We start from the raw sequence: 72,089 nt of genomic DNA, 5'->3' as shown, positions 1-72,089 counted from the left end.
ATACAGTTTTCGACGTGATAGTGGAGAAGCATTAACCATTTGTATTCTTCAAATGCGAAATACTGAAAACTAATTCGTTGTACCATTTTGACAATTAAATCATTTATTATCAATATACAGTTAAAACTCTATACATTAATAATATCAAGACCGGAAAAATTTATTAATTTAGAGAATTATTAATTTATCGATAAGTTAATAATTATTAATTTAAAAAATTTTAAACCGATTCAACGTAATTCATATGGCGTCGAACACTCTTCACAATTTTATGATACAATACAAAAATACAACACATCTAAGTTATTAGATACAATAAAAAAAGTTAGAGATGAGCTCCAAATAGACTTGGACTTTAAAGAAAAACAGACAACTATTGAATCATATTTCAATAGATTGTAATTTTTTTTTTCACTTTCTATGAATTATTAATTTATGATTTTTTTGGGAACCAAAAATTATAAAGAAATCTCCCGAAAAATTATTATCTTATTGTTTTATCAAATTGTTCAATTTTTTAATTGGTCCAAGTCAGGACCGGACAAATTTATTATTTTAGATAATTTATTAATTTACCTAGCATTAATTTAAAGAGTTTCTATGTATATGTTATCTATAAATATATTTAATTCTTCAGTTTACTTAAAGACAGCACCGGTGAAGAAAATGATATATGAACTAAGGATGATTAAGGACTAAACTAACTAAGAAAACTAATTATGTAAAGATGTCACACAAAAATCAAACAAACCATGTGCAATTTAGTTATACCAAATGACTCAAAAGGAATCAATCCTTCTTCATGGCCCGATTAATTATTGCTTACACCCACTCTAATTAATTTGTTAATCACGTCATTTCAAAAAGATGGGATTTATTACCTTACTATATATATAAACAACCCAATATTATTGGTTTTCATTGATGACTCCACGGCCACCATAGGTTTGTGTTGTTAGGGGGTAAAACGACAGCGTATCAAGTTGTCAAATCGATTAAAAAGGGTAGTCCTTGCCTTTGACCTTTAATTCGTTGTTTGGTGTGCTTTGCTACCGTCATTGTGCATTACTCAAAACTAACGGTCGTAACCGTTTGTTTCACGGTATGAATGATAAATATTTGATTAGATACTAAAATTTTATGAGTATATAATTTTTCATACATAAAAAATAATATATATATATATATTATACTTAGTTTATGATTACTTGAATTTATAATTGAATTTAATGTCTAAAACTTATTATAATATATAAAATTAAAAATAAGATCATTACATGTGAAATTAAAATTTGACCATAAAATTGTCAATAAAATCTACGATTAGAATCAGTTAAAATATAATATGTCTTTTTTAATTAAGAAGAATAAGAATAAAAAAATAAAATTTAGTGAGATTTTGATTAGGAATAAGGATTTATTTAGAAAGTTGGAAAAAATATAATAATTAAAAAAAATCAAAAATTGTTCTTATTAGATATAAATATAATAATATTTTATCAAAATACATAATATTTTGAATTTTTAGATTCATTCAAACAAACATATATTTAATTATACAATAATTTTCACTACATACATAATAATTTGGATGAATCAAAAATCGAAAAACATCATATATTTTAATAAAAAAATAGTAATATATTTAAATTTTTCTTTCCTTAACTACACATATATGATACTCCATGTATTTACTACCCCATGGCTCCCTCTTTGATAAATCCACGATTATAAGAAATGTTAGTGAAGGGGATCCTTTTTCCATTATATATATAGTCGTTCGGGTAGATATATAGTTAGATGATGTCCACAATTCGTGGTCTCATAAAATGACAAAATAGAGGTGGGATTTTTACATTTGTTCTTTTGGTCAAAACATCATCGATAAATACGGAAAAAGCTTGTATTTTAAGTTACTTAAGAGAGTCTACAACCAAAATCTAATAATAAATTAATTGATATAAAATAATTATTAATTTCTTCAATTTTATAATTAATAATATGTTTGATGTACAATTATATATATATATATTTAACAATAGTTTTAACATAATATTGTAAAATAAATAAAACAAATATTTTTTTATTTTTCTATATCTTAATATGGAATTAGCGGACCATTAGTGCAAAATATATATAAAAAAAATATACACTAAATACATTCTTAACTATAAAAGTTATAGAATTTACTAATTGTCAGATGTTAATTTTTTCGCTGATCGTTAGTTATAGATTTTCATGCTAAAGCTCGAGATCGAGTAATTAACAATTGGTCTACTACACTTCGTCAAAAAAAAAACAATTGGTCTACTACAAACTTCCATTATGTTTCAAGTGATCTCATTTCAAGCTTATTATATCATTTAGAAAATTGAGGAGACATTTACATTATATTTCAAGTGATCATTTCATTCTTACATTACATTTCAATGTGTGAATGGTAAAATGATAATAGAATATATAGTATTAATTTCAAAAAAAAAAATAGAATATATAGTATTGGTTCACCATTCAAACAAAAGTAAAGTCTTGGCGAATCTGTCATCTCATGTACGGCCGTACAAAAAAGAAGAAGGTTTCTTCTATCCGTAAATTATGAAGAAAGTGAGATTTTAATTTCCCTTGAGTCTGAGCCATAAAGGAGCTACTACTAAAGTAGCCAGCTCTTTTTTTCGATCGAAATTGATGTAGAAATAAAGTTTGGACATAAAAGTGATAAACAAGAAACGTGATAGAAGAAATATATGTCTAGATTTAATTTTTAGTAATGAATTATTTTACTGCAGCAACAAGATCGATTTTAGTGAATATGATGATATTCAGACAGCTAATATTAATGAAGGAGCACCATTAACCGGCAAGGAACTCAATGGCCTTTCTAAATTAATGAAGAAATAAACATTGATTTAAGTAATAGTAGATTGAACACAAAAAAAAAAATTTATTGGAGAAGAAAGTAGATCTCAAAGTTGTCAACTTTCTCATTAATTTTTCAATGTCTCCCAATGAGATCTTAAATGAATGATTCCTACAAGAAATCCTACACTAAAGGACTAATCAAATTGTTCCACTTGTCATTTTCTTGATTTTTCCCTAAACAAGAGCTCTCATTGGCTCGTAACGAACTAAAATACATAATAGTCCAAAAAGAAAATAATTGAAAAGAAAAAAAGTGCACATAAGGATATTCATGGTATTTTCCTATACCACAAGTTTTCCATAAAGTAAAAAATACAACCAAATTGCTTTTGACTCCTATGCTTGAGCCTAAAACTCTCGTTTAGTCGAGATCTGTGTCCTTGGTAATTTCTTTCCGTTGAGCTTTGCATAGGACTGTAAAAACTTGTTCCCTAACTGTATTTTCAGTCTTCATTTTGATGTTTGGAGCTCCAAGATCTTTAAGCTAGGTACCTACTGAATATTTTCAGAACTTAATGTAAGCTCGAGCCAAGTGAGTGGGGTATCCTATTTGAAAAAGAGTGTTGGATCTAAAGGAGTTTAGATAGTTTTTAAGAATCTGTGTTGAACTCAGTGGTAAAACCCAAGTGAGCATACCACAAATTGATAAGTCACACTTGGTATGAGCTTACATTCAGTTCCATTTTGCTCCACAAGAATGATACTAACAATTAAACACCTAAAGATAAACTGAAAACAAAAGCCCCAAATTAACTACACTACAGTAGAACCCTAGAAAAGAAAAAATGAATTACCTAGCAAATTGAGACTTAGTATTGACGCGCCTTGGATTTGTGACTCAAACCCCTAAACTAATTTGTTCCGCCATTTTGATTTTGTCCATCAATTGCATAATTTGTCAGGGCAAGAGTTATCCGTCTACAGATGAACCCTAATTCTTTCGAACTCTGAACTTCATTGATTCCATTGTATGCATTTGGAATCAAGTTTCCAATGTTGACATTTTTGACTCGATTCAATCCATTAATTACATTGATTTGATTTGTGTTTCCTTGAACCATTTGGTTCGCGACTTCAATGTTTCTATTGATTACACGGCCATTTCTGTTAATTACTTTGGTTTGGTTCAAGTTTCCTTGTATCATTTAGTTCGAGTTTACAATTTTTCCATCTATTACTCGACCAATTCCGTCAATTTCTTTAATTTGATTCAAGTTTCAGTGAATCTTTTGGTTCAAGTTTTCAATGTTTCCATCCATTACTCGACCAATTCCGTCAATTCCGTAGATATTTCCTACTGGCACAGTTGTTTAGGTCGAGTCAATCACGTTTCTGTCGATTGCTCGGTCTATTCTGTCAATTGCATTGTTTCGGTTCAACTTTCCTCGATACATTCCGTCAATTACTTGATTGTTTTCGAATGGACCGGTTTTTTAGATTGAATCAATCACGTTTCGTCGATTGTTCGATCTTTTTCGTCAATTTCATTGATTTAAACCAAGTTACCTTGAACATTTTCATCAACTGCTCTGTTTTGGGCCACAAGTTTTTCCCGCTTTCAAACTAGGTCCTCATCTTCTTGACCATGTTTATTTGAATGCTTCTCTGCCACCAGACTCAATCCTTATATTTTTCACCATGCCCAGCAAGGTCCCTATACTTGATGGCTTCAACAAAATCAACATGCTTCATTTGAGAATAAATGCAGCCTGAAGTATCAACTTCAATGGACTCTAGATATTCTCCAAGCTTGCTCAACATTCTTTTGGACACAACATTCACAATTTCTCTCCTCAAAATACAATTTCTTCTTACTATTTATTTCTTCTTACTTTAGAGACCATCCAATTCTCAATAACCTCTAATGGTTGTAGAGTTTGTGAAACAACCATAGTTAACAATTCTTACTTTATATTGCTTACTCTGCAGTCCTATCATCTTTTCGAGAGCTTCAAATCTCCATCTTTGCAAGGGATTAGTAAATATGTCTGCCAGCTGATAATTAGTCATGTAGAAAGCCATTCTAATTTCTTTTTCAGCTATCAACTCTCTCACATAGTGGTATTTGACCTTCATATGCTTTGACCTCATATGATCAGAAGATTCTCCGCCATAGCTATTGCTTCACTTGAATCACAGTAGATAGCAACATATGTATTCTTCAGTTCCCCCAAATCAACTAGCAGTCTCTTCACACATTGCGACTTTTATGCTACAAGGTTTACTACAAAATATTCTGCCTCTACAGAAGATTGACTGATTATCTTTTGCCTTTTTGAAGTCCTAGTAAAGATCTCACTTTCAAAACTGCAACAATAACCATTTCTAATTCTACATTCACTTCCTCTAGCATAGATGGCATCACTGAATATAAACAATTCTGCATTTTTATTCCAATATAACTGAATTCCATGGTCAAAGGTTTATTTCACATACTTGAAAATTTGACAGTGTACGGTAGACGGCGCTGACGACGAGGAGAGGGGTTTCGTTCAAGAAGGCGGTGGAAGCTAGGGTTGAGGGGGGAATAGCGATGGCGAGTGGCTGGGACAGAGTGTGGGACGATGGAGAGATGAGTGGTGGGAGGATTGTGGCGTGAGAGAAGATGAAGGAAGAATAAGATAAGGTTTTGTGTATTTTGTGCATGTTTTAAGTTTAATTAGGATTTTGACGATGTTGGCCGGAGAAATGGTCGAAAAACTGGTCGGAACTTGTAGATCTAGTACTACCCGAGAGCCTTTGTTTGGAAAGTTGAGTTTTTCTTGTAAAATGAAACTTGGCGGGATTTAAACCATAGCTATGTGATAGACCAACAAATTAAAGTATCTATAATCATAATTTCTTGATAGATTAAATTCCTAATGGTTGATATTGGATAGAAGTGAGAAATAAGAAAGAGGGTTTAGAAAGGAAGGTTTGAGAGGGTCTCAGAAAATGGAGAAAATAGGGTTCGTCGGAAGTTCAGTCGATGGCCATGGCTGATCAGAAATTGTAGAGGAAGTTGAGAGGAAGAGATAGGTTTTGGAAGGGAGAGATTTGGAGTAGAAATGAGAGAGATAGAGAGTTTTGAGTGTGATGGTGGTGAGAGGCTAGAGATGGACGAAAATGTAGGTAGTCTAGTGTTTTGGTTAGCACCAAACCTTAGGAGAGTTTCCTTTCCTGTATTACAAACATCACAACACCAGTTTTTTTTTCATAAAAGTGTCTACCTTAAAATTCGGGTAAAACACATAGTTATATAGCAAATAAAAGTCAAGTGGTCAAAGGAACGTACACGGGATCCAATGACCATGCTTGTACCAAAATAAGCAAATAATTAAGCTAAGGACTGAACCGGCGCATGCAGGCGACTTTCGGATAGTATCACAAATGACAAGTAAGTCCTCATAAGTTTCAAATTTATTACACAAAAGTCCAAAACGTAAAAAGATGATATTATTTCATCACCTTGTACTATAGTAAGAGTTTACCTTAGCCACTTTGATTGTTCCACTTAATGATAGCTTGGGCAACTAAGGAATGCTCCGATGGGATTTTCGCAAACGTTCCGGCAGAGATTCCAGCAGAGATTCCGGCTGGCAGCTGAGGTTTGGCCCGAGAGAATTTTGCCTTGCCCTTAACCCTCTTTCTGGCCGTCAATCACGTTTCCGTCGATTGCTCGATCCTTTCCGTCAATTGCATTGTTTCGGTTCAAGTTTCCTCGATACCTTCCGTCAATTACTTGATTTTTTCCAAATGGGTCAGTTTTTGAGATCGAATCAATCACGTTTCCGTCGATTGTTCGATCTTTTCCGTCAATTTCATTGATTTTAACCAAGTTGACTCAAACCGTTTCGTCAACTGCCTTGTTTTGGCTACAGGTTTTTCCCGCTTTCCATCTAGGTCCTCATCTTCTTGACTATGTTTATTTGAGTGCTTCTATGCCACCAGACTCAAATCCTTCTATTTTTCACCATGTCCAGCGAGGTCCTTGCACTTGATTGCTTCAACAAAATCACTCTGCTTCTTCTGATCGTCAATGCATCATCTTCAATGGACTGCAAATATTCTCCAAACTTGCTCAGCATTCTTTTGGCCACAACATTGCATGGTTGTTTCACTTTCTTCTTGCTGGTTTCTTTCTTATCACTATAGAGGCCATCAGATTCTCAATAACCTCCAATATTGCAGAATTTGTGAAACAACCATAGTCAACAAATTGTACTCCGTAAACTTGCAACCTGTTTAAGAAACGTATTGATCAATTTAGACGATTTTCAATCTACTAGCTCGTAGTTTAGCTAATCCAATTAATGGGTTCGGTAGATTAGTTCCACGACATCTAACTTTCTGTAGCCGATTTTAATTAAAATTTGTAATGAGATCGATCGAGTATATACATTTCACTTGTTTCAACTCTAATTTCGCATTTTTATACAAAGTGGAATTAATAATCGAAAAAAGTTGAGCGCATTGCATGGTCGACATGGCTATGGATGGAGTAATTGTGGTATGTACTGTTGAATTAGAAAACAAGTTAAAACGATAAAAGCTTGTCTAGTTGCATGAGAACATGATAAGAAAAGAAAATATCAACATGTGATTGACTCCAACATCAGCCTAATGTTTCGCGTACGATCGATAACTAGCAATATACTATATATACCATGCAATGTTGTATTCCACATGTACATAAGTAAAACAAAACGTAATTTAAAAAAAAAAAAAAAAAAACGTGGTAATTTATTTGGAATCAGGTTTCAAGCTTTTCGTCATCATGTGATTTTATTATCTACTTGTGTACTTATATGAACTTTTATGTTCACTTTTGTTCGCCAACATAAATTTGATGGAGAGCGTGATAATTAAGGTCGAGTAGTGTACGTACGTAGTAGTAGAGGTAGTAAAGGGCTGCTTCTGAATTTGAATTGAAACAAAATCCATCCTAATAATCTGTGATCAACCATGATTGATTTACAGCATAACATGATTCGCCCTTGTTAGTTTTTAACCACTCCTTTGAACGTATTTTGCTCATTTTTTAAAACTTTTTTTTTTAAACACTATTCATTGGGCTGTCCGTTCGACAGTTATATTAATATTACAAAATATTTATCTGATTATATATTAAAAAATTCATGATAATAATATATATTAAAATAAGTTATGATAATAAAAATTTTATTATGAATTATTATGCTCATATTGTATTTTCTTTCTAATTAAAATAAAATAAAAATATTATTTGTTTAAAATTATAATTTGATTCCTAATTAAATTTAATATTTTTTTAAAAAACAGAAAATTCATGTTATAAATTTCAATTCATTAATAAAACGTCATATGTCGGATTTTGATTTGATAATAAATTTGTAATTAAAATAAATTAAAAAATTATTCATAATATCTATAACATGATGAGAAAATTTTCTTTACTTGAAATAAATTTTCTTGTAGGAAAATTTTATAATTCGAAAAATAATGAGCCTAAAGTAAAGTATCGAATGCTTTGACCCATCATAAGGCCTTCTATCCATTTACCGCTCCATTTGACCTCCGCGTGGAGATAGATATAATTAAGAAAAATAATCTGTTACTCCCTCAGAGCAGCATAATTAAAGGGCGCCGCATAAGAAAAATAATAATTTTATAGAATTTTTATTTTGAAGATTGTTTGTTTGATTTTTTTTTTAATATTTATATTTAAATTTTATATTATATAATTTTATATTTTTTTATTAAATTTATAATTTTTTATTAAAATATATTTATTTTTATGAATCTCAAAATCCACGAGTAAAAAATGGATAAAAATATTATATTAATTTTTTATATTTTTTAATTGTCTAATTCTTAAATACAACAAAATGCTTTTTTTTTAATTAATTTGACACGCACGTGCTAAAGGCTTGAATCGAATTGTATCAAAGATTTTAACAGTTTACAGGTATAATGCTAAAATAAAATCCATCGAACCAATCAACAAACTTTTAAATCACCCACCGCTAATTCACACATTTCGGAAATACCAAGAACCCAGTCTCCCAGAAGATTAACAGATCAACATATATAGATGTATTCTTCTTTTTTTAATTTTTTTTAATTATTACACCCCTCACTCCATAAATGAAACAGAGGATGATCACTAATCGAACACGTCTTGATATTTTCTTAAGATGTGTTTTTCATCTCATTGATATATTCCAAACATATAAAAAATAATGATTCAGATAAAATAAAAATGAATCAATAATATAAAGATAAACGATTAAAAAGAATTATAAGACTTGACTCACATTGGTTTCACATATAAAACAATAACCCATCTAACTCGAATCTTCGTAATGATGGAAACTTTCGTTCAAATTAGAGGATACTTTCGTCCAAATTAGAGGATGACTTCAAAATGAAACGAAACACAGAGAAACATTACACAATCACTTTTAATTTCTTTTAACAAAATTCAGATTATTACATTTTCACTGGAGTCAGATAGAACGGTTTGATACGTGTACGCCGTGAAACATTACGATCAATTCGGGCTAAATTGAAAGCAGCCAAACTCACACAAGGTAACATAATCAAGTCACTCTCATGCAGTGCAAGTATAACACACATCTACAAACCACGAAGCTAATATTTAGTAAACGTAGAGCATAAATTATAGTATGATGAAATGCACAAATCAATGCAACAAACAGATAAATTCAGAACTTGTGGAAGAAATCGTGTATGTGTTTGTTGACTTCGTCCGACTTTTCTTCATTGACGAAGTGTCCTACTCCTTCCATTACAACAACTTCCTGTAAAAATGGGACAAATTTCTTGAACCCGCCATTGTGTATATATTCTTTCGTTCCTGGAGAATTATAGGTCAGGTCTAAATCCCCTACAATGAACTTCACCGGTACTTTTATATGCCTTCCCGTCCATGGATCACTCAGTTCCCAATTTCTGCAACACAGAATCAAATTGGAAAAGAATAATGATGCACTAATCAGACACTAATCTCTCTTGACATAAAAAAAATAAAAAAAATAAAAGACACTAATCTCTATGTTTTAGCCTTCAAATTAAAGCATCCAAAACTGATCCTTATCTTGAAAATTTTTTCTTCTACAACAGGAACCTATGTCAATGTTTAAATAACAGGACTAGTCTCAGATTTTTCCTAAACCACAGGGAATAATTGGCACTTTATCCCAAGAAAATAATTTGATCCGCACAGCCAAGCGTAGCCTCATATGGATCTAAACTAACACGGCAGCCAATTACCGAGTTAGTAACATTATATTTCTGATATTTTTGAAATGAAGGGGAACTTACATGTCGAGATTTCGGTAATAGTTAATTCCTCCTCTGAATCCCGTCTTTTCATATTTGGCTGTGTAGAAGTTAATATCATCCTGAGACAACCAAGGAGGTAATGTTATCGGAGCATCTATGGGACGTCCGTTAAACCCTTTGCCTTTTGGCTTGAAAAGTGGCCCTGGCTCATGGTAAGTATATAATTCCTTGATAATTCTTTCGGTACCCAACTCAGCGAACTCGGCTTCCATAACTCCAGGATCCTAAAACAGCATCAAGAATCAGTTAATCACAAGGGATATCTGTTTCAATTAAATGAGATTTGTGATGGATGTTTGAAAACAAAGTCGAACCTTCACTGTGGAAAATTTCACACGCAGAAGCTACCGAATCGATGCTAAAGGAAGATCAGAGTTTTTGAAGTGTGCTAGGTATACAGAATCATGATTTGAAAACATGACTGCAGAGTTTTAATATTTAAACTGATTAACAATTTTCTTGTCCCCTCTTTGCTCACCAAACGAATAGTAAACCAAATTCTTTAATAAGAAATTATCTCTTGAAACACTTAAAAGAATGGAAATTCCATAACCATTGGCTCCTTTAATAACTTGCACGAGGGTAATTAATGATCAACATCATGCTAAAGCCTGAGAATCTCTACAGATAGAAATGCTGCTCAAAATGATATTGTTACGTTAGCAACAGGTTCCGAAAATCATCCATTTTAACACATTAATCAATCCTGAAATCATGAACATTTGTTATCGATCTATAAGAAAGAATAACACAGTTGATTTCTGGCCAACCATTACTGTAATTCACTATGAATAGATTGTTCAATGTAATCTCCATACATACCAATATGTCTTAACGAACTCCAGCAATTGCAAATAACTCTTGTAATCAAAACCCAATGCCTTAAATTTCATACACAGTAAAGATGATTAAAAAAACAAAAAAAACAAACGAACCTGAAATCTGCAAATGTAGTAATCATCACCAAAAACCTTTCTTAGCATCTGAATAGGCTTAATTTTTGGACTCCTCGGCTGAAACACGACACTCATATTAACCAAAGCTTTAACCTTGTCTGGTCTAAACAAACACAGATACCAAGCTATTAAAGCTCCCCAATCATGTCCCACAACAAAAATCTTGTCTTGATCACCGGCAACGGCGTCAATTAACGCAATAAGGTCCCCAACCACGTGCATACACGTGTAACTGGAAATAGGCTCCGGCGCGTCGGTGTCGCCGAATCCCCGCAAGTCAGGAGCTATGGCACGGTAGCCGAGGTCAGCCATGGAGGTAATCTGGTGTCTCCAGCTGTACCAGAGCTCGGGGAATCCATGGATGAAGAGAATCACTGGACCTTGTGGCGGACCTTTCTCTGCTACGTGCATGTTAATTCCGTTAACTTGAACGGTTTTGTGCTGTATTCCGTCCATGATTGAACAGAAATGGAGATGGGTTCTGGGTTTTTCTTCTTCTTGTTCAGTATTACTATTTATAGTGCAAAATTGTGTGTGGTGGTGGTCGTTGTTGAGGTGAGGGATGGATTCACATTGGGGAGTGTTTGTTTGCTGAGAAAGTGTGGGAAGAAGGAATACTAATAAAAGAGCAGATTGTGTACAAGTTGGTAATACTAAGCCCATCATTTTGGCGGCTACCGTCAGATCGGTTTTGGATGAATTCATATATAATGTATGTATGTATGTGAGCACACTTCTATATTCTTTTAGCCTACTTTCGAATTCAATTGGTATTTGTTAATCATATCGCTTCGCTTTAGCATGTGTTAGTTCAAAAGTAGCATGTTGATTAAAGAATCTGCAATCCTTCCTAGCGAAGCAAGCAACGAATATAATAGTGCATGGCTAACGACGTCGTCAAGCAAAAAACATAGTTATTTCTTACCACACTATCCCAGCTCTATGCAATTTGAATCCATCCCTCACCTGATCACACAACCTGTTTCGACAAGATGTGAAGCGATGTAATAGTGTAGAGCACGTGTCTTTTTCCGTTAGTCTTAATGTTGTTTGAGTAGTTAGAACAGAATAGATGTTAAGTACTATTTGAGCGTCTACGGCCTAGGACGGGCCTACAAGGCTCACCACAATGCCGAGGGAGTCGTGAAGTCACTCAATCTAGAGAGAGAAGTGGCTATCTTCTAGAGTGAGATGGTTGTCATAATGTGTCTGCATTACACTTGTTCTTGTGAGCACATTTATGACGGGTCTTATATAATGGGGATTTAGAGTTCACTTGGACACATAAGCCTTATGAAAGCGACCTGTGGGAATGGGACCATAAGTCTCCTAGGCTTTGGACACTATTGGCCTCTTAAGGATGGCAATGTCGATGGTCTTCGTGCCTCCGGGCTCTAAGGGCCTTGCTAGAGGACGAAGCCGAGTACAGGCTGAGTTCTTCCTAAGCCGAAGTCACTTACTGTCTCACATACTAAAATTACCCAAAAGTCCCCTGCCATATCGTTTTCCCCCTTTCTAGTAGGAGAGCTACGATTTCGTGGAAGAAATACAACTCGTCTTGGGCTTTTATTGGACAATTGGGTCTCGTTCAAGGCTGGAGACGTATCTTCAGAGTAGTTGTGTCGGTTCGACAAGCATCTCTTATCTAGTTATCTTGCCCTGACTGATTTGCCCCCGAACCTTCATCGGCCTAAGGGTCTTTGTCTTCGGCTTGGGTCGACTTCACAAAGGAAAGGCCAGTCCAATCTTCGAATTTTAAATCTTGTCTCATCAATCTGAGGGGGAGGCTTATCAGTCTCTTAATGTCGATGTGACTCTTGAATGGTGCTCTTTGAGGTGGACCGCACTTGACAGGGCCCAGCTTCGAAGTCAATTGTCCTTGTAATTAAATCGGTGAGGCCTCGATTTGGCGAGAAATGGAGAGGCGCCTCGAAAAGGGGGCCTGTATCAGAGCATACGAGGATGATGTGTCGTCCATCCAGTGTCTGGGACGTCCTTTCATCTTAGGATCTTGGTATGTGCCACTTTGATGCTCGCGTTGTAGTCCTTGCTATAAATAGCTCTTATTTCTCCATTTCTTTCTTGCTCTCACAATTTCCAAATCAAACTCTGCCAAAATTTTGTTTGAGTGTACCAAGCCGTGAGCATTTTTCGCCTTCGGCTTCAACCATTTCATTAGTCCAATCACCGTAGTACTTTCTTCTTCCTCGCCACGTTTATGTCTTCCAATTCGAACAAGCAATTCTTGAAGAAGTCCTCCTCATCGGAGAAACCCACTCTCCTCTCCGCCAAAAATCGCCTAAGGTTGTAGTTACCCAGAGACAGTCCGGCCATACACCTTCCCTTCTAGATCTGAGCTTACTAGCAAATTACGATATGGAGAGGTATGAGAAAGACGTCATCGCTGCTGCCACCAAAGGTCGTACTCCCGGCATTGGAAAGGTGCCCTTAGGCAAGAGAAAGGCCTCTGAACCACCTCTCCTTCTGGTAAAAGGTACTCCTTCTGACCCTCTCTCATTAGATAGAATGACAGGTGTTTGGAGAGAGAGAGGGATAATAGTTCGCCTCGCTTTAGGGAGGTTGACGATGATGATTCCTCGGATCTCCCTTCAAACAAAGCCGACAGACCTCAGGAAAGCCATGTGAGCATGTCCGACTTGTCAGACGAAGAGGGTGAGGCCGATAGTGGGGAATACCCCCAAGCTGAGGCCGGCTACGGACAAACCGAGTCTAAAGAGGGCTAAAGTGAGGATGAAGAGATGACAGGATATGAGATCGAGGACGACGATGATGAGCCCTTGCTCGACCATGAATTTACGGAGAAAGAGCATTTTTGTGATTCTTATCGCAACGTAGATTGTCTTTGGCCCGTTACTCTAAGGTCAAGGAAGAAGACATGTCTTGGGCCGATATGGCCGATTGTAGATCGAAGGTGGTAGGCCGGAAGTGCCTGAACGGCTGGTTCGGCTTCCCACCATGGGGCGGCTACAAGTTCTTAAACCTCAAGCCGACAAGCGACCATGGAGTTGGTCCAGGGGAATGCCGGTATTCCAATCATCCTTGGAGTATAGGCAATCGTTCTCGGTCTTCGAGTTTGTTGTTGATCTCATGAACTCTTACGATCTGATCCCACAGATGTTCCTCGGTCACGCCATTGGGCTGGTCTCCATTTTCGAGGCTCAATGTCGTAATATTAGAGTTGGAGCCTACTTTCGGGTCTTCTAGAGCCAATGGGAGTTAGTGTGAGCAAAACCACTAAGGACCAAGCCACCAGGTGAGAAGGACGTCAAGAAGCCGAGACCACGAGATCATCCTGATGTTAGCTGGCCAGATTTCCAACAACGCGCCGGTACCCCCACGCTTCTCCCTTATGTCCGAAAAAGGTCGAACTCTTCAAACCGAGGCAATTTTGCCATATTAATTGGACCTTGTAACTACGCTCGGCTTATCGGCAGGGAGTAGTGGACGTTTACGTCCCACAGACCATTTTGTCAGATGACGAGACGGAGGCTTTAGCGAGGCTTAGGGAAGCCCACGATAAGAGAATGGGTCGGCTGGATATAGTAGCACCCGAGCCGTTATTCAAGATGGGAATGAGTTAGGGACCCCAGAAGTATAAGTCGTGGACCCTTTGATTTCATGCTTGCTTTTACTTTGCCTTTTAACATGTCGTAGTTGATTTTTTTCTTATGATAATTTCTTTTGTTGATGCAGCTGGCAAGGCGTTGTAGGCCTATGTCGATCAGAGGGAGGGGAAAAGCCAGACAATGCGGAAACGTAACACAGCCAGGGCCGAGGAGAAGAGGAAACTAGTGGCCAAAGAGAACGAGCCAGCTCCTCCTGCTAAGAGGCTGAGGATGACCGACTCTGATGTAAGTGAACGACTGACTCCCATCGGCACCATAGTACTTGACTCTTACCATACACCCCCGCAGTCAGGGCCTAAAAAGTGGGAAGCGGCATTTCCAGCACCACGAAGCAATTCTTTGGCGACAGATGCCAGGCCGGTGGTGAATTGGACTTGCCTGGCGATCATCGAGGACGATACGTCAGCTATGGCCAGGAAGGGCTGGAATGACTTGGTGAGGTGCAACCTCGCGCGCTACAAACTGGTAAGTTTCCTTGTCTTTTCTTTTCACTCTCCCTTCTATGATCCTTTTCGGCTTCACATCATCTGAAGTCCGTCTGGCATTCAACTCTAGGCCGCCAACCATGCCTTCAAAATTATTGAGGTGGCCGAGCTCAACTCTATGAAGTATGGCTCCATGGGGGAGAAGCTGAAGAAAGTCGAGGAGGATGTTGCAAAGGGGCAAGAGTTGTTGACGGATATTGAAGAGCGGTTAAGGGGAGTTGAGAAGAGGCTAAAGCTGGCTGAGCACGAGGTTGCCAGTCTTAAAATCCGATTGGTTAATGTGGCGTAAGCTGCTGGTGATGAGGCTGTGGAGGCTTATCAAAATTTGGAGGATTTCTCTGATGAAGCCTCACGACACCTTGTCTCCGTGATGACTCATCAGTTGTGGAAGGGATTTATGGCAGGCTTAGAGGCCGTGGATGAGTTGCATCCCTCTCAGAAGGTTCGAAATACAGTGCCGAACAAATATACCAAACTTCTAGATCATCCTACCTTTGTCGAGGATGATGGAGAATAGGAGAAAAACTTGGACAATGCTGACGATGATGGAGGCGTCTCTGACAGGGATGTGGAAGAGAAAGCACTATCACCTATGGCTGATCCTTCCTTGGATGATGTTGAGAGATCGGTGGTGGGAACCAATAAAGGGGCTGAGGACAACATGAAAACGGCTCCGACAACCATAGTGCCCCCAAGGCCGGGCAGGAGTCCACAACTAAAGAGAAGGCTCTCGTTGCCAAGTCCCCTGCTGCCAACGAGGTGTGATTCCTCTAGCCCTTTCGCTTTCAAGATCACGAGCCTGGGTGCCAATGTTATCGGCCAGTGTGTCGCTGTAACTGTTACCAAACAATTTTTTCCTTATTTGTTTGTTTGAATAATTTGCCTTTGATAATAGTTATTTTTATTTTTTTCCCTTGCATATTTCTTCTATTATTGTGCCTTGCTTCCTTGGAATATCTGTTAGGATCGGACTAGCTTTGAAAACGTTGTATCCTTCGGCCTTGAATGACCTTGTGCCACTGTCTGCCCCAACATAAACGAGCGGCCGGCCTTGCCTAAATGGCGACGACTTAGATCTCTATTAGGTTTGGCTTGTTCTCCTCTCTCTGCTTCTTTTATTTTTAGACGACATATTTCTTTGTACTGATCTAAGAGGAGCGTCGGTCAGGCTTATAACTCTTTACGATCAGCTTGTTCGAACAAAAAGGTAGTGTCGGCGTGGTCTTGGCTCTTAACCCACATCTTGACCCTTAAGATTTCCAAACAAAAGGTAGTGTCGGCGTGAACTTGGCTCTTAATTGACACCTTAACCTTTAAGGCTTGGAGGTTGGATAAGGAAGCCTCGGTATAGACTTGGCTCTTAACCGACATCTTAACCTTTGAGATTTTCTAAACAAAAGGTAGTGTCGGAGTTGACTTGGCTCTTAACCAAAACCTTGACCTTTAAAGTTTGAAAGTTAGATAGGATCCTACAATGTCCGAACGGAAGGAAGTGTCAGCGTGGTCTTGGCTCTTAACCGACATCTTGACCTTTTAGGGTTTCAAACTTAGTAGGAAACTAGTTTTGCATTACCTCAACAACAAGAAGCGTCGGTGTGGTTCATAACTCTTAACCGACGGCTTGACCCTTATCATTTTGGCTTTGCAACCACAATTTTCTTACAAATGAGGTCGGCTAAATGAAAAAGGTCGAAAGTGCGAGTGATCAAGTCGCAAATTCGGTCGTTTCATTCAGCCTCTCATTTTTAGCTTAGCGTTAGTGCTAGACCGAGATAACTATAGTGGTCACGAGCCAAGTGTCCACTAAAGTACCTCATGCCGGGACTTAATATACTTGGCTCGGTATTTAGGATTACCAATGGGAGATTAATAAATCTCTCTCTATGGCGGATCGGCTAAGGCTATTTGGACGGCTTCGCTCACTCGGGTGATGCCACTTTCCTCTCCCATGGTCACCGTACATCTTCCAGGCTACCTTTAAGTATTTTAACCCATTGAGACTGATTTGGGTGGACACCGAGCGGACTAAGACCCGTCGGCCCATGTTCATCCTGGCCTCGACATTCCACCACTCCTCTTTTAAGACTTTAAGTCTTTTCTTCTTAAACAAACTAGATGATGCCTCTCAGGAGGCTTACTCATAGTTTAGTAAATAAGTCTTACGTCTCAAGAGGACTTACAAAACATGCCACACAGGGTCGAATAAAAGCGTTTTTAAAGATAGCTTCAATTGGGTGAAGTTTGCCCTCAAAGGCCGAGGATAATGTCCATTTCGGGGCAGGACTATCAAAAGTGTCGAATATTAAAATTAGCGGAGCTAGATGTTTCGTCGGCTTCTTCCACAAGGTCGTGATCCATGTTAGGATGTGCATCAGGGTACGAACAACCTCGGACATACAACCAGGCAGATGCTCGGCTCCATCCTTCGAGGGTTGTGGCCCCGAATGCAAGTGTGAGAGACTTAGGCTCCACCTTAACGTCGTTATAGCTGACACAAGCTTCGCTGGCGTTTGTAAACTTATGGTCGAGGGAAAAGTGCTTGATTCTATCGTTCTCAGATGACATTTCCTCACCTCGGCCTAGGCATTTCGTACTACACCGACTCCCCAGGCATTGAGAATTTGAAAGCCTGGTAAAGAAATGAGGCAACGCCAGAGAAAGCAGCTATACCACTCCTGTCAAGGATGGCATTGTAGTCAGTCGGAGGCTTTTATCACCAGTCAATTGATCATTTTCACTGACTTACGGCTTCCTTGAGCAGGATTTGGATCTTGTACCCGGCAAAGATCGGGCCTAAAGGCGGTTTCATGTGCACATTGTCAAAACCCATCTTTTCGAATACATGGTAGTACTAGATGTTGATAGAACTGCCGTCATCTATCAGGTATCGACCTGCTAGGTTATTGGCGATGGTCGTTGAGATAACCAGGGGATCTATATACGGATATTGGATACACGCCAGGTCCTCTTCGGAAAAACCGATGACTATGCCTCATGTCTATGGCGTCATGCGAGTTGAAGTTGTTGTAGCTATGGACATTATCTGTTCGGTTTCACGCTTAGCTGTCTTTCTGGCATTCCTCACCGCCGACGATCATGTGGATCACGTCACCACCTGCTGGCATCGGTGGAGCCAGAGGTGGAGTCTTACCACACCCTTCGGCCTTCTTGGCATCATTGTTATAGTTGCCTCGATATTGCCTACCTTTATTCTTTCGATCTGTATTCGTGCCTTTGTCGTTGGCATTTTGTCATAGTTAGTCAACTTTCCTCTATAGATGAGATATTCAACCTCATCCTTCAGCAACCTACAGTCTTCGATAGTGTGACCATAATCCTTGTGGAATTCATGGTATTGGTCGTTATTTTTGCGAGCTGAGTCCGGCCTCATTGGCTTCGGATATCTGCTAGCTGTCAGACAATACTTTTCAATGGCCATTAAAACACGGCTCCTCGAGGTGTTGAGGGGAGTGTGGCTACTATAGCGTGGTGCTTCCTAGTCGAGGTCTTCACGGCCTTGATCCCTATGGCCTCGACTTCTTTTCTTATCATTACTCTGGTGTCTATCAGATGATTTGCCTTCACGGGGATGGAACCTTTCGGCCTTAAAATCCCTTAAGACATCCTCGACTCTCATTTCCTCGCCTACCAGTCTACCAACTCCGCCATTGATCTCGGCTTCTTCTTTGTCAGCATTGCCTTCAAGGATTCACTGGTAGTTTCGTTGTTGAGGGCAGACGAAGCCAGAACGATGTCCACGGCTTCACCGATCACGCTAGAGTTCCGGAAGAAGCGATCGAAGTATTCTCGTAGAGTCTCTCCTTTCTTTTACATGCACTTCAGAATAGTTACAGGACTCTTGTCTTGAATTTACCCCTACAAACTTGTTAACGAAAAATGTTGTGAGGTATGCAAAATAAGATATCGTTGTCGCTGGCAGCGATCGGAACAAGACTTGGGCGATCCCTTCGAGTGTAACGGGGAAGGCACGACACCTAATTGCGTCAGGCACGACATGGAGGTTCATTGTGGCATCGAAGATCATTACATGACTTGACGGGTCCCCTTGGCCGTCGAACATCTTAAAATTTGGCATCTGCCACTTTTCGTAATGCGGCTCATCTAGTATCTTTTGCATGAACGGAGAAGGAGCCGTGACATAATTGGGAACAGCTCTAGCTGCTACCCCCGAGCCGGCAGTAAGACGAGTATGGGGACCGTTCTAGTTAAGTACCTGTTGTATGATCTGGTAGTACGTGTAGTGACCTCGTAGCTGTCCTATTTGATGTTGTAGGTAGTAGAGCTGCGGATATAAGCCTAGAGGCTGAGCAGTCTGGTTTTGTGCCGCCAGATAATAAGCGGCTTGAGGCATGGGCATATTAACTGGAGTAGGTGGTGGCATCTGACCGTTTTAAGGCTAAAGCCGACGTTGTACTTCAATCTCAATCATCCGACTGACCGTGTCAGTCTAGCGGGAGTGACCAACAGAGGCCTCGACTTGATTCTGTCACTCTATACCATTGCATCGATCCTCTCTTGGAGAGTGGAGCGAATGGCTTTCGGTCTCATCTGCCGGTAAGTCCCCATAGTTATGAGGGTCAATGAAAATAGTGCTCCGACGATGACTACATCGAGCTTTCAATCTCTCTCTCAAGTCCTCGATTGTGAGCTCGCGGCTATAGGCGTCATGATTTGCCCGTAACTGTTCCCCTTTTTCCAACGTCGAGTCAGCAAGTCTCCTAGGTCACTCACAGGGCAGAGCCTATTACAGTCGTTTCGGTTAGTCATCATATCCTTGAGGTCTACTTTTGGTTGGTGAGAGTGAGCTTGTGGGCAAGAGGGACTGTCGTTAAGGATTATACGGTCAGGTCGAGAACGATTCTCATTTCGTTATGTCGGTGTTGCCTGTGGAGCCGGAGGGCATGCGTTAACGGTCACATGCACATTTTCTGATGAAGAGCTAGAGGACCGATTCGACATAGGGTCAGAAATCCCTAGGACTGGTATCGTAGTTGGGTTAAGAGAGGCTCCCAAAGGGGGAATAGACTGGTTTTGAGATACAACATTATCGAAGCCCCGGGTTCCTCCCCGACGGCGACCATTTTCTCTCGGAGCATGCTCCTGCTCGGCCTCGATGCCATTATTGGCTCGAGCGAAACCTGACCTGGTATGCATGCTGACGTGGTGGTGGTGACAAACTTAGTAAACTTTTGAAGGAAGTTACCCTAAAAGGTAACTATAACTTTGAAAATGGAATTTTGATGAAGACTAGACGTAGAAAAATGAAACTTTTTGACGAGCTCCTCATGGTCGGCGCCAATGTTTCAACAAGATGCGAAACGATCTAGTAGTAGAGAGCACGCACCTTTTTTCGTTAGTCTTGATGTTGTTTGAGTAGCTAGAACATAATAAATGTTAAGTAGTATTTGAGTGTTTAAGGTCTAGGACGGGCCTGCAAGGCTTACCACGATGCCTAGAGCGTCATGAAGTCATTCAGTCTAGAAAGAGAAGTGTCTATCGTTTAGAGTGAGATGGCTGCCCTAATAGATTCCGCCTAGAACTTTAGTGATTTTAATAGAGCATTATCAATTTATTTTATTTTATTTTTTTGGTAGATTATAATTTCTAGTCATTTATCCACACATGAGGATTTAGTGTTATCACTAGACCTCTCATTTTATATCTGTGTTTAATCCTTTTTTTTTTCTTTTTGATATTTTCAGGTCCATTTTATATCTATAATACAAGCGTTTTTCATTGGTTTCTATCCTTCAAGTGTTTTAGCATGACATTATTACGTACAATAATTGATTTCGTTTCTTTTTTAAAAAAAAAAAAAAATCAGATATACCAGTTAGACGATTTCAACTGAAGATTTCACGAAGTAGTTGATCGTGTTGCGGTTTTAAAGTTGGAAAGAATTGTATGTGAATTTTGCAAGTTCAAGGAGCCAACCGTGAAAGTACACAATGTTCGTAGCATATATCGACTTCGTGGGAATAATACAATGCACCACCGGTAGTTTATATTGCACAATAGAAAGAGAGCTTTTGTATCAATATTATGATAACTTCTTTGTATCAATATTATCCGGTTCCACCATGAATCGCTAGCTATAATAATTAATACAAACACTAAATTATTATTTGTTTTGATATTCAAACGCTCATTTAATTTATATGTCAAACATTAATTAATTATATTTCTTCTTAGTAAAAATTTAGATAGTTCAAAATATTTTTATATTCTCTCTTCTTTTAAGTAGTACTTTTCCTCCGCATTGTTATTTAAAATATGTTTTTATTTGTCGTTTCTAACACTTTTGTGAGGATTTCAGAAGATCATTTGCTCATCATTTAAAATTGACGAGGGTCGAAAAAAGTTAGTTATTTACCGTTACATTATACATTTATTTAATTCTCGAAAATAATAGATGGAAATAGGCCAATTCACAACTTTATTTATTTAAAATTAAATTTATTTTTGAACATTATTTTAAAACTAAATTGATATAGTTTATTTGATTGAAATAAAGTATTATAAAAAATAAGAAGTACGGCCTTCATATTCTATGCCATTTCGAGTTAACTTTAACAATCTTTCTTTTAAATCCAACATTTTAGCTACGCAATAAACATCACAATTTTTAAATAATAAAATAAAACTAAATACATTTAGTAAACCGTATTTTACATATATTAAAAGAACTTCGATACTAGTTTATATTGCGTATATAAATTAATTTTGTCTCGTTCTAATTTGTGTATATAGCTAACAAAACTTTTGTAAAAAAAAATTAACAAGTCCCGGTATATGTATTTATTAGAGTGTAGAAACTTCAAGTCAGGTGTCTTTTATATTTATCTTAAAAAAAATGTGTCTTTTATATTTGCATCATCAGTAGATTATTTTATTTTATGAAATCAATACATTCAAGTCATCCAAGACAATTTACAATGGATTACTAAATAATACATGCAAGTCATTCAAGACAGTTTGCAATGGATTACTAAATAATCTAAGCTTAAAATAAAAATTCTAACAACAATTAGAACTTTTCATTTTTTATTTCTTTGATGCAATTATTTGATTTGAGTGTGTAGTAGCGATTAGCGATTGAAACTCAACCCAATTTATAATTGTCAAATTGACTATATATCTCTATTATTAGAATATATAAAATCATCCATAATTATTTATTAACCATCCATAAATTTAAAATATAAATTTTAGATCTTTTAAATGAAGAAAATATTATATTCCATCCGTCTCAAATTAGATTATAATATTTATGATTTCGCATAAATCAAGAAAATATGTTTATAAGTTTATTTTTCAACATAATTATAATTATATAGACTAAAAAACTCTCATAAAAAATATAAGGGTGAAGATGGTGAAATTGGTGAGAGAAGGTGCATGAAGACATGAGGATGAAAGTGGTAAAAATATAATAAATAAACATAATTAATATTTTTTAAATTTATCAAAATTTATATATAATTTAAAATAAAAAATTATATTTATATAAACATCTAAAATAGGATAGAAAGAGTATATATTAAGTTCCGTGCATTAACAATGGGCCGAGTACTAGTTTTAAATCATCGCGAACTCCATCTACAAAAAGGCAAAGCTCTTCGAAACTATAGCGACGGTCGATTTGCCAATTTCAAAACCTGGCAAAGAGTATTCTTATCCATCCTGCATGAAAACGACATCGTAGCTAAGCATGATAAGGAGTGGGAAAAGGAAAGAAAAAATATCAAAAGTAGCACATGTTGTCGCCGCGTTGTTTTGGACAATTGTGTCTGAGCTTTCAATTTTCAGTGCAATTTTGTAATGACCTGTGAAAGAAATTGACAGAACATGAAATTCAGCTAATTCAATTCATTAATGTAAAATAAGTTTTTTTATATATTAATATTTGGAACTAAATTTAATATTTTTATTATTATTTTTCTAAATTTAAAAAAATAAAAATAAAATTTAATTTATATCACATGTTATCGTTTAATGAATTCAGTACATTAATCATTATATTAAATTATTATCTCAAACATTATTCTTAAAATAAATATTATAATAAATTTTAAATTAATGAGTAAGAAGAAAAATATTAAATAAAGAGTAATCTAGTATAAAGGAGAAAAAATGGCATAAAAAGAAAACACCACCCAAGATGCGAATCAGGGGTGGCAGTTTGAGAGCCACTGCACACAGCCAACAAGGCCACATGTGCGTCTTAAAGCTGTGAATGGTATTCAGACTTATTTAAAGGGAGAAAACTTACCGACGTTTCTTATTCATACCTTACATACTCTATTTCTAATTAGAAACTGACAACTGGAATTTTGAGTGACTTGGCATCCAGCTCATCCAATAAAAAACTAAGATATGTAAAGGACATTTATGTAAGTTTTTTCCTATTTAAAGATTTCATTCGCTTAGATCTATTACGTAACAATAAGAGATACTTTCAAATAAAAAACAAATATTCTTAATAAATTAAAATCTGAAAACATTCAAATTAAGAATAAAATTATGTAGGAACAAACATCTCCTGAATTGCAAAATTCCTTGGTTTTTTGGCACCTTCCAAAACAACCCCATTTTGAATTTGAATTTCTTGTGACACGAGAATTCCTTCCTCATCTAAAATTCAAACCTTCCTCAAAATCATTCAATGCACGAATTGAATTAACCTACTCCTTGGACAAGATCCCCGAAATTACAGTAGTTTCCAAACTATCCCCATTTATAATTTCAAATCTAGTCACAAATGGCTGAGATGTTAGAATCCTGTTAGGATTACGACTCCCCTCAATTTGAAAACTATCATCTTCTTCCCGCATCTCTGAAACGATTGAGACATCACGCTCATCAACATTGGCCAGACCAATTAGACTTGAATTTTCACGAAATTCTAACGTTTTATTAAGAACTATCGGATTAACATATATATGTTAATCCTAAATGACTTTAAGCTCATAAATCTTATTGTCGATGGCACCGAAAAATAATATGGTATATCACATTGATTATTTAATCTGATTTGAAAGTGACAACAGTCTAGCCTCTTCCGAAACAATGTATCGTCTTCAATCTTTACTAAACCACCCCATTCACTACATATGGCTGTGAAAAAAGCGTTAGTCCACACATAAAGTGGAATGCCTTCTCCTCTCATTCTTAAAAAATTATCATTACAAATTAAATTAAAATAAGTTATGTAGATACAAATGAGCCCTAAAACGTAAACACAATATAAGATTTTCGAATTTCGAATTTCATGTAACCAGACATCTTAATTACATAATTAAAGTGTCCGGATATAAGATAATCAGGCCTGAGTAAAAAAAAATACAGTACCCGGAATTTCCGTGTAAAGCTTTATTAAAAAAAATAGTACCCGGATTTAGATCACCAAAGAAGTGATTAATTAAGAAAAAAAACATGTTGCTCTAATTTGCTAGTCCAATTAAAATTATTTCTTTTTCTTTTTTTAATATAGATCGAGTTAAATTTAGTGTAGAAATAAAAGCAATATTTGGTGACCTGAACTATGAATTCTAGGTGCAAAAATTGTCTGTTTATGAGATCGTAGATTTTTGAGATAATCGGACAGTCAATCTGTTTTGAGATAATCAGACAGAATACGTTGCACGAAGAAATGTATTCGATTGTGTGATTACCGGATAAATCTTATCCGGTTTTGCTATTTTCGGAGACAATCAAGGTCTCATCGCGACACGTGTCATTCTTTTGTACTAACTGTGTTTTCAAACCGTTAATGACAATTAAATTTACTCAGTCCGAAAGATTAACTAAAGCTACTTGTATTTCTCACAGCCAAGAACCTTATTTATGTCCACCTTTTTCAAAATCACTTATTTTGTGTTCACGTCTTAGAGTTTCTCCCTATTTTGATAATTTTTTCAACTAGGTCAGGTTAGGAGTCCTGACCTCCGCACTTTCAAAAGATCCTAACAACCACAAGACAGAATTATTCATCACACACTCTCTGTCTGCAAAAGTTTCAAACGTAATGAGCATCATAGGCGTGCTCATCATCGTCAAAATCACATTAAACAGAAGAGGATAAGTTACATGGGTAACGTTGAGCCCCGATAACGTTAACATACAATAACGTTTCCGGATACCTTATATGCGGACAGACCGTAGAGGAAAAAGAAAAAAATAAACCAAATAACAAAGGATAGAACATAGTATCTGGATTCATGGTATCCGGTTATCATTAATCACAATTAAATTTAATTAATGTTTGTGGCTAATTTGAGGTACCCGGATTCATAGTATTTATTTATGTTCATCTTTTCGAAAATCACTTATAATCTGTTCGCTTTTTAGGATTTGTATATATATTTTTTGTAATTTACTCAGAAGATCTTCTGTAATTCTTTCTATGACATCTATAGTTAATGACGGAGGTCGTAAATGACCTAGAAGACTTCGGTTCAACCAATCTTTATTCACATCCTCCGTCATGAAACTAAAAAAAAGCAGCGTATTTTCTTTCCATACATTCTTTACAGAACTTGTTCGAGCATGATTAGTCCGAACACGATTCTGAGTTGACCCTGATTTAAGAATAGAAAATGCAAGGACGGATTCATTCAGGGACAAAGGGGGGCAATTGTCCTCGGTTAAACAATAAAATCCGTTAATACTCCCTATCAGTTGGTTAGTTGTGTACTCTTAAATCAGAAAGTCATGGGTTCTACTTACCTGACCGCACTTTCTCCAAAAAAAAATTCTCAATGAGAAAGTAATTATTGTTTTAATAGAATCTAAACTTAACAAGCGTACACGTCCCAAGACATAAAGTATTTATTTTTTAATAGAATCTAAAAGTACTGTAACTACAGTTTTAGATTAAATACTCCCTCTTTTGGTTAGTATTACCGTATCACTTTTTTTTCTTGGATAAAATTACCACATCACTTAAATTATTATTAATGTTATTATAGTTATTATTTAACTATCAATAATACTAAGTTATATTGGTGTAGAAGTTCAAATAGAATAGTTTGGAATATAAATTTTTAATTGAAATCCATAATTATAGTAGTTGGTTAATTTTAATCATGCCTTAACTACACAAACAAAATAGATGAACATAATACACATTTAGTAAAGATATATTTTAATAAATTTAAATCTTAATTATTTAAACTAATAATATATAATAGCTTTTTTATCACAAAATAATTATTTAAAGCCTATTTTTCTTTTTCTTTTTTATTATTAAAGTATATCTACGGAATTGTATTAGAACAGCTAATAAATCAAAATATATCACGTACCATATTTAAATAGCTAGCAATTGAAAAATTATAATAATTTATAAAGAATAAATATATGAAATTGGGATAAAAAAAGAAAATAGTTGCTACATATGTATCATTTTGTCCCCAATAAAAAAAAAAATTGGATCCACCACTGAGAAAAAGACGAGCCTTGCGAGTATCCACAGTCCAAGAAGGAAAAGAAAAGGCCACCGAGATTTCTCCTACTCCAATACGCCGACCATACATTGCCTTGACTGCATCCAGCGCTTCCTTCTCCGAGAAGAAAGAAATGAAGCCAAATTTTACTCTCTTCCTTTTAGATGTGAAAAGAAACATAGATTATGGCTGTCCTTCCAATTTACGTTTATAATTAAGAATTTGATGATTAGTAGGTTATTATGATTCCATTTCTTCAAAGCCCAGAGTTGTACGATTAATTTTCCAACGATTCACACCAAAATCAAATATTTTTCGGATTGAATTCAAAATACAAATGTGCAGTGGCGGATCCAAAAGATTTGATCATTGGGGAAAAGTTTGAAATAAAGTTAGAAGACATATATCAAATAAGCGGAATTTCTTTATCGAGTAGAAATTACTAGTTTCAAAAAACGAGAAATTAATGTGGTAGCAAGAGTTTTATTTTTAGGCTGAATTGCATATTAAATCATAATTACTTCAGTATTTTTAAATTAAATTAACTATGTAAAAGAGCATTATTAATGTCAGGTATAAGTCACGATATTAAAAAAAAAAATGTAAATCATAATCCTGTCTTAATTTGAAGTTTTTTATTTTTTATTTTTTTTTTATATTGTCTTAATAAGAAATGAGCAGCCTAATAAGTAGTAACAAACTAACAATGATTTCTGTTAATGATATACTATCTCAATTTCAAAATAATTGATATTTTGATTAAAATGACATAATTTAATTAATAAAATATATTGAGAATATTTTTATAAAAAAAAAAAGATCAAACTTCTCCAAATTGAATAAAACAATATGTATAATTTAAGAATGTTTCGTTTTAAAAATACACCCTCATTATATCTATCAATTATACATGCTACTTAAATTTAAAACATCAATTATTTTAAAATGGAATGAGTAGTATTATATTTGAGGAATATTTTAATTGAATCTCTATATGCATAATTTAATTTTTTAGAAGATAATCTATAATTTGCCCTTATCAAATTACAATATATACAAGTAATAAAGTTTATTTGTGAATGAACTTTATATTTGAAGGAAAAAAAATTCTAGATCATAAGTTGAGAGTGCAATAGAATAGAAATAAATAAAGAGGTTTTTGAAAAGTCATTTTCATATAATTAACGATAATTATATAGTTTGGCGTGTTTGGATGGTCGTATAATTATTTAATCATACATAATTTCGTATAATTTGGAAGCTCCAACTAAACAGTTTCAATTTTAACTTGTATAATTATACTGGAATCAGTGTCCGTAGAAGATTGCGCTTGGTCGGGTAGAAGATTGCGCTTGGTCGGGTCAGAATTTTGAACCCCATCTACAGATTGACTGGTTTAATTGAGTGGTTCAGTCTATAGGTTCGAGTTTTTCATCCAAAATTCGAACCGATGGCTTCAATTAGAGTGAGCTCAAACCGAAGGGAACCGAAAACCGAACCCAAACCAACCGAAATCGAATGCATTTTCGGATATTTCGGTTCGATTTCGGTTGTGCTAAACTTAGCTTTTCGGTTTTCGGTTCAACCGAAGCAATTAAGGAAAAAAACTAATTTTTGTATGTTAAACCGAGCAGAAGCAATTAAAAATAAAACCATATTCTCAGATTTCAGCCCGACATGCTTCTTCTTCTTCCCTTTGTAGCAGCTGTGCTTTCTTCTTCTACCACAATCCTCTCACAGTAATCAAACCAACCCTCAATTCCTTCCTTCTAAATCCTTTTTTAAGTGATCTCGTCTCCTTAATCAACAAAAACATCGCAACCGTCCCGTTGTAGTGTCGATTTCGTGTTATGGGTTTGAAGGTTAGATCTAGTGTTGTGGGTTTGAAGGTTAGATCTGGAGTCAAAGAGAGTTCATCTTCGTCGATTGGATTTCGTGGTGGCGTCGTCGTCGCCGTCTCGTGAGTCATGACCGTGACTCATAATCCTTTGATGATGGATTCGACTCGGAGATCGTTGATGCGTGCGTGACTGAGAAGAAAATGAAGTGGAATTGTTGATTTTGATCTCGATTACTCTGGAAGTGGGAGATATCCGATTATTTTTTCCTTTTGCAGGTCACTGTGTATTTACTTTTTTTTTGCAAGAAGGCCCCTAATTTTTATTGTTTATCACCCATCGGTGTTTTTCGGTTTCGGTTAAAACCAAACCAAAATTTTTGGTTTCGGTTGTTGCGTATTTATTTTTCGGTTCGTTTCGGTTATGTTCCGTTTTAACCGAAACCGAACGGATGCCGATGCCCATCCGCCTTCAATAATGAAACATTACTAACCTTAAAACTGACTTAGTAGAAAAGGTTGATTACAAATCACTAGTCAGCGGACCCGTTCGTTGGACGGAAATTCCGTATTTTTAAAATAAATAGTTTAAATATATATTATAAAATATTATATAATAATTATTTGCATTAAATATTATTAAATTTATGTCAAATATTATATAAAAAAAAATTATTTTAACTTTAAATTAATTAAAATTATTTTGATTTTATTTCAAAATCTACAATCTTATTAAAATTAAAAATTTATTTTGTTTGAAAAATAAGATATATCTATTTTAATTAATAATATGAAAAAAATATAGCGAATTTTTATTAGGAATAATAATTTAATAAAAAAATTTTGAAAAAAAATAATATATATTTTAATTTGATTAGGAATAATTTTTTTTAACAATATATCCGTTTGAATAGGAAAAAAAGAATATGTGTCCGTTTTAATTAAGAATAGAAAAAAATATAATGAATTTTAATTAGAAAAAAATTTTAAATAAAAAAATTAAAAAAAATATAGTGTATTATAATTTTATTAGAAATATTTTTTATTTTTTTTTGATTTTTTAATTAGAATAGAAAAAATCATATATTTAAAATTATAATTTGAAACTTAATTAAACTCAAAGTTCTAAATGAAGAATATAATTTAATAAAAAAATTAAAAAAAATAATATATATTATTATTTGATTATGAATAATTTTTTAACAATATGCCCGCTTGTCCGTTTGAATAGGAAAAAAAAAGATGTGTATATTTTAATTAGGAATAGGAAAAAAATATAATGAATTTTTATTACGAAAAATTGCTTAATAAAAATATAGAAATAAAAATAGTGTATTATAATTTTATTAGGATTTTTTTTAAAATAATTGATAATAAATTGATTGATTAGGAATAAAATTATTATATTAAGAAAAAGTAATTGGTAGAATTTTATTAGAAATCATTATGTTTTTATTGTATTTTGATTTCCTAATTAGAAAAGGAAAAAAAATATTATTGACTTAAAATTATAACTTGAAACCTAATTAAATTCAAAGTTTATCAAATTACTATTCGTTAATAAAACGCCATATGTAGGATGTTGATTTGACAATAAAATTTACAATTAAATTATAATTGGGACAAATTAAAAAAATCTCTCTATTATCTATAAAAAATACTATTTATTAGTAGTAGTAGATGAATATGAAGTTTGCAATTATTTGATCTGACCGGTCCAAAGCGAAAATTTTGGTTCAGGTTGCTATCGGATTAAAATGAATCAATTGAACCAGTATTCTGTAGTAGAGAATGAGAATCCTAATGTCATTTCTGAAAAGTACATTTTCTTTTTTGAAGTAATTTCTGAAAAGTACATTAACAACAACAGCCAACAAGCACAAAACAACCCACACTCGAAAAGAAAAGGGAAACCCATTAATATTTTCTCCTCCCTTAGTCTATCGGATCGGAGACCATTCAAACAAAACCCTTTTGCCCACAAGACCAAAACGCTAGGTGAAAACCACATCAGACAGACACCATTAACAAACAAACAAGAAAAATCTAAACTTTAATAACACTAATAAACAAAATACTAGTAATAATCTTTTTTAAGTGACCAAATAAATAGGAGAAGGAGAATTAGAGGTAGAGATCATGTGCTGATGCTCCATGTTAAGTTCCCTGAGGCTCAAATAAGGAAGAGGGCCTGAAGAAGAAGCTCTGTTTCTGGTACCATTACACGGAGGATTACTTGACCCGCTTCTGCTCTCGGTTACATAAACGGGTCCTGAAATGGAGCTCCCTCGGAATACTCTGGCTCTTGCCTGATGCACATCAATCTCATCCTTGATTACTGATTGGACCCACTTCCATTTGAAGAGGAACAGAGCATTTCTCCACCATTTTCTCTTCTTTTTCGACTTGTTGATGTAGTGATGATGATGATGGGCTTTCTTGGGTTTCGATTCGTCTTTCGAGATGGGTTTCTGAAGCTTGAAGTGTATCGAGGAGTCTATTGACGTCCTTGACTCTCGTTTGTGCTTCCTCGCTTCTTCCAGAACCTTTAATACGAACACGGAGCAGCACACACGACACGACATTGTTAAACAAGTGTAAAAAGAAAGACGAAGGGGGTAAGTAAAATTACCTGAAAGTAGTCAAATTGTGTATCGAAGCCGTAGTCATTGAAGTGTTGTGGTTGTGGCATTGGAAAGATTGGAGCTTTGATTGACATTTTCTCCTTCTTCTCCCTCTGAGGAAATTAATTAAAAGCATATGTGTGTGTGTGTGTGAGAGAGAGAGAGAGAGAGAGAGAGAGAGAATGTGATATTAGATAGTTTGGGACTCAATGTGAGAACTTGCGGTTGGCGGATCCAAAGCCTACTGAATGCTACTGCTAAGGCACATGTTTTTAGACAGCCTATATCGACGCTAGCCTAAAATGGATTTCAAATTTGTCCTCACTTATTAGTTTATTTGTACAACCAATCATATTATTTTTTCATATTAAAATATATGATATTTAGATATAAAATATCATATATTATAATAAAAAATAAGTAGTAATATTTAACTCTCACTCTATAATAAATTGTTCGAGCATGTTATTTAACCTCATTGAACCATCATGATCATCTTTGTTAATATCATCTATTTATATCAAAAGAGAGAGAAAGAAATGAAGGTAATATAAATTGAGTTTTTCTAGTGTGTAAATTTGCACACATATAAATAAGGAAATAATATAAATTTTAATAAAATAAAACTTTCAACTAATCCTATTCTTAATCACTCTACTTAACCATCCTATCAAATCTCTTCATCTCTCCTAAGAAAATCTCATTTGATTTATTTATTTTTCAGAAATTTTACGTGTCAATACAAGATATATATTTTTAGCACAATATCTCTCCAGTTTGCTTTTTTCCGTAATATAGTATCCAAATTTTACTACTGAAATCGTAAATCAAAATCCATCTAAAATTTACAAATAAATATAGTGAAACAATGAAAAAAATTATTGAATTTGTATAATATGCAGAACAAAAATTAATTGATATTTTCTTTTTTTTTGCCCAATTTTTTTTTTAAAATATTGTATAAGAAACCTTTGCTCAATTGAATTCCATATATATATATTTTTTGGTTTGGCTGGTGTGACCAAATTAAAGGAAGAAGAAGGAAACTTGGCTGGTAAATACTAGATATGACGACGAGAACAGCAACAAGAAGAACTAGTGTGAATTAAGGTGGAAAATTTAGAGGGAGATTAAAAAAAACAGTTTACACGTAAAAAAAATTTCTGGATGGAATAATAAATCAAATGGGGTTATAATTAAGAGGGAGAAGAGTTTTTAGGGGATGGTTAATTAGAGTGGTTAGAATTGGGCTAGTTTAAAATTTTATTTTATTACAATTTATATTATTTCCTTATTAAAATACATTAGTTAATGCTTATTGAGCAAATTTGCACATTATAAAAAAACCCAAATAAATTTATTAAAAGAATAACTATTTGAATACCTCACTGTAAATATTGTTGAAATAGTTGTATTGGCAATGGAGATCAAGGTTATGAAGTTGAATTAAATTTTGGAAACCAATTCGGCGATGACTTGGCCAACTCAAAACTCTCATATTACTACTGTACTAATAAATAGGAAGATAAAGGAAAATGAACTAAGTTTTTTTTTTTTTTTTTCGTTTTTTTTATTACTTTATAATTTTGCATACTGTACGATTCGAACCTCTTAAAAATGAAGGAGGGGATGCTTACCGATTGAGTCATGGTGTGAAAAAGAAAAAAAAAACGTTTTACTTCTAAGAGTAATTACTATAATTAAGTAGTATTTAATTAACGTTTCACATTTGACTCGTGCGAACTCGATCGATGTACACTGCAGACCATATATTTAAGCTTCCCCAGTTCCCCAGTTCCCCTTGCCTTGCTTGTGTTTAACTTTAACTACTGCATACTACTCACGTGCATGTCCTAGTCACGTGCTGCCGATCTTCTCCATTTGATTTTTATTTAGCTACAACGGGGACCAAAATTGATTGATTCCAATTTTTTCGGCTCTAGTCTAGGAGCTAGTACTGTGTCTGTGTGTGTTGAAATGGAAACGTGAGCTAATAAAGTGAGACCAAATTGGATAGGAAGAAAGCTCTATGTACTAACTAACTAACGAGACTCAGACTCGTTTAGGCTTCTAACAACATGTATTACTCTTAATTATCATGTTCGATCATAGATTTCCTCATTCTAATAATTAATTTCTTGTTTTGTGAGTTTGGCTATCAAAATTTCAACAAAACTTTTGCTCTGTCCTAAAATAAATTTAAACTTTTACATATAAATTATATTAAAAAATTTTATAAAAAAATAGTATTAAAAATAAAAAGATTTGTCTAATACTTCGTATTAGTAGCATCTGTTTGTTGCGAGGAACGAGATAGATTACCTCCAATTGGAATGAACGGAATTTATTTATTTTAGTACCTCTCCAAGGTTGTCCAATGAAGATGGACTTGATTTAGTGAATATGAAAGGGATGGGCCATTTTTATACACCCAAATTTTAAGACGTGAATATAAAAAAGTCGTCCCGAAAATGAAGTTTTCGAGACAACATTAATTAAAAAAAAAAAAAAAACTCATTTCGGGAATAACATTCCCGAAACCGTCTAATTCATTACTCTACACCCTAATTAACGAATATTCTTTTCGAAAATACGATTTTCGAAACGACTACAAATATTTAATTACGTTTTTATTTTTTAATACACATTTATAATTTCTCGGAAAGAAATACATTAGTCCAGCCCCACATAAAGCCCACTACTTATAAACTCAAGTAGAATTTTAGATGGGCGTAGACTTCTTTGAGGATTTTAGGACCTCCAACGAAGGTTGTCCTTTTTTTTGGATAATCACAGTACTCCTCTCTGAACTGTTACACTTTCCCCATCTGACTCCTCCAACTACACTTTATTCCATCTAGCTCCCTCAACTCTCATTCCGTGACCTTCTTAACTCCCTTCCGTTAATAAGTCATACTTCGCCGTTAACATTCAGTTTTCTCATAAACAGTTAGCTGACATGTCATAGTAACGAGAAAATAAATGCCAGGTGGCAATTTTTTGAAAAAGAATGCAGTTCCCAAATCAAAGAAAACCGATTTGATTGAGAAAACTCATTTGACTCAAAATCAAACCGAGTATTTTCTACAATAATAATTTCTATTTCCTCATTCATTTCTTGTCTTCATCCTTGTCACACTCACTGACTCACTCACACCAACCCATAATTCAAAATTTTCACCAATCTCAAAGATTTCAAGCACGATGAACTTTTCAAATGAAGTTTCTAGCTTGTATGGTGGGTAGTAGCAAGTTTGGTGTTAATTAAATCAGATCTTGGATATTTTAGTTGCCCTTCCTCTGAAAATTGGGGATTAATTAGGTTTAGAATCAGCTTGATGATAAGTAGTTGGGTCTTGCATGATTAAAAAAAATAAAGCTCTTGATGATTTGAATTTTGGAGATTTGAGAGACGTTAGGACTATGTTTTTAATACCGATGGAAACAAGATTGCTTTTCTATTTGGGTTTGGTTTTAGCTTGGGCTGAGTTGCCGATTAATTTGCCATAAGTTGACGTTTAGATAGACGATAGTGGCTATATTTAATCCATGCCAGTGTTAACGGATTGTTAACTGCCACGCAGAAATTTTTAACTGGAAGGAGCTACAGACGTCCCGGAATCAAAGTGTAGTTGAAGGAGCCATATGTAGGGTTGGCAATTTAGATCCGATCCGTGGATATTCGATTCGATCCGGTGGATCGGATAAAAAATCCGATTTCGTTGCGAAAAGTCCGCGGATCGGATCGGATACGGATATGGAAAATTATTATCCGAAAAATCCAATCCGATATATTATTATAGTAATATAAATATAAATATAATAGTATTAATATTATTATTTTAACAATAAATACAAAGTACAATACACATAATTCCTCTATTTTTTAGTGAATTTAATTAAAAGTAATGTAAAAAATAATTAAAAACAAAAATATTTGTGTATATTTGACATTTTATAATGATTAAATTTAATTTTTTGAAATTCGGATCAGATTTTTATTTTTTTAGCGGATCGGATTCGGATACTAGTTGTGAATATCCGCGAATCGGATAATAGCATCTGGATTTTTTTTTAGATCGGATCGAAGAAATTAAGAGAGTATCCGATCCACTCCGTTGCCAATTCTAGCCAGATGGGGAAACAGTGGCGGAGACAGGGGGCTGGTGAGACAGGGGGCTGGTGTGCCACGGCAACCCCCTGTCGGAGAAAAAAATTACTTTGGTATAATAGTTTTTTTTATGTATATTGTATATGTAAAGTATTTTGTGCACGTAATACACACGAGCAACAGCAGCCTAGATGGTTAGCCCGCATGCTTGATTTTGCTACCTTTTGTTGCACACTGGTTCGAATCCCAGCGTACCCATTTTTAAATAATTCCTTTCCTTATTATTTTTACAGGCTTCCAGTCCTCCCATTTCTAATTATTTTTTTTTCCTAATTACTTTTACAGGCTTTATTTTCTTATTGAGGTCTTTCTTTTTTCTTAGGTTGTTTTCCGTCTCTCAAAATTTAGACACCACAATAATATTATGTTAAATTGTTGATATCATCAATAAAGAATTTTTGCGGTTTTAAAATATTTTAATGTAAAAAAAGTTCGTGGTGCGACATAAATTTTAAACATTTCATAAAAAAATATATCTAATATTATATCATATCAATTTAAATATATATTATGTGAATTAACTAATTATTGACGTATTATATTCGACATCTCGATGTTTGAATCCTGACTCCATCATTAGAAGAAAACATCATAGTTTGGGAGGACAAGTGTCTATTTTTTTTTTTAACCAAGGTTGTCTTTGAATTTTGTTATGAATAGTAGTTGAATAATGACACTGTTATTGGAGAAGATGACCAAATACTAGTAATAATAGAGCTAGCAGGGAGATAACCACTCCCTCCCATTTGCTTAAACGAGAAATTATGTAGAGACATTTTCACGTACTCTTAAGAAAAGAGCAATAAAGCTTAAAATCCTTGATGGATAAGTTAATTATATAAATAAATGGTATGTATGATGGAGGAAGCTTATTTGGTATCAAAACATTCCCAAACAATAATATTGGAATATACTATCTCCATCTTAAAATTAGACATGAAATAAGAAAAAAAAATAAAATATATATATATATATAAATACATGTATTTTGACACTTACTAAGTTTTGGCAATTCACGTGCATTATAACTTTCCATTTTAGAGGGGAATTTCCTTAAATGCCTATCTAAATTTACGACTAATGATTCCCGTCACTGTAGGGCGTTTCGGTCATTTAATTTTGTCCACCGAGTCAACCTCGGCGTCCGCGTAATTGAACATAATCAATTACGAAATTTCCTCCATCGATGACCCCTTTCTTATAAGGGTTACTTCTCTTTCTCTCTAACAACACTAAGAATCCATTTTCCACACTCGGAGAAGAATTCAGACTCACAAAGAAGGAAGAAATGGAGAGACAGCCTTTACCGAACAGCGAAGCGGATCCGAGAGAATTCGATCTGCCCGATTCGTATTCGGATAGTAGCTTTGCATTGAGCGGAAAAATAATGCTTAGCGCGATCGTAATCCTATTCTTCGTCGTCCTCGTCATGGTTTGTCTACACCTCTACGCTCGCTGGTACTTAATTCGGGCGCGTCGCCGTCAGGCTTCTCGCCGCCGACGCGCCACCAGTCATAACATCATCTTCTACGACAACAATACTACTACTTCCGCGAATGCCACGTGCGGTCTCGACTCGTCCGTCATCAACTCCCTCCCCGTGTTCACCTACTCCGACAAGGAGAAACCTCTCGATTGCGCCGTTTGCCTGTCGGAGTTTGAGGAAAATGAGTCGGGTCGGGTTTTACCCAAGTGTAATCACAGCTTTCATATCGAGTGTATTGACATGTGGCTCCATTCTCACTCCACGTGTCCTATGTGTCGTGCTCCGGTGGAGCGTTTCACCGAAAATCGGGATCAGGTTGTCCTGACAGTACTGGACGGGTCGGGCATCGCAACCGTTGAACCAGATTCATGTTCGGATTCCGGGTCGAGTTATGAAGAGAAAGTGGCGGGCACGTCGTCGTCGTCTAAACCAGCACAAATTGATATACAGAGAAGAAATCTGGAGGAGTTCGAGAACGAGTTGAATAGGGGAGCCTTCTCGCCGGCGAATCAGTCATTCAGATCGCCGATGAGTCGGATGTTGTCGTTTACGAGGATGCTAAGCAGGGAGAGAAGGTCAAACGCCACCGAATTACCAGACATCGAATGCGGCAGTCATAGTAGTCGTAAAGATCAGACTGAGGCTGACTCGGTGGCAGCGACTCAGTAAATAATTAGCAAGCTAGACAGCCCAATTCGAATTCTTTTTGGTAACCACAACCAACCAGCTTACTTGTCTCGAGGTGTGGGTTTAATGCACACGTGGCAATTTGGCGGCGGCGTCCATTGACCGAATCTAAATAATTCCCATGTTCATTTGATTTTTGCTTTTTGAAGAGATGCATTGTATTGAACATATTCTTGTATAGATGTCTCAAGTATATAAAATTCAATTTACGGCATTCCATACCTTGATTTAAGCATCGTGTTTCTCCCCTTTACCACACGAATATTATTTATTTGAAATAAATATGACAAATACCTGGTACATGATATTTTTAAATTACACAAAAATTAAAAAAGAATTCATATATTTTTTCATCAATGTTAACATAAGTTTTGATAAGTTAATACATCATTTTATCAAAAATATTTTTAATAAAACCCACTAAGTTATGATTTTAGGAAAAAAATAATAATTTTATTAAATTATATCCCTCCTTGAATAGTTTTGATGTTTTTTTTTACTAAACATTTTTAATATGTCAAATTAATATTCGTTAATAAAACGCTATATATCGAATATTAATTTGACAATAAAATTTATAATTAAAATAAATTTAAAATCTTACTATTATCTATTATAATCACTAACTATATTCTGTAAAATTTATCTATTATAATCACTAACTATATTCTGTAAAATTGAATTGTACACGATTCAATTTTGGCCTGAAAAAATTATATTACTTATATCCGAAAAAGTGGAATTTTAATTAACCTCATCCCTAATCCACCCTACTTCAATCCATTTTTATAAATAAAAAAAAAAAAAAAAAAGTAAGTTGTCAAACACCAATCTTGCTTTAACATATCATAAAAAAAAAAAAGTGATATTTATTCAATATATAAATAGATGACGTTTTTGAAATTTTTTATATCTTTAAATAATTGACGTTTTAAAAATATCAATAGATTTTTCTAATTTTTATCTTTCCAATAACTTTACATGCACATATAATTAATATTATAATAGGGAAAGAGAAAGAATAAAATTATATAGTAAGAATAATTTATATATTGAATTTAATTATATTGATATGAGTAAAAAATAAATATCATTGAAATAGTATAAAAAAAGCCCTTAGTAAGTAGTATCACGTTTCAAATTTGTTAACTATTATTTCCGTCTTAAAATATATGATATTTTAATTTTTATAATAATATAATTTATATTAACCTCAAAAATAAAAACATAACGTATTTGAAATGAAAAGAAAAATAATTAGTAGAAAAATAGTAACTACAATAATTCATGTTTGTCGATCGTTATACTATATACAGTACTACTACTATGAGTGAAATGTAACGTAAACATCATCACATGACATCAGTGTTGACTGTTGAGCGTGGAATGGGAAGATTAAGAATTTGATTAGTCTTAAATTATCGGCAACACTACACTTTATATCCTTTTAAATTATTTGCGACACTATCGTTAAAAATTGTCACATGAGACTAATTTTCGTTAATTTATTTTACGTGATATTTTAAATAAATTTTAACATGACACGTACAATGTGATGTGGAAATTCACCACATGTCACATACAAATGCCACATGATCAATAGACATAAAAAATCGGTTCAATCAGGTTCATATGCCATCTGTTCGGTCCGGTCCAAAAAGAACCGGTTTGTACAGATTCAAACCGGTTCGGTCCAACCAAACCGGTTAGTTCATTTAATTTTGATAATTTGTTATTTTATAAAAATTTTAAATTTTCATTATATTATAAATTATAAATAGTTATTAAATTCAACTTTTAAATTTACATTATTATAATTCTTTTGTAGTTAAATATTCGTAAATTTTTATTATAAAGTAATTTAATATTTTTTAAAATGCATGTTTATTTTAAAGTTACTAAAAAAACTTTAAAAATTAGTAAATTAATTTATTAGTAATTATTAAATTAATTAATATTTGTAAATTACTACTACAATTACAATTGAGACTTGATAGTATAATAGCAGATAAATTAATAGGATCGTTAAATTAATAATTTTTCCGCTCCTTAAATACGATTTTAAAGATAATTGTATTTCGATAAATTAATAAATTTTAACGGTCCGATAGAATTAATTTAAAGAGATTCAATGCGTACCTGCGTCTAGAAATATATGCCTCTTTTTTTATATAATTAAAAAAAAATATTTCTAGACAAAGCTAGTGTAAATGCATGTTTATTTAAAATTACTAATTATTTTTTAAAATATTATTTAATTTATAATAAAGTTTATAAAAATTTATTTATAAAAAATATTTAATTATTTTAAAATATAAAAATTTAATAAAAATTTAAAATAATAAATTTATAGAAATTAAATTAATTAACCGGTCCGATTCGTTTGAACCGGTTCGAATTTAGACCGGACCGGTTTGAGTATGAACCAGACTGAACTGATTTTCCATGTATATTGTTCATGTGGCATTTGTATGTGACAAGTGATAATTTTTTTCATATCACAGTTCACGTGTCATGTTAAGATTTGTTCAAAATGTCACGTAAAATAATTTAATGGAAATTGGTGCCATACAAAGTTGTCAAGAACGCAGTTCCAAGTACGGAACGGTGGGATATCGTAGGAACGTAAAACGTGGGTTCGTAAACGAAACGTAGTTCCTATCGTAATACTAAAAAAATTAATATATGTATAGAATATCAAAAATATCATACCCCCTCCATCCCAAATTAGATGCTAATCTAAAGGATTTCACACAAATCAATAAAATATGTTTTTTAGTTCATTTTTTAACATAATTCTAATTGTATAGATTAAAAAACTCTCATGATGGATATGTGGGTGAAGATGGTGAAGTTTTGTGAGAGATAGTACATGAGGGACATGAGAGTGAAGATGGTAAAGGTGGTGAGGGTATAATGGAAAAACATAATTAATATTCCTAAAACTTGTCAAAATTTACATATGATTTGGGACAAAAAATTATGTTTATATTAGCATTTAATTTGAGACGGAGGGAATAATTAATTTCTAAAAAAATCACAAATACTTAATAATAAAGATTCAAATCAAATAATAATAAACTGAATAGATCATGAGTATATAGTTCAAAACATACTTAATTGAATATGATTCAACGCAATGAGGATATCATGATTAAAGAATTTAATCAATTTAGTCTTTATAGTTCAATAAAAAATTATGCAGGCTCAAAACTATGTCGTTTTAATACAAAATCAAAAAAAAAATTGAAATTAAGGAACGTATTTCCGGAACACAGTTCCTACGATTTGTTTCGAAACATTTTCACCTTAAAAACGTTTACATTTCGAAACTACTTTCTTAACAATCTTAATATCATGTGTCAGCTTTTAATGATAGAAGATATAATTATTTAATAAAATCAACTAAAAAATATATTTTTTTAATTCGAATAAATTAAATATTTTTATTAAAATAATAATTTAAAGGGATATAAAATGTAATTTCCGCTCAAGTATTGGTCAAGGAGTATGAACTCTAAGAAAATGTACGTAAGTTGGTTGGCGCGGTCATCATTTGACTGATCAAATCCAAAAACCACTTCCTCCTTTGACCAAACATGTCAACATTTTTTGTCCTTTTCCCTTTGCAAAGCAAATAATCGGACAATTTCACAGCAACTTCTCGTCTTTCACGCGTTTTTTCTTTTTCTTTTTGTAATTTTTACAGTAGTTAAATGAAAATATTATTTTCAATGTGTCGTCTTCGCTGGTTTGACTATGCATGTATGAGAACCCAACATGATAATATATATTATCTCAAAAAAAAACATGATAATATATACTAAAAATAAAATGCTCACTAGTAGTAGGTACCATTAAATATTAATTAGGTGATGTCGAAAATCTCCAAGATGTTAAATAAATTAAGAGTGTAATGTAACAATTACAAGCATGTGTATAGACAAATCTGGGCTAATTATTCTAATGGTTATTTAGAACTTTTATTTTGAAAGTTATATGGTTGACTTTCTAAATTCATAATTTTTAAAATTGTTTATGTTGGGGAGGATTACCCTTCATTTTATAGTCTAAAATCGTGAATAAAAAAAAAAAATTACAAGCACATGAATAAAAAATTAAAAAAAAAGTTTTTACAAGCACGATAACTTTGCTACCATGCATGTATACACCTTAGTAAAATTGAATAATGAGATATGAACAGTTTTCCTCAGAATTCATGTCGAGACATTTTTGAGGAAATTAATTAGAACTTACAATATCCATCTCAGCAAATACCTGAAAGAATAGGATAAAATATAAATATCAGAATTGCTACTTAAAACAAAACCATGAATACCTACAAATTGGCTTCCGCTAAACCTTTCACACTTCATTCAAAAGAGATAACACATTGGTCATTTTGATTGGTTAAAATGCAAACTACTGTAGAAGTTGGTTTTACAAATTAAGCTTTATTCAAGTCAACAAATCTTTGGTGCAACATCTGCTTTCCCTCAAAATGCACCAATTTGACTTCATCAAGAAGAAAGAAACTTTTACAGAACAAAAAAATTTGGAAGCATGTATTCTAAATGAGAGACAACAAAATAGTTCAATTGAAGGAAATCATTTCAGTTCACCTACTTGTGAAATACTCCAAAAAAACGCAAAATTTTAAAAGAGACTAAGAGAGTCGAGCCATAAACAAACAAATGCTTGGGTTAAGCACTTTAGTGAGCAGGTATTTGAAGAGCTTTAGCAGATTGAAAGAGCAGTTCACTGAAAGTTTATGTCCAAAACTTTTCGGGCATATGCCAACCAAGAAAAAGAAACTCACCATAAAAAAAGCACGAGATCATAGTAAATTCAGAAGAAAGGTACACACTTTCATCGGCTTTTATCTCAGGTTGAAGAAGACCAATCTCCTTTGCATATCCCTGTTATTTGCTGATTCCAGCCCAGATTCAACTAAATTCTTATCTACTTTCCGGCACCGCAGTAACACAACAGGCTCTTTCATCAAACTCTTAAAAAAAAAAAAAAATCAATTTATACATGGCTAACATATCTACTTCGTTAAAATTTTAAGCAAGCATATTTCATATGATATGAATTGGAAAAAGGAAGAAGAAGAAGATGCCATAATCATATAATGAATTTTGAAATGAAATCAAACCTTAATTTTTGTTTTTGCAGTGTTTCACTGTAGGACCCTAGTTGCAGAGAGAGTGAGTGTCCGTAAAATGAATAGAATTTGGGCCCTGCTAAACAACAAAAATCAGCCATCACAAAACAGCTTGGAAAGTAATTTGTGTCTAGATGCTCTAATACGCTCCCTCCTATAACCGACTTTGTTGTGGATATAGCTGTTCTCAGAAAAAAAATTAGGAGAAATGAGAAGTGATAAAATTATAAATTTTGGATGGGAGAAAAACTTTACATGAAGTAAAGAGTTGATGGAATTGGTTGTTGTTCCTAGGCAAGGATTCATGGAAAAAATTCGGTTCACCTGATCCATTGATTTTACCTGTAAATGTACATATATCAGTACTAGGGTGAGTTACACCTTAACCCAGACTCAGATATCAGCTGATACTGTAAGTTCTAACTGTTCATAACAATTTTTTATTTTAGTGTTCTCAGAATAGACTTGAATTTTAATATGTATGTACTTATAGTATGCTTAGGGGTAGCTTGACAGTTGCACAAATGAACTTCAATTTTATGCTTGTTCAGTTGTGCTTCCGATTGCCCAGTTGCTACCAATATAAAGCCTACATATAGTTGACGAAGTCAAGCGTGTTAACTCCAAAGCTAAACTGATCTTTAATATTGAAGTATGACACAATGCATAAACGGAAATGTTCCCAAACCACAGAAGTAGTGGGTGCATGATTCCCTTCCAAGTACCCAACTAACTTTCAATTTTTATAGCTATTTTGAATAACATAATCTCCATGTAAATCAAAATCTTGAAATATGAGAAAATCTGGAATGGTTTAGAACAATATGCAGTATGCACATACAGCAAGAGAGTAGAATGCTTCTATATATACACCTCATATGTGATAGTCCTATGGGATATCCATGGTTGTTGAAGACTGACAGTGGGGACAACACTATTTGCCAAGATTAAATGCCCTACTCACAAATAGATTATGTCCTACTCGCAAATAGATTCCTACTCACATAGAGACAATGACCTTGATGATCCCAAACTCTGCATAAGGTGATCCTAAAGCACAATTCACATCATCAGTCCTGAAATCTATAAAGGGCCTCGGAAAATGAATTAACTTTGCTCATCAACTGGTATTTCAATCATAAAGTACAAAATATGATGCCAAACATTGTAAAACAATGCTCAAAATTCGAAGTATATATATAACCCCAAGTTTAACTAAATGCTAAAATTCAAACCAAAAGTTATGTGTAGAAACACGAGCATTCTAAAAATCAACAGAGCTACGAAATGAACAAAACTACAACTCAGGATAAAATCAACAGATCAGCAATTTCAGTGACAACGAACACGACTGCAACTCGGAATGCATATTGACAGAACACCAAATCGGAAAATCCCGTACCATGAACAGTAAATCATAAAAATTGAACTTCACTAAACACCCAATTGAACAAATAACACACAAATCGATCGATTGAACGAATGAACAACCTTAAAATAAAAAACCCAATTATGAACAACAAAGCTTAGCATGTTTGTCCAATTCTTACCTTGATTCGATCTGTTGCTTATGATCTTTATGAAATGAAAATTGATCTTAAACCCTAGTCATTTTATTATTGTTCACTGTTCAGCCGTTTCCTTATATTTCAAGTTAATTTTTTTAGCAATTTCTCCCCTTTACACTACAGTTGGTATCAGATTTCTTCCGCAAGCCGATCACCGTGGCCGATCATACAAGAATGAAAAAGTTAGAGAGGAGAGCTACTAGTTTTGAGACTATTGTAGCTACAAAATATGATTTGCAAGACCTAAATCTATCCATGGCTGCTTCAGTGAAGTCTATGCAATAAAACAATGCAGAAATAGCTGGAAGACCTCTCTGGCAAGCTCTCCATCATGGCTTGGAAAGGAAACGAAAATATGTATGTAATCAAAGTAGCGTGTCTTTCATTTAACGACGTTATAAAGTATAGTTAGATAATAATGGACACAGAGCTCTCGACGAATCACAACATTTCGTTCATATAACTTTAACAGATTAATGTAACAGACGGTTGGTTTTTTAACATTTGTAGCGAAAATCATTCAAGCCGTTTTTGGGGTTTTTTAACACAAAAAAACTGAGTCGAGCATGATATACACGACTAACTTGAGGTGTGGAGGTGTATTACACTCACGACTTATGCTGTAATTGAGTCTTTTTAAATATTTTTATAAGAAAATGAACTAATGGCTGACACGTGTACATTGTGTCTTGTGATTTGATAAAATAGGTAGTTGATTTATATGTATTGGATCTACATGACTTTTCAAACGATCTATATGACTTTTCAAAAGAGTAGAGCACCAATGGGCTCAATAAATCCACACGAAATTAAGTGAATTCTACTTTGTCAATGAATTGAAAGTTTTACTTATTATTACGATTGCCGGAGTCTGGGTGTCAAGTATAATATATGGATCAAGTGCGTATAATATATATTTAAATTAATCTAAATATAATATTAAATATGATACAAAATATACTTTTTTTAATGGAAAAAATATTTTTAAGTGTGTAAATTGTTCAACATTTACATCGTATTGCAATTTTTTTTTATCAAAATTATTCGGAGCTAAAACAATATTTATTGATATTATGTTTGAGTCTAAGAGAAGAAAAAAGAATAAATTATTGTCGTTGTGTCAAATATTGCACATAAAAATTTAGATCTTTTTGAAACGATAGTAATATATAAGAATGAGATGGTGAAATTTAATTAGAAAGTTAAAAGAAAAAGTTATTGATATTATGTTTGAGTATAAAAAATAAACTATATAAAAAAGGGATGCTGGTATTTAATTACAAAGTACACACAAAAACACGAAAAAAATAGAAAATAGGAGGTTTGGGGCTTCGAACCTATGTCCTGAGGGATAATACACAGTTCAGCCAAAGAGTATTAAACTTCGCGCACTAACGATTGAGTTGATCGACTTATGTTAACTAAGTTGCACAAATATATATATAGACGTAATATATGTTTTAAAAAACTACTAATCTTGGGGTTGCCGTGGCACATCCTGGCCCCGTCTCCGCCACTGATTACAACTTCTTTTTACCTTTCCATACCATGATAGTTTGTGATTTTGTGTTTGCTTCATCTGAGGATGCGAATGAAACTCTGTTTAGTTCTAAAGTTGGAGCAGAGTAGTCAAAATAAACTCTGCTACATGACGTGCACCTAAGTTATTTTCATCGGGATTATATAATGGGAAAAATTTGTTTCCTGTCTTAGCATGAGGCTTTAGAATCAACAATTATATGTGGCAAATCTGAATTTTTAATTTTATTTATGTTAAGGATGTGTTTGGTTCATGTTGTATTAAAAAATTGAAAGTGAAGATCTATTGAAGTATTTTAATTTTGTTTGTACATTAATTTTGTGTTTTCATTATTATACCTTAGAATGGATTTGTGAATCCTAGAAGAAAATCATCAAAAACGATTTTATTGTAATGATTTATAAGAACACCAAACAATCCTTAAACAAATAAATTCAGATAAATTCAAATTTGCTTTATATTTTACTACTATTAGTTGTTGGTTTTAAGGCCTAATGTAAGGCAGATGATAAGTTTTTGTCTTAGTTAATTACTAAGTCTTACTACTATACACTGTAATGGCATTGGCTAATGACATATACCATATGTAAGGCAGATGATAAGTTTTTGTCTTAGTTAATTACTAAGTCTTACTACTATACACTGTAATGGCATTGGCTAATGACATATACCATATGTAAGGCAGATGATAAGTTTTTGTCTTAGTTAATTACTAAGTCTTACTACTATACACTGTAATGGCATTGGCTAATGACATATACCATATGTAAGGCAGATGATAAGTTTTTGTCTTAGTTAATTACTAAGTCTTACTACTATACACTGTAATGGCATTGGCTAATGACATATACCATATGATATGGATGATAATTTGCACTTGAAACCAGAAGATTGGCATCGATATCCATAGTGATAGAGCACAAACTATCTCATTGGAAATTCTTAGTTATAGCCGATCTCTATATACCTTAAATCGACTGTACTCAAAATTTGATCAACTATACATTATGTTAATTTCAAACAAAAACATGAAATTGAAGATGATCTGAATTCATCAGGAAAGCAATTTAATTAAAGGGGGATCAATCAAGAAATAGATAATTAAGATGAAGACGATCGATGGACAGTGTCAAGTCGAGAATATTTACCACAAGAAAATAGTTACAAAAATTGGCTAACTTGTCACAAATTCCGTGTGTGTGGCCTTATAATATTTTAAAAGCGAATACATAGAAAATCCTTTACAAATTGCAAATCATGATGATGATGATAACCAATAACACAAATTGGGAATGGCTAAGAACTTTGTACGTACACATGATACTAAGAAAGATCAAGCTATGATGATGATTTTAATCATTCTTAGTCTTCATCTTCCGTAGCTATTGATTAGCCTCCGATGATAAATAATTACATTCCTGGTTTATACGGCACACCGGACAATTTAACCCATCTATCACCTCTTAGGAAAACCTCAGCCGTGTACTTATGAACTTGGGCGGCCGTTAGTTTCTTAACTCCCTTCCACGTCACTCTACCAACCTGAGCGGCTCCTGCCCCCGAATTGTTATACTCGGCGTAGAAACAGCTGTTAAGACCAACATCTCCGGCCCAAGGGAACCATCCTTCTGGGGCGATCACGCTATCGATATTTGTATTCATGATCACCGTCCTAGAATAGATTTTCCAGGGTCTTCCTAAGTATGCCTGGTTAACATCCTTCACCAACATGTAATCAGGCTCGCCGGTGATCGTACTGTCTTGGATCACTAGCCCTGTGTGCACGGTCCTTTCTTTCCTTCCATGCGCCGTCACCATGCATGCCTGATTCTCTAGAGGTTTCCTAATGATGAATTTGCAATTCTGCATCACTACTGCTCCGTTACCGAAGACGAAGTCTATGGTCCCGTAGACGGTGCAATCTCGGTAGAATTGGCGGCCTGCATGCACGTAGAGCGTGTCTTGGTAACCGTACATTGTGCAATTGTAGAAGATTGAAAAGTCGCCAGCCACACGGAGAGCCACAGCTTGGTGTTTCTTGGGCCCTGCACTGTTCTCAAATCCTATGTCTTTAGCCATGAAGTGTTTTCCTAGCACAGCTGTTTAAATAGAAATTAATTAGCCGCCATTAGTAAACTCAATTATTTAAGAAAAGTGAAACTAGATACTTACCAACGGTGGGGGTATGTACGGTGGTGATTCCGTCCAAGAAATTCCTATCACCGGTGATTATCGTGGTCGTAGCGCCTTCTCCGACCAAATATACATTATCCATATCCTTAGTAAATGTCACATACTCAGCATAGATTCCGGCCTTGACAAAAATTGTAAAAGGCTTGGTTCTTTTCAAAGGAATGTCCTTAAGGGCCTCGTTGATCGTTGTATACTTTCCAGTTCCGTCCTTGGCAACAATCACATCCGGCTTTCGAGTTGCAGGATTAACCTGTAAGAGCCTTCGCTGGGCCCACGAAGGAGAAGATCTGTTCTCGGATGCAATAAGCCTACGGCTGAAACTCGAGATGTTCAAGCTCGAGACGAACGAACGGAGTCCATCCACCATAGAAAAAGCATTGTTCGTAAGCTCCATGGAAGTTTTTAGTATTTTCTTCATCTTCTCGCCGGATTCGCCGGTCGTGTTCTCGAATTGGTCCAAACAGGTATCTTGGTAAGTGTACGATGAAGTGAGCCACATCTGGACATCCTCCATCAAGTCTTCGAAGTCATGAAGGTCAAAATCAGCCATCTTGTCGAACGAATTCTTCAACTCAAAGATAGAGTCGTTCATTAGGGTTTTGCAAGCGTTGAGAGCGTCTTTCGCTCTAGGATCCTCGGTGATCTTTATGATAGCCGTGGAGTTCTCAATGGCTTGGTCAATTGATTTCATCGCCAGCTTGAACGCAATCCTAATGAGCTCTTTAGGATCGGTAGTATTAGGATGGGCTGAGTTGAGACTGTCTTCACAAGTCTTCTTGTATTCGGTTGGTTGGCAAAGGTTTTTTATCATTTTCTTTGAAGTTGAGATCTCTCCGGAGCCTGAGCTTGTGCCATCCTTTTGTGTGTGCTCCGCATTTCCATTTACGCCATATGCGACGGCTACGACCATCGCGACAAGAATCAAGGAACAAACGCCGATAATGGTAAGCTTCTTCTTGCCACCACCATCATCGCTGTACCCCATATTTATATATAATTATATATATATATATATTTATAAATCTGTTTCGGGTATTTCTTCTAACTTTTTTGTTTTTCTTTTTTCAAAACTTCTAAAGTTTTTTTTGTCGGAAAAACAAAATTGCAAGGAGAAAACCCGAGGCGAAAATCGAGCCTTTCTGGGGCTCGAGGTTATTTGAGACAGTTTTTTGAACCCCCACGAAGGCTCTGGTCTGAGGAATAAGATGAGTGAAGCTAGTTTATATAGTACTGACAATTTCGAAGTTAAGACCCGAATTTCCTGTTAGGAATTTGAGGTTGGATTTTTCCTAGAAAAACGATGGTCGTCAACTGTTTGTTTTTCCATAATCCTAACAAAGCTTTTCCCCATTTAATTTGAATCCCATCTGTTTCGCATCGCATATGATTGGTGAAAGTACCTCCATTCCTCCCTGCTATATATTACTAACAGACCAGGCTATATTAGGACTGTCTAGGAAATTTAAACTTATGTGTGTGACATGCCCGATTAAAATATAATAATGAATCGTCTCTTTTTTTAGTCGTTTTCCTTTTAGAATGGGTTGTGCATTTTCTTACCATCGGCGATTGAATCAAAATTGTCCAACACTTTATGAAACCCAAGTCAATTGAAATTAAATTTACTCATATTCGAAACATAATTTGAATCATATTCTCAGTTTCTCATTAACATGTATATCTATATATATATTCATTACAAACGCCATGGTTAGAGAATCGGTTTCTCTTGAACGATCCATATAATACTCCTCTTGTAGTCTGTAACGTACTAAATTATTTCCAAAGTTTCGTTGAATAATTCTGTATATATGAAGCAAAGCCTTTATGTCAACTAAGTAGAATCTTACAGTTTGGCTCTCTGCAACTCTAACTTAGCAATAGTTCCCAAGTGAACTTCGTCAGGGCCATCGGCGATTCTCAGAGTCCGCGCTGTCGCCCAGAGATGTGACAAAACAGTGTCCGATGATAGACCAGCAGCGCCGTGAACTTGCATTGCCATATCTAGTACCATCAATGCCATGTTTGGAGCTGCTACCTAATCCATACAAACACAAATGAAAAAATAAAATAAAAATGTGAACATTTGCTTGATTGATAATTCAAAATTTAGTCATTGTATTTTCACAAAAACTCGTCATCATCAAACTTTCCTATCCATCACACTAGCATCCTTTCAAAACAGATGGATCGTATGACGCCAAAAGAATGAATAACAAGTGTTCACAGATTACCTTGGCCATAGCAAGGATACCGCGAGCCTTTTTGTTTCCAAGCCGATCTAGCTGATCAGCTGCTTCCAGAACCAACAGTCTTGTTCTCTCCAGCTCTATTCGACACTATATAACATAACATCCATTTGTGTCACATGAGAATATGGATGATAAAATCTAAAAAACTGATCGGTTTATGGTTGGTTTCGTGCTTTCAGCTTTAATTAGATGCTAATAATAAGATTTTAATGTTGAATTTAAGGACTGTAACCTTAGCCATGTCTGAAAGAAATGAGCCATGCTGAGCAATGAACTTTCCAAATGCTTTTCGGCTAAGAGCTCTTTGAACCATTACTTGCATGCCACGTTCTGCAGCACCAATCAATCTCATGCAGTGGTGCAATCTTCCTGGGCCAAGTCTACCCTGTACATATGCAAACAACTTCAGGTGACAAAATAATCCAAAACCATATAAACAAGAATACATATAAAAATTATATAACCTGGGCAATTTCAAATCCACGTCCTTCTCCCAGTAGGATATTCTTTGCGGGCACTAGCACATCATCGAAGACAATCTCGGCATGACCATGAGGTGCATCATCAAAGCCAAACACCTGAAGGGGCCTCTTTATGTGTATTCCTGGAGTATTAATATCTATTAGGATCATGGATTGTTGCTTATGTTTTGGTGCAGTAAAATCAGTTTTACCCTGCATTTGACAAAGCAACTTAATTTAAACACAATCAAAATAACCAAACGGAAGTGCTCTTTCTTACATGGATCACCACTAACCATGACTATAAGAAGTTTACACCTTGGATCCATGGCCCCACTTGTCCACCACTTTCGTCCATTGATAATATACGAATCACCTCGCCTGGAGAAGTAAAATGTGTTGCAATGAGGTTGTCTCAGCGAAGTAATTATTGAAATATTGTCAAGATTCTGATTTGTAACTACTGTATTTGAATTATGAGATGAGCCTACCTCTTGATAGAACATTCAATATTAGTTGCATCAGAAGAAGCAACTTGAGGTTCTGTCATTGCAAATCCAGAACGTATTTTTCCTTCAAGCAACGGAATTAGCCATTCCTGGAGTTGTTCTTTGGTTCCATAACGTAGTAACACCTAAATATAAAACATATTAGGTATTAATGTATCATGGTTTGCATGTCGTAATTAGTATTCCTTGATACTCAACCGAAGAATCTAAAGCAATCGTCGGTACCTCCATATTTCCGGTGTCAGGCGCACCACAATTAAACACTTGTGGAGCCCAAACTGAACGTCCCATGATCTCGCAAAGGAATCCATACTCGAGGTTTGAGAGGCCAGCGCCCAGGAAGTTATTTGAAAAACCAGATTCTTTTCCACCAAATAGCACTTCTCTTGCCCTAGCAGCACTGTCAAGCTGCAAGAAATGCAGATTCACATGGATGGAGTATTAAACACACAAACACAGGAATATGTCTGCGATAACAGAAATTTAATCAAAGCGGAAGAGCAAGGAATCATTAGAATCACATACAGGAATAAATAAGTTCCATAGACCTTCTTGTTTTGCCAGCTCCTTCAACCTCTCCTCTTCTGGATGAACTGTCCAGCGTGAAGGGGATTGAGCAAGTTTGTAAAATTCATTTTCCATGGGGTATATCCGATCCTCAATGAATTTAATCAACTTGTTTCTTAGTTCAAGAACTCTTTTACTGGGAACAAACTTTCCCCCCTCGTATTCATTCTCAAACTGTTTCCTCAAATCTAGGAAAATAGATCGATAAGTTAGATAATAAAATGTTAGACAATTTTCATCCTAAGGAAAACTAAAAGGGCAGAAAATAGGATAGTTACCAAATGGAGGAAGATCAGAAAGCACAGATTCTCGAGCAATAAAAGCCCAAGCGGTATCAATGAGACCAATCGCATGGCCTCCGACACATCGGGCACGATTGCCTCCAGAAGCATTGCCCTGCATTGTCAAATCCATTTGTATATGAACGCAAATAGCATAAGATTACAAATAGAGGATTGAATTCTTGTCATTGAATACCATTAGCCATCTGTTATAAACCCCAGTGTAGATTGAAGCCCCACGAAACAAACCAAAGGCAGTATAAAATTTCCATTGAGCAGCAGGCCAAGGTTTTCCCTACAGAGGAATATTTTCAACATCAGCCCCACGTAAAAGAGACACATACAAGTCAGTGGATAGTTAAAGTAATTCTTACAGCAGCGCTACAGTAATCTGCCAGAAATTCTTCTTGCGATGGAATTCCTTCTGGGATTCCAGTACTCTCAAAACCTCCTTCCAGATGTTCCTTGTCAACATTCAGATTCACAAGATAAGGCTGCCAAAGTAACAATCAGTCAGTCAATGACTAGATTTGTGCTTGGTTCATCTTTTGAAACTTACTTTTGGAGAAATGATGAGTGCTTGTTTTGTGTGGTTTTGAACTTTTTAATAGAAATTATTATCCATATAAGCTGGAAGTAAATAGTGAGAAGTGAAATCCACTCATTACCATACAGGTATAAGCAACATCGCACATTTGGTTTCCGAGAGTAGATAACTCCCAGTCAAGAATACCAATCACTCGATCCTACACAATGAAAAGCAAGCCATAGATGAACAATACATACATAAATTCAATAACAAACAAAAGAGTTGAAAACTTCATGACTATATTATTCAGACCTCGCTGGGGTGGAACACGACATTATCGAGCCTAAAGTCGCCATGGACAAGGCCCGATGTTGCCCCGAAGAATCTTCCGGCGGAATATTGTTTTGCAGCCAATCGATCAGCTGAAACATCTTTGGATTGCTCTCGGGTTTTCCTTCGGAAGTCGAAGCAACATACTGTTTAGCCCATCTCTCTATCTGAAACAAGCATCCAATTAGTCCAAATCCAGGATAAAATGTAGTCTCATTTTAACTGATGCACGCTCCAAACAATGACAGACCTGTCGTTTACAATAATTGTCACGACGTCCATACTTTCCTAAACCAATGGCATCGACATTTGCAGAATGAAGAGCAGCCAATACTTGAGCTGTGGCTCGATATATTTCCCTCCTCCTCTCAGGTGGTACTCCCTAATAATTTTCCAAATAAAAGCGGTTCAAAACTCAAAATCAATGAAAAGTATTTGGGAATGAGGTCAGAATACATACAGGGAGCTTGGGGTCGATGAAAATTCGCCCTTCCAGAAACTCCATGATGTAAAAGGCAGTTCCGATGATACTCGGATCCATGCAAAAGCAGAAAAACCTTAGGAACTGGAACTTGGGTGTGCTCACCCAGAGCCTTGAGAACCTGTCAATTTTTTTTTTGTTTTTTAAAACAAGTAAATAAATATATAAAAATTAAATGTTTGGAATTGAGAATTGACCTGAAATTCTCCTGTCGACGGCATGAGCTGACTGGAGTAGCTTGCCGGGAGGCTTCTTCCTCAAGACGTAGCGTTGAATGGAATCTCCAGTGCCGACTTTAATCAGAAACGTTGGGTTCGATTGTCCATGGCCAAACTATCGAGTGATAAATAAAATTAAAATCAACGATGAAATGAATTTCACTTTGAACTAGTAGTACAGGTACTGTATGTATGTACCTGAGAGACAGAGAAGTGAGAGGGAGAGACAGGGAAGCCAGGGACGTGTTTGGATGCATAGCCAAAAAGAGCTTTAAGGTCCAGCTTATGTGCTTCCTGTATTTCCCCAACTAAATCTCCAGTGCGATTCGCCATTTTCCCTTCCCTTCAAAGTTGTTGGTACCAACCCTTTGAACCAAAGACCTGGAAATTTCCAAGTGAATGGGTTACCAAGGCCAATGGAACCTTTCAAAGTTGTGAAATTAGATTATACTGTATTAGTATTATACACCAATTATCAAAGAGATTTACAATTTGTTGGAAATATGAAGTAAAGGATCAAACCCTCGATTTAATTCAATGGAAGGACTAGGTTGTCAATATCATAAGCAGGCGAGGTGGATTTTAATTCATTCATGCATTTGTCTTTTTCAGTTTGGTACTATATACTGTATATTGTATAATGAACCGTTTGAAACATATCTGAACCGTTTAGTCCTCCAAACATAAAATTTATCACTTCGTCTTAAGATTTACACATCCATTATATTGTTTGGTTCTTTTGTAATAACGAACGTTAAATTGTGCCGTTTTGGCACTTACAACCAATCAAAACCCACACGTGTCAATTATGTGTTAAAAAAAATCCACCTAAATTTTGTTATCTTGGTTCAACTTATCCTTAACACAATTCTTACATACCGAACTGAACTGAAATCGAACCCACCTTAAACCAAATCCGAACCGTTTAGTGTACACAATCGAACCTCGCCGAGTGAATGAGTTGCTCTTCTTTTGATGGTCTTGTGCAGTGTGCACAATTCCATTCAACATAATTTCTTACAAAATGAAATCCATAAACAAATTCAAGGTTAAAAGACTAATCTATGATCAACCTAGTAACGAGTAAAACCCCAACAATAGAAAAGAAGATTATAGAGAGATTACGATGAGGGATTGGACGAGAGGGAAGATCTCGACGAGGTCTTTAATAAGGTCACGATCAAGATTGCCTGACAGGATTAGCGGCTGCGGACGCCAAGTTCGACTGAGTTGACAACGAGGTGCTGTCATTGTTTATTGCCGTCTTGACCCGATAATAACCACGAATCCGGGTCGCCGATTAGACCCGAACTTTCTGCAAGTCCATCAAATGATGTTGAGGGTCGTACATTGGAATATGATGAATTGAGATCTGGTAGAGGTTCGATTGTCGTTGCAGGTAGGGTTTTCGCCTTCGACTCGATCGATTTGAGTCCTGAGCTTCGCAGAAGAATTAGCCCAAGCGAGCGCGTAACTCTGCATTTTGCGCGTGTTCTTCGACGGCGGTTTCAATCCCTGAGCAGAGATCAAGTTGATCTCTAAAATATGCTGGTGTAAACTAATTGAAATTGAGAAGAAAAAAGGATTGATCTTGGAAAACTCTCTCTCTTTCATAGTCGATTAGAATTGTTCTTTCTCATTTTCAAGGTACTTTTTTTAATTTTTTTTATCAAACTATTTGTTCCAAAGATTTTGAATTTGCTCCATTATTTTTGTGAGTTTTGTAGAGTTAATCGGTCATTTGATTTGACTATGCTGACCGAGCTTGAAGTGCATGAGTATGGTGCCTAAGTGTAGTTTTGCAGAGTTAATCGGTCTTTCTGGGAATTTTGATTAAAGTTTCTAGTTTTTGTTTGTGGGGTCTAGTATCATTAGATGAGGTCGGAGAAGATTGGAGTAGCTAGCTCAGATTTAGTTTAATGTGGGTTCGATATGTAAGAATTATGTTAAGGATAACTTAAACCAAGATAACAAAGTCTAGGTGGATTTTTTTAACACATAATTGATACGTGTCTCGCTTTGATTGGTTGTAAGTGCCAAATCAGCACAATTTAACGTTCGTAAGTGCAAAAGGACCAAATAGTATAATGAAAGCGTAAATGTTGGGACAAAATGGTGAACTTTATGTTTGAAAGGACGAAATGATTTAGAAATGTTTTAAACAGGGACGAAACAATTACTTTTGTCCAAATAAAAATGATAAAAATCTTATCTTTCGCCGATAGGATCAAGGAATGTCGTAGCCTTAGCGCGAGTAGAAATTAAGTTGCTACTCTCTCTCAGAATATGCCTTGTCATGTGTATAATTCATTGATGAGGAGGAGAGTTAGACCATCCACACTGCAGGTCCCCATTTGTCCACTTCATAATTTTTGAGACAAAAAATGCAGTGGAATAAATTTGGGAGGACGCTGATATGGCATTTGGATCCCAAAATTTTTTCTTTCCGTCTCAGCTTCCAGGGACATCCCAATTTTATCTCTCTCCCTTACCCTTTAATATTTTATTAATAAATAGTTCAATCTCTCTTTTCTCCCTTCGCCAGTAACTCTTCTCTTTCTCCTCTCCTCTACTCATTTCTCACCTCTCATAATTCTCTCATTAAAAAATTATCCAATCATCATCATTCTTCTCTCAATTAAATTAAAAATATAGAATTGGGATCTATAATTTCGAGATATTGCAATGAAAGAGATTGAGACTCAAATTTGGGACTAGCAAAGAAGATGCTCGTAGAGATTCTTCGATTTCAAGTTTGCAATTATCTGAGATCATCTTATCTTAGTCCTTATTTGATTTCTTCTAAATTTTGATTGATGAAGTTCAATTACAATAGGCTAGACTTTTCGTTTGATCTCTGTTTGAAGGGTTTTTGTGGAGTGTATCATAGTTGTTTCCCGCTTCCCGAGAATGTACATATATATTATTATATTAGTATTATATATATTTTTTTTAGAAAATTTTTTTTTCCTTAAAAACATCTTATAGATAAATATTCTTTTTCCTAAATAGTGGCTTCTAAATAGTGGTTTCTACATGCTTTATATTACTAAAGATATTGTTTTTTCTTTTAATCAAGTCGAATATATCTTTTTATTAATTTCTCTGTCAATTTGACCAAGTTGTCTTCTTTTCTTCTCCATGTTTTCTTCTTTCCTTTGTTTAAAAGTTTCTTTTGAACCCATGCTTTATTGTGGTAATTCCCCTTTGTCTAAAAGTTTCTTTTGAACCCATGTTTTATTGTGGTAATTCCTGATTGGAATAATCATCTTTCTATTTGACGGTTCTTCTCAAGATTTCTCATTTCTTGAACATTTTTTTTCTTTATCCCCTTTTTAATTGTTAGGTTAGCTTTTGGACAAGGTGTTTGTTGAGGTTTCCATTGTACTACTCCTTGTATAGATTGAACCTTCAGCTTATGACATCGTGATCGGGTATGTCCTTGATTTCCATAATGATAGCAAGTTATTGGCCTCTCCTTTTTCACGAATGAAAATTCTTCTCTTTGCTGATCAGCCACCCTTATTGCACAAGGTCTTCCTCCATTCTTTGTGTTGTCACTAGAACTAGAGAAAGCGTCTTGAGTCTTCTCAATCTGATCTTTGTATTTCAACAATTCTTTTTCCTTTTCATTCAGTCTTTGTTCCAATAATTCTACCTTCTTCCTAAGTTCAATATGATTATCACAAAAACAATAATTATTTTTTAGATATTCAAGTGTTTTAAGTACATCATTGTCCATAAAATTTATTTGCATGATAAGAGAATATTTAAACATTTCAAAATCATAATATTTAATTTTTGTTGATTTAGATTCTTCTTTTTGACTTCCTATTGAGTTTTGAGAAATAGAAGAAACTGAATATCTGATTTCTTTCTTTTGTTCTTCATGATTTTGAGAATTATCTCCTTCTTAAGTACTTGTGACTTTTTCAGCATCTTCCTTCTGGTACTCGTCATTTCCTGGTTGAATTCTGTTTAAGTCGGTAAAAATAACTTGTGGTAGAACTTTCTGGTGCTGTTACTTCTTCTCTGATGCTCTGTGTTTTCTCGCTTGATTGCTTCTGACATTTCATGTTGTAGCACTTCCTTTGATCTTCGTTGTCCAATCTTTGCTCTTTCTTCTATTTGTGAATCTTACAATCTTTAGGATCCATATCAATCTCCAAATGTTTAAAAACCTCTAACATGTATTCTGATTTCTGAATGATGGTCACAAATCTTGACCAGAATTTTATCTTCAACCATGACACCTATGTAGTTTTTAGTGTTGTTCTTTCTGTAGTTACATGATACTCTTTGTTGCTCTAGTCTTGATCAAGAAGATTGTGGAAGTAGTATTTAGCTTCCATAGTATATTTTCTAGAACTTCTCTTTCTTTTAGTATTTCTTCCTGAGCTCTCCATACAGTGTGCTAGAGTTCTTTCGTTTGTTGATCCATTCCTTGTCTGAAAAGGATTTCTTCCTTTGTGATTCTTCTATCTCTATTCCTGTTCTCATACTCCAGTTGATTTTTAACAAGATTCAAGTGTCCAAATTGAGAAGCGGCTTCTCTTTTGAATACTTTGTCTTCCTTCATGATGTGCCTTCGTTGTTGATATCTTCTATGACTACTATATGCAGGTTGATCATGAAAGTTTTACATCTTTATCATATTTGTCAATGATTTTATAGCAGTTATCATATGATCTTTCTCCATGTATTATCAAGTGTTTTCTGTTATCATAAACTCTACAAGAATTTTTGTTGAAATTGACAAATAGATTTTGATAACATAATTGACTAATGCTAATTACATTTGCTTTCAGTCCCTCAACTAGAAGTACATTTTCTAATCTAACACTGTCTCTTAGAATTAAAGTACCTTCTCTGATAATCTTCATTTCGCTCTTATCACCAAGTATCATAGATCCATACCTTCTTGGAACTATCTTGTTCAGTAGGTTCTCATCTCATGTCATGTGTTTTGAACATCCACTGTCGAGATACCAGTTGTAGTCGTAGTCTCCATCTTATTGCCTTGTAGTGGTTTTATCTTCTATTGTCTGCATTGTGTCTTCAAGATCATGTGTTTCACCGGTGATTAGTGATTTGATCCAAAATAGACATCCGAAATGTCTAATAATTCCTTCCATTACTACTTGAATTATTGACTTCATGATGGTTAGGACTTAATCTCACCGAATTACGTTACGGTGCCAGTTCTGATACTAATTAAAATTTGATTGCCCTAACTCCTTTCGACTAAGTCACCTAAGAGGCAACCTAACCAATTATAACTCAAACCTAATCAGACAACCACTTATATATATCTCTGTTTTATCGAAGTGATTATTTAGATGCACAAATGATCTACTTAAAAGTAATCTAAATACAATCGAGATAAACCTATTCTTAAGTTAGATACTAAACAGTAGTGGATAATCAACCAATACTATCTAAACAGATTGCAGTTAATCACTCGAATGTAAATCTAAGAACGATAAATATAAAGCAATAGTACGGAACAAACTAATACTATTTATAACAACTAATCTTATCAATAATTTAGAGTATAATAAACCGTAAAAGATAAATTAGTACTTGGTCAGAAACAACTGGACCAGTACTTACAAACAACTTACAACCTACAGATAAACTAAGTGCAATAATAAGTGAAACGACAGTTCAGAAGGAACTAAACCATAACTAACAATGGACTCCTGTGCTCCTGCTGATGCACCTTAGTTGAGTAAGTTGATGATGCCTAAATCATTCCTTTGGATTTCGATGGTGATCGTGACTTAGCGTGTTGAAGTGTCGAACTAACTCAATCAATCAAATCTTGAGTTAGTACCTTCTGAACTGAGTCAGTTGAGTTGGTACTGAACTAGAATCTTCAGATCTGACTCAATTAAGTTGATACTGAATAAGGAACGTCAGAAACAGTTGGGAATATGTAGATCTATAGATATTGTGATCTAAAGATCAAATGGACCGCTTGCGCTATGAACTGTTTGTGTTGAAAGTCTCTTAAGGTTAAATGCCATTGTGCTTGCGACTTTAAGTGAATGAATCAGTTGTAACTATTGGAGTTAAACTAATTTGATCTACTGACGTATAAAAGATAAGTATCTCTGGACTGGTGGCGAGGTTCAGAGACTTATAAACAAATCAAACTAATGATACTTAGTGAAAATGTGCTGTGTTGATTTGAACGATAGGTGTAACACCTCAACGAGTAGCGACTCGACCGATTGTTACGATGGGCGGATACGAAAACAATACTGAAACAATTATGGATTTGTTTAGTCTTGCAAAAACATGATGTGATGGATAGAACAGCTCTCACTTAGAATAGATCAAACTGTTGGAGCATATAAACGTTGTAGGTTTTGGCACATAATAATTAAACAACTTTAAAAGAGATGACACGAGAGATTCAGTATAAAATAAAAACACCTTTGCTTTATTTATTAATAATGTGTCGTTGTTCGGCGTATGAACAACACCTACTTCTGCGGACCCACATAGTTGGGTAGAAGTTTGTTACAAGAGCATTCATCTAATTCAAAGAGCCCAAAAGGAGATTTGTGCACAAGCCACACAGCTATGCTAATCATAGCAATTCGATTATCTCCTATATAAAGCTAGACCTAGATGACACAACTTATTCTAGGACGCTACCTCATTTAGCCAACACCAGCTAGTACTCTCGACCTCTATTCTCCACTCTTTAGAAAATAAATAACCTATGACAATAAATAGAGGCTAAAGTGTAGATACTTGACGCTCTTCCTTTATCCTGCTTGACGTGCTATTTGTGCAAAGACTTCTTGCAAAAGAATCATCTTCTATTTATAGTCTCCAATGCCTTGGTCGTTACTCATAGAATTGATGATGAAGTCCATATGGTTTGATCTGATTTTTTCTTTAAAGCTTATGATCCTCATCTTCGCTTTCCAATTATAAAATCTTGATTCCTAAGGAACTGTATCAATCCTATTTGTTTCTTTTTTTTTTGTGTCTGATTCAGTTTTCTTTTTGGTTTTTGTTCCCTTAATCACTTCTTGGCTGTTAATTCCTCCATGTCATCAATCCATGTCGTTAGTCTTAATTACACACGTTGACATGATTTTTTTTCCCACAACTGATTATTTTATTAGTCAAAATCATATACTAAACTATAACAATCTTATGACTAATTTTATTTAGTAGGTCAAAAAGTGACAAAACATATAACCATGAGGCTCGAATTGTATGCATTCACAATATCCTAATTCCCGATTTTTAACTCAAATATCCTAATTCCTAATTTTTAATTTATGTTTTAGAATATCCTAGGTCAAAAGTGACTAAAAAAACTATACTCAAACCAAATAATGTGCTGATATAGCATGCACTCTCAAAGCTAATGAGTAAGAATATTCTATGGATATCCACCAAACAAATATGTTCATAATACTGTCCCTGATTATCCATTAAATATGTAATTGTACTCCCCTTTGATATTAATTTAATGTCTCATAAAGAATTTACTAATAAAAGATCTCATATGATGAAAACCTAGTAAATGAGAAGTATATCCTTATATATTTCTAAGAAAATTGCCTCATTAAAAACCTTACATAGAAAAATTCATTGAGATAAAATATAAGTCAACGGAAAAAGAGTATAATATAATTTAATATCTCCTGATGATGATACTACTTGATATTTTTGAGTTTACACTTCTCAACTTTATATATAAATTTTCATGTGATGTCTTAATAAATATCTTCGTGATATCATCCCTTGTATATCATTAATGTCGTCTTTCTTTTGAAGATTATGAAAGTAGAATAATTTTCGGCTAGATATTCTTCGTTTTATCACCTTTATTATATCATTTTTTATAATTAAATAATGCAAGTTGCCTTATCTTTATTATTGAAACTAATCCACTGGATATGTTAAATTAGTGATCATTGGCAAACGTTTTTTATTTGGCTTCACAAATATAAATTCTTTAGTAAATTATTGGACGAACAATTCTGTAAAAAAAAATTTTCTGCTCAATATCCTTGTTTTCAGAATGCTTGAGGTAAAAAGAGTATAACATGTAAGTTATATAACTATATATTTTATCTTGAATAATATTACTCTTTTTAAGTTATGCATGCATAATTTTGATGTATGGATTTTGGGGAGTTTTTCTTTTACTATTAATCTTTATATGCTTCATGCATTTTAGTGATTCATCCTTCAAGTATTTATACCCTTCAAACATTTTACATAAACCAAATTATCAAATTGGTTATAATCACATCTACAATCTGCAATTTAATGTTTGAACATATATCCCCCAATATAATATACTTGTATTTAAAGAAAATTTATTTACCATAAAGCTAATTTTAGACTTTCTTATTTATTCTCACAAACAATAATTTGTAGATTTAGATACTTGAAAAAATTGACTATTTGTTAAAAAAACTTTAACTTTCAAAATAACCGCATCTTTGTATTTTGTCCAATATACACTAGTAGAAAATCTTGATACGGCCACGACACGGTTTTCATCCCTTTTTTGCCACTATTATGTGAAACCGTGGTGTATCAAAATCCATCCAGTTAACTTCCTATCGCCCTTTTATGTCATGGTTTTATGGTTGTGGCCTTAAATTATTACGGTTGTCTAGTCGTGGCCTTAGATACGGCACGGCTCTACAAAAATAATTGGCACAATTTTAAAATCGTGACATTTTAATATAGTACCCCAGGCACAGAATCAAATAGTCCCGATTTCGAAGCCACCTTCATTTTAAATTTTTCCGTAGATCGATTCTATCAAAAATAAATTCATAACTATTTTAATCCAAAACACAATTTAATAGGAATAATTAAAACATAAATAAAAATAAATAATTTACATATCATTAGTTCCGTTAATGTAAAACTTATAAAAGGTTAATCATAACAGGTTAATCACATGGAGTACAAGGTTGTAAACCTTATCATGTACAAAAGGTTAATCAATGCATTCTCAGCTCACAAATTATGATCAATTTCCCACCCTTGTACCTACAAAAACAAACAATTAGATATATGATTTTCAAAGAGAAATAAAGCTTATCACAAAATCAAAATCTAGTCATGCATAATGCAAATGTAATACAATTAATACATCAGGTTGTGTCTTTAATCTGACTAGAAAATAATTCAACAATAATACTTATACAAACTATGCTATATGATTTGGATCTGTATATAGAGTAATCATATTTCTAATACTCACCCAATGGGAATTAGATCTTCTCTCTTGATCATCTTGAATATTGGATGCAGCTTGAGAATTACTCGTACCTCCATTCCCTCCCTTCTTCATTAAGTGCCAAACTACATAGTTGTTCTACAGAGCAATAAGCTTAATATACATATATATATATTAAGTAGAATTCAAAATATAATTAATATATATTATAGCCATGCATCACCATACATATCGGGTTCGGGAAGTTAAAGTCTGCTGTGTACTCATGAACGATCCATGGTGATTCAGTCTCCGATTTGGGTTTGCATTTGGATTTGGATACACATTTGGTCTTGTAGGCAATTCTAGCTGACTGGTAAGACAATTTCCTCCTTATAACTTTAACATCTTCTCGAGTTGAGAAATTTTTAACGGTACCAGTGACTTTCCAATAACTTTTAGGAGTAGTCCTTTTGTTTTCGTCACATTTTACATCTTTTTGCAGCTCACAAAAAAAGAACCAGTTGTTATCCAACAATGTTTCAACTGAAAGACCTGAATATATATACATATTGGAGAAGAAAATAATTAATTAATGCAAAACTAATCCAAAAATGATCACCAAATACATATATAGAACAAAATTAAGTCACTAACCAGGTAACTCCTACTGTTCAAGCTTTTTCTAATCATCAATGGTGACGATTGTTTCGTTGAGCTCATTTAAATGGTTCCCGATTACTCTGTTTCTTAGGTAGTAATCTATCAACTCGTCGATGTTTGGAAAGAATCTTAGGCCAACTTTTAATTAACGAGAAGAGTATCGAGGTCCGAGAGAGAGATGAAGTAATAAGAGCTAGCCTAACATAAAGAGAAGAGGATACCAAATGTTCAGTACATATATAGTTGAAAAAATACCGTACCAAAATGCATAAATCATTGTGTACAGATATTCATTGCTAGCTTTATTGAAAAATTGGTCATTCTTCGTAGGAACATTTGTTACCAACAATTAAAAGTCGATGTTTTTCATCAAATCACAAATTATATTCTTCTATACGTTTTAACATCAAGGCACTCTTAATTGTGCTAATTGACATTGCCAATGAATCGAAATTCACCATACAGTTCAAGTTGTGAATGAAACATATCACTACTCCAAACAAAGAAAGAAAAATAATTGAAATATATATGCAAAGCTTTAAGGATCGATTACAACTGAAGATTACATTCTAGATAAGCTATACAAAATCCAAAATTAGTTTTAAGATGAACTCAAAAAACCCTAAAATTATGAAGACCTTTCAATAATAGCCGATAATGTTTACCTTTGGCTATTATTGAAAGCTCTTCGTAATTTTAGGGTTGGCGATCGATTGTCGAGTGTCGGTGAGAAATTTTTTGAAAGTCGAGTACTTGACGATTGTCAAGCTTTAGAGAGAGGGTTTGTCTAGCTTCAGAGAGAGGGTTTGTCCACCTTCAGAGAGAAGTGAATTGTTTTTTGAATAACAAGAGAAGTTTGAATTAATATTGAAAACGATATGTTGATTGACGCGCATGTCATATTTTAACTTAGCAATTTTTTTTGAAAATACCCGCCTCCAAACGACGACGGTTAATAACAAGACATAACACCAAGGTTTTTAAGTATAATACGGCATGGTTTATATTATAATACACCATGGTTTTATGTCATCATACTTCTCCACGTTTTCTAAACCGTTGCCAAATACTATGCTTCATAACCAAAAGTCGATCCAATTTCTATCTCGAAACCACCTACATTAGATTATCCTTAACATGCATAGACAATTTGATTTCATTTACAATAAAATATCATAAATGAATGTTGTATAAAAAGACCAATTAAATTACAGAAAAAACTTTATTTAATATTGAATTCAAAACACCAATCCTAGATGATCGATAAAGGTTACAAAAACTACTTTTTCGTGCAAATCGATTGCAAGAGTACTGAGAATCTAGCTAGCTAACGTGTATAATTGACCCATAAGAACACTAGTGATCAAGGGTCTACACATTCCTAACATTCCTCCATTTGTTGGAAGACAGAGTTCATACAGTTCATCATTATATTTCTTCATCGTTTCTTTGAGAATTTCGGGATCTTCCTTCATTATAATTCTATCTCTTCATTTTCCATATTAGTACTTAAAACTGACTCCAGCTGATCTTCCCTACTGGTTGAAAAAAGTGAAGTATTTTAAGAAATATTTGATACATCTTCATTAGACCAAGCCTTGCATTGCCTTCTGGAGAAGTTTCAGTCTGCATTCTCTCAGAATTTGGATTACTTCCTTCAAAATCTTGGTTGCTTCCTACACATTCCTCCCATTCATCCCTTTCTTGGACGGAAGATCACATGTGGGCATCAAGAGGTGTACTTAAAGCTGACTCCAGCTGATCTTCCCTACTAGTTGAAAAAGTGAAGTCTTCTTAGAAACTTCAGATACGTCTTCATCAGACCAACCTCGTTTTGTTTCGAGCCCAACGCATATAATTGACCATTCCTCCCATTTATCCCTTTGTTGGAAGACGGAGTAGTCGATCTCATTGGTCCTTAAAAGAAAAAACCCAACGTGTATAATTGACCCCTACTTGTTGTCGAGAATCTGCACTCTATGTGCACGGAAACAGATACGAGTTTCGGTACCGGTACGGAAACGGGTACGGGATACGAAAAATCTAAATTTGTGCAGTACGAGTACGTCTTTTATTATTATATAAAATTAATTTTATCCATAAAATAAAAATAAATATTCTCATATTAGTCAATAATAAAGAGAAGTTAAAATTATTATAATGTATAATTGATAAATAATACATGTAATAAAAAATTATATGCCACCTCTTACTATCCTAATGCTCTTTGTTTTGGTTTGACAATCATTGTGTAACACGTGTCACTAACGTGTACAAACTTTTGGATTCATAGAGATTCAATTTGAGTTAAATAGATGAACCGACCAAATTATTTAACATTGTACCATTATTTTATCTTCTTACTCCTCGTGACCTCATCACTCTCTTGCAATCCTTCCTTTCAAAATGAAAATCAGGCCATGATAGAGAAGTAACGGAGAGAAGTCGAGTCTCGATTTAGTTTCTTTCAATTTTTTCGTTTATTTTAGGTTCAACTGACCTGAGTCTATTAATTTCTAGGGTTAGAATCAATTGCATGAAAGTTAAACTGAAATTAATAGGTAAGCCTGCAATTAAATTGATTTACTTTGAAGATTTTTGATTCTAAGATAAAGAAGCGTTTCCCTTGAAGTTTCCGTTAAGGTCAAAATTGTTTCCGTCCCCGTTGACCTTTTCTGATTCAATAAGAATGCATTCGAAACGTTACACACGCGTATCCTACCCGAACCAGTACCGGAAATGTTTCGGAGACTGGTTCGGCATGTCAAGCACGTTTTCGTGCAGCATAGCTTGCACGCTGGCGTACAAGAGGACCTACAAATTGCATGGGACAGTTACAATCGAGTGTAATATTGGCGTACATTTGGACATCGACAAAAAAGAAACTGATGATATAGGATGCATACTTTCTCGAATAGACCAATTACGCGGAGGAAGATATTGGGATGAGTAGTAATGCACATAGGGATCAGAATGGAGTATTGGCGTATATTTGGAGACATCACACACTATACTGACTCGATATGTGAAGTACCGTAAACTGGGATGATGTCTCTAAGTGTAGTCAAATACTGCACTCGACCTCTGCCTGCATTACGACACATTGTCATACATTCTCTTACTCATCAAAATCACGCAAAAGAATAAAATATCATCAAATCATTCATCCACAACACTACAAAAGAAAATAACCTGAAATTAATAGAAAAATTTAGAGGCAAATCGTACCTAATTATAACGAAAAGCAAAACTTCGTTGAAGAAGATAGTCGATTCTTAGAAGTAAATTTCTATTTTTATTAATAAGATATTTGAATCTCTTTAAATATTTTTTTCATTGATTTATTATGTCTTGATTACATATGAATTAGCTTATAAAATTTTAATTTATATGATGGATCAAACTAATATTAATAACTCATGTGATTTCATTTTATCATATTGATATTTTCACGCTGATTTGAGATGTTATAGTAACTTAATAATTTCACACATCGATAATCCTAATAAAATGAAATACGTGGCGTCTAGCCAAAAATATTATAATTGATGTAATTCAATAGAAAATTGGCATGTGCATCAAATTGGATCAAGCAAATTTTATTATCTTCATGATAGATGTAATCAATCATTATTTTCAAAATATAAAAAAATAAGGAATCAATCTATTAATCCGAATAAATCAAGAAGAATAATTTGACACATATAAATGATAAAGATTAAGATCATATTATATGCAATCTTTTTATTTAAAATATTTATAATTCCACATTATAAAATATTGAATATCATTTTTTTGTTCTTTTAACTTTTTATTCAAAGATACTTCGTAATAGACCTTTTTGATCTTTTGTAATTTTTTTTTTCTTTTTCTTTGAAAATCACTTTTGTATTTTGTTATTTATAGTCTCAATTCAGTATTTATTATAGTAATATCTGCTCTTATACTTGATTTTTAATTGTATGAATATCTCAAAACGATTATACATCATCAATACACAATATATAATAGTGTAAACTTTATATTAATATTTTTTTTATCTTTAGGTATAATATCTCTTTCGAATTCTATTATAATAACTATCTCAATATTGTTTATACTTGATTTCATGAATATAAGATAATTGATCAAATTTTAATAATTTTTTTTCTTGATGACGTCGTCTCCATTTTTTTTCTTCTTCGTATTGAAATTTGAGAAATATCATTTTCCTTCAAATATATGCCTTCTTTTGATAAACAATTTCATACGGATTGTACTAAGATTTTTTTCTTCAAAATATCTCTTTTTTGTTTGTGTAATTATTATTTTTTTAATCACAGTTATCCACCTCAAATTTTATTTGAGTTTTAAATTATTATAATTTCATAAGGGAAAGATCTCTTTAATATTCTCTATAATTATTCATAAGGAGAGTAAATATATCATCTTCTCCATAATTTCCATAATTTGTGTGATTTCGCCAATCATATCTCTTTTCATTTGAATAAAATAAATAAACCATCAAATTTGTTTTTTTTATGTAAATATTACTGATTTATATTTTCAAGGTCTTTTTTGATCTCTTTATGACAATATTCGGTATCCTTGATTTTGGATTTAAGATCTATAATATCATTCTCAAAACAAACTAACTTTTTGTTTTTAATTATTTTTATTATCATGGCTTTGCCAATTTGATTATACTCCAGATCTTATATATTTTGTACAAGCCAACTATATGGCCCAAAGAGTTATGTCGAAGAGATCACTGTCTCTAATACTAATTGGTGCTATATTTTGCCAAATAGTTTGACATCATAATTAACCAACTTTAAAAAATCTATTCTTCGTGACCAAAGTTAAGATGGCAAAACCTCCTTCTCTTTCTCTCTTTCCTTTCGCATCATATCTTCTGGGATTTTTTTTATTTTTTTATTTATGTATAATTAAAAATTATAAGATCTCATTCCTCTCTACTTAATCACATCAGTCATGTCTCTTTTTATTTGAATGACTATGAACTATAAGATTTTCTTTTCTTTGAAGCCGATCCCTTCATCGCTTCAAGAGATGGCGCTTTTTTTTTTTCCTCGTGTATAGGCTTTATGCCTTTTGATAGGTTTGAAATCATCATCAATAAAATATTATAGATAAAATTTACAATTCATCAGAATAAAAAATAATAGTTGATAAAGACTCGTGTTGATAACGTGCTGTGAACAATTAAAAATAATATTAAAACAATAGAGAGAAAGCACTAAAAAATGAAAGAAAAAATTATGAAAAAAAAATATTATTAATATGTATTTGCTTTATACATAAAGATCACTATTTATAAATCTAAAAAAAATTATAATGATAAAAAAGTAAAATTAATGTATAAAAATATTCTATCCATATCCATCAAATAAATATGTTCATAATATATATTATATTATTAATGCTTTTAATCTCAGGAGGAAATATTAAAAGAGGCCGCCGGACAACAAAGTAGGATAATGAATTTATTAAGGATAATTGTAATGATACAAGTCAGTAGGTCCGTGGTTTTATAACTACTAATGAGTATCGTGTTCGTTAAAAGATGTTGTGAAACTATAAAACATATACATTGCATTTAAATTTAACAGTTATCTTGTAACATGTAAAATAGGTAGGATTGGTAACGGAGCGGATTGGATATTTTCTTAATTTTTTTGATCCGAAAAAATTCCGGACGTCATTATCCGATCCGATCCGCGGATATTCATAACTAGTATCCGATCCAAATTTCAAATAATTTAAATTTAATCATTATAAAATGTCAAATATACACAAATATTTTTTATTTTTAAGAGTTTTTAATTATTTTTTACTTTATTTTTAATTAAATTCATTGAAAAATAGACTTTATTTAGTGAATTATGTGTATTGTGTTTGGTATTTATTGTTAATATAATAATATTAATGCCATTATATTTATATTAATATAATAATATTTCTATATCCGAATCCGATCCGATCCGCGGACTTTTCTATCCGACGATCCGCAAATTTTTTATTCGATCCGTCGGATCGGATCTAAATTGCCAACCCTAAAAACAGGTTAATGAAGTGGCCATTTTAACTATTCACGGCCAAATATTTTAGGGAGAAGATGAAATGTTGATAGGGTACAAAGTTAAGTATTATAGTCGGAGCTCATGGTTTTGCTATCATGTATGGATAGTTTAAACTCCTTGTTTATCGTAATAGGTCTATATATTAACGAAGTACCAAAACGATTCACTGTGTCATAGCATATACAAATTCACCAATCAACTTCGCTTTTTTAAGATATAAAAGTGTAGATTGTGTACTCAAAACTCAATTTATTCTTGCAATCGTCATAACATTTAAAGTTGTATCATTGTAGCTTTGCTATCATAAAAAATATATATAAAAAAAATCCCATATCTAAGCTCACATTCCTAGATTTGTGTCTAATAAGAAACACTTGGAAGTCATGTCTTTTTAATTACTCCCTCAGTCTCAAAATACATGATGTTTTAAGTTTTTAGGTTCATTTATATGTACATGTATGTAATTAAGATTCTTCACTAGATACATATTCATGTGAATGAATCCAAAAATCTAAAATATCATGTATTTTGAGACAGAAGTAGTAATGTTTAGGATATATCCATTCAAATAGTGATAAGAAACTTTTGGATACAATAGTATAGGAAAAAATAAAAATTGACAAAAAAATAAATTCTAAAACCAGCTTGGTTGATTTTAAGGTGAAACATGGTCCGATTTCTGATGTTTCTGCGTCACAGACAGGAGATAAAGTCTCTTATTTGCTTTTTGCCAACGATAGTTTGGCCTTCATGAGGGTGAGTGATTTGGATTGCGAGCATTTTCTTGATGTACTAGAGGCGTATCATAGAGCTACAGATCAGGCTGTTAATTTTGCAAAATCCAGCATTTTCTTTAATGGCAGTGTGCATCATGATCTATGGGAGCATGTGAAGAAAAAGTTAAATATTGTAAATGGGATGGCATATAACACTTATCTCGGATTGCCGATTGTGGTGGGTAGGAAGAAACATGCTTTGTTTGAGTTCTTGCGAGATAGAGTGGAGAATAAAGTAGCAAACTGGAAGGGGAAGATGCTATCTAAGGCAGGAAGGGAAGTCTTAATTAAGTCAGTGATTCAGTTTGCTCCTACCTTTGCGGTGAGACTTTTCTGACTTTCGAAAGGATTTTGTGAAAGTTTCAAATCTTATTGTGCTAAATTTTCTTAGGGTTCGAAAGAGGGCAAGAGGAAGATCCATAGAGCTTCTTAGAAGAAACTATATGCTAATAAGAAGGATGGAGGGCTGGGTTTCAGGTCTTTGGAGGCATGTAACCTAACGTTGATTGCAAAACAGGCTTGACGAATAATGAATGAGCCTAATTTTCTTATGGCACAATTGATCAAGAACAAGTACCATGAAAGAGACCATTTCTTAAAAGCTTCATTGGGGAATTGTCCCTCAGATATCTGGCGTGGTTTATTGGAGTCGAGGAAGGTCTTACTTGCTGGTAGTAGGTAGAGGATTGGGAATGGTCATGATGTGCATGTCTTTTGAAATTTGATATTCCTAACTCTTTTCGACTAAATCACCTAAGAGGCAACTTAACCAGATAAAACTCAAATCTAATCTAACAACCACTTATATATATCTCTATTTTATCGAAGTGATTGATTAGATGTGCAAAAGATCTACTTAAGAATAACCTAAATTCAATTAAGATAATCCTATTCTTAAGCTAGATACTAAATGGCAGCGGATAATCAACCAGTACTAACTAAACAGATAACAGTTAACTACTTGAATATAAATATAATAACAATAATTGTGAATCAGCAGTACGGTATGAACTAACACAATTTATAACAGCTAGTCTTATCAATAATTTAGAGTATAATAAAATGTGAAAAATAAACAAGTACTTGGTTAGTAGCAACTGGACTAGTACCTATAAGTAACTTACAACCTATAGATAAACTAAGTGCAATAATGAATGAAGTGATAGTTCAGTAGGAACTGAATCAGAACTTACAAAGGACTCCTATGTTCCTGTTGATGCACTTTAGTTGAGTTAGTTGATGACGTTTAAGTCATTCCTCTAGATGATGATGGTAATCGTGATTTAGCGTGCCGAAGTGTCGAACTAACTCAGACAATCCAATACTAAGTCAGCAACAATTATGATAATGGAGATCTGATGATCTAAAGATCTAATGAGCCATTTGTGCAACGAGCCGATTCTGTTGAAGTCTCTTTGAGTTAAAGTTGTTTGTGCTTGAGACTTTGGATGAATCAATTATAACTATTGGATTTAAATTCATTTAATATACTGACGTGCAAATGATAAGTCTCTCTACGACTGGTGGGAGGTTCAGAGACTTACAAATAAATCAAACTAATAATACTTAAGTGAAACGTGCTGATTTGATTTAAGCGATAGTTGTAACACCTCAACGAGTAGCGACTCGACCACTTGTTACGATGAGCGGATAC

At 34.1% G+C, this 72,089-nt stretch overlaps 6 protein-coding genes across 6 annotated transcripts; 2 read left to right on the top strand and 4 right to left on the bottom strand.

Annotated features, from left to right (window-relative positions):
- Positions 1–9,605: 9,605 nt before the first annotated feature.
- On the bottom strand, positions 9,606–11,657 carry LOC139885280 (epoxide hydrolase 1-like). Its single transcript, XM_071869203.1, has 3 exons — positions 11,181–11,657; positions 10,225–10,469; positions 9,606–9,852 (listed from the first exon to the last, which is right to left on the bottom strand). The coding sequence occupies exons 1-3, from the start codon at positions 11,655–11,657 to the stop codon at positions 9,606–9,608; spliced, it is 969 nt and encodes a 322-aa protein (XP_071725304.1).
- Positions 11,658–30,731: 19,074 nt separating this feature from the next.
- On the bottom strand, positions 30,732–31,357 carry LOC139885278 (uncharacterized). Its single transcript, XM_071869201.1, has 2 exons — positions 31,271–31,357; positions 30,732–31,184 (listed from the first exon to the last, which is right to left on the bottom strand). The coding sequence occupies exons 1-2, from the start codon at positions 31,355–31,357 to the stop codon at positions 30,732–30,734; spliced, it is 540 nt and encodes a 179-aa protein (XP_071725302.1).
- Positions 31,358–36,721: 5,364 nt separating this feature from the next.
- Positions 36,722–37,588, top strand: LOC139885274 (RING-H2 finger protein ATL2). The gene has a single exon (XM_071869197.1). The coding sequence runs from the start codon at positions 36,722–36,724 to the stop codon at positions 37,586–37,588; it is 867 nt and encodes a 288-aa protein (XP_071725298.1).
- Positions 37,589–47,291: 9,703 nt separating this feature from the next.
- On the bottom strand, positions 47,292–49,059 carry LOC139885273 (probable pectinesterase/pectinesterase inhibitor 21). The gene is made up of 2 exons (XM_071869196.1): positions 48,054–49,059; positions 47,292–47,980 (listed from the first exon to the last, which is right to left on the bottom strand). Exons 1-2 carry the CDS (start codon positions 49,057–49,059, stop codon positions 47,292–47,294), a joined length of 1,695 nt encoding a protein of 564 aa, XP_071725297.1.
- An 861-nt stretch (positions 49,060–49,920) lies between these two features.
- Positions 49,921–54,035, bottom strand: LOC139885281 (probable acyl-CoA dehydrogenase IBR3). Its single transcript, XM_071869204.1, is given in 19 exon segments — positions 49,921–50,112; positions 50,309–50,413; positions 50,559–50,711; positions 50,791–51,000; positions 51,084–51,168; positions 51,279–51,421; positions 51,522–51,704; positions 51,822–52,051; positions 52,142–52,259; positions 52,341–52,439; positions 52,519–52,638; positions 52,813–52,890; positions 52,986–53,053; positions 53,056–53,170; positions 53,254–53,385; positions 53,464–53,556; positions 53,558–53,609; positions 53,687–53,817; positions 53,901–54,035. Coding segments are annotated over 19 exon segments (2,442 nt in total).
- Positions 54,036–65,555: 11,520 nt separating this feature from the next.
- On the top strand, positions 65,556–70,772 carry LOC139885279 (uncharacterized). Its single transcript, XM_071869202.1, has 2 exons — positions 65,556–65,638; positions 70,304–70,772. Exons 1-2 carry the CDS (start codon positions 65,556–65,558, stop codon positions 70,770–70,772), a joined length of 552 nt encoding a protein of 183 aa, XP_071725303.1.
- The last annotated feature ends 1,317 nt before the right edge of the window (positions 70,773–72,089 follow it).

The sequence above is a fragment of the Rutidosis leptorrhynchoides genome, unplaced genomic scaffold, assembly GCF_046630445.1.
Source record: "Rutidosis leptorrhynchoides isolate AG116_Rl617_1_P2 unplaced genomic scaffold, CSIRO_AGI_Rlap_v1 contig92, whole genome shotgun sequence".
Classification (NCBI taxonomy): Eukaryota; Viridiplantae; Streptophyta; class Magnoliopsida; order Asterales; family Asteraceae; genus Rutidosis; species Rutidosis leptorrhynchoides.
The sequence above is the reverse complement of the archived record's forward strand: the minus strand, read 5'-3'. Positions and strand labels throughout refer to the sequence as shown.

Excerpts from the sequence above, each read along its gene's own strand:
- LOC139885280 (XM_071869203.1), bottom strand. The coding sequence starts at position 11,657 with ATGGACGGAATACAGCACAAAACCGTTCAAGTTAACGGAATTAACATG. Across the intron at positions 10,470-11,180 it reads ACTACATTTGCAGATTTCAG|GATCCTGGAGTTATGGAAGC; the intron begins GTTCGTTTGTTT and ends ATGCTGTTTTAG. Across the intron at positions 9,853-10,224 it reads TATTACCGAAATCTCGACAT|AAATTGGGAACTGAGTGATC; the intron begins GTAAGTTCCCCT and ends TCTGTGTTGCAG.
- LOC139885278 (XM_071869201.1), bottom strand. The coding sequence starts at position 31,357 with ATGTCAATCAAAGCTCCAATCTTTCCAATGCCACAACCACAACACTTC. Across the intron at positions 31,185-31,270 it reads CACAATTTGACTACTTTCAG|GTTCTGGAAGAAGCGAGGAA; the intron begins GTAATTTTACTT and ends TTCGTATTAAAG.
- LOC139885274 (XM_071869197.1), top strand. The coding sequence starts at position 36,722 with ATGGAGAGACAGCCTTTACCGAACAGCGAAGCGGATCCGAGAGAATTC.
- LOC139885273 (XM_071869196.1), bottom strand. The coding sequence starts at position 49,059 with ATGGGGTACAGCGATGATGGTGGTGGCAAGAAGAAGCTTACCATTATC. Across the intron at positions 47,981-48,053 it reads CGTACATACCCCCACCGTTG|CTGTGCTAGGAAAACACTTC; the intron begins GTAAGTATCTAG and ends CTATTTAAACAG.
- LOC139885279 (XM_071869202.1), top strand. The coding sequence starts at position 65,556 with ATGTGCACGGAAACAGATACGAGTTTCGGTACCGGTACGGAAACGGGT. Across the intron at positions 65,639-70,303 it reads TCTAAATTTGTGCAGTACGA|CTTGGTTGATTTTAAGGTGA; the intron begins GTACGTCTTTTA and ends TTCTAAAACCAG.